Source organism: Astatotilapia calliptera, chromosome 17 (assembly GCF_964374335.1).
Source record: "Astatotilapia calliptera chromosome 17, fAstCal68.1, whole genome shotgun sequence".
Taxonomy (NCBI): domain Eukaryota; kingdom Metazoa; phylum Chordata; class Actinopteri; order Cichliformes; family Cichlidae; genus Astatotilapia; species Astatotilapia calliptera.
The window spans coordinates 3,377,664-3,447,121 of NC_137438.1; the positions used below are offsets into that span (position 1 = coordinate 3,377,664).

Genomic DNA, 69,458 nt, shown 5'->3' on the forward strand with positions numbered 1-69,458 from the left:
CACACACACACATGCACACACACATATGCATACTTCTAAACTTTCTAATCTAAGTTATAAAGGTGTTTATCAATGATACAGCACATCCATAATGCATATAAACTTTTTCTTGTCTTCCACTGTGTAATTTTTAAGTGCTTTTTTATATACGGGGGAGCATACACAATCTACTACAAAGTAAATCTTTGTATATTTTCTGTGCAATTAGGAAATAAAATGTGCTGGAATTTTCAGGTTTACTGGTTGTGAAATTAACACTAATCAAAGTAACCTCCAATGATATAATTATAAATAATTATTTGCAAATAATGGCATTTGACTAAAATAATTATGCAAAACTTCAAGTAAACAGAAAGGACAATGCAGAAAGAGGGATCTGAAAGCTAAAAGCTCTGCCTCCCACCCTACTTTAAAGACTTGTGCAGCTGTTGTTAATCCCAGCAGTGTGTGTGTGTGTGTGTGTGTGTGTGTGTGTGTGTGTGTGTGTGTGTGTGTGTGTGTGTGTGAGTGAATCAGTGACTTGGTTCTGTAGCATCATTTAAATACTTGAAACACAAAGAAACTAAATGAAGCCCCTGTGGAATGTCAAAAACAGGTTTCCTATCTGTCCGTCTGACTTGATATTCACAGCTTCTAGTTGTCTGTAACGGGCCATATGAGCGCAAACTGAAACATAACTAAAAGCCACCGATGTGCCTTTTTCCCCATAGGTCCGTCTCAAATGAAATGCTTTACAGGTTTTAAAGTGCACTTATGGTGAGTGCAGAACCACTTCTCCTTCTCAACAGGACAGTTTGTTGGTTGATCCATCCCAGATATACATGCAGCTGATGAGCATGCCCCTTGGATGGAACCCTGTGGAGGTTTCCATACATGTCTAACTAAGAGGAGATCCCTGAGCAGGCTCTGAATATGTTGCAGGGATTATACATTCCATCTCGCCTGACCTCAGAATCTTAAATGAGATTGTGGATTTTGTTGCTACAGAGAGAAGTCCTAGCACCACGATCCAGACCAAGTAGTCCGGGAACTAGACGCATGTTTCTGATAGCGTAAAGCTAAAAAGAATATTTATATATAATACTGAAAGTTTCACTTCTTTCTGTGCACATGGACTGAAACCTTTTCTCACTCAGAGACAAACAGCCCTCTTAAAAGTGCAGCACATCTACAGCCCTTCACAGATTCTAATGCACTGTGGCAGTTCTGCTGTCTATAAAAAGCTTTATTTTGCCACACAGTTGAAGTCTGCAGCACATCAGACAGACACACACTGGACAGCAGGGCCTGTGTAAGGCTAGAAGGATCGAACCCAGATGGTCCAGTTCTTTGTCAACTGGCACTGAGTTTCCTAATTATTATTCGTGTGAAGAGAGGCTCCTCTTTGAGCCTGATAGCACTGGCTGACGTGGCCTGAGGCGAGGCCAAGGCTGACCCTGAAAACACAGCAAAACAACAGAGCCATTCTCCATGCCAGAAATATACACACACGTTCAGTGGCCTGTTTGATTAAGACTTATCTAAAAAGCCGAAGCATCTGTGGTGGATGCTACAGCTTAAAATGCCTGTTTCAACTTCTCAACACCATTTCATGAATCTACAAAAAAAGGCAAACACTCTAAATTTAGAAAAAGAGAAATCAGACTCACACACTGAAAAGTACACACACAGTCACGTGCTGGCACTGAAACAGCAGCAGTTATTTATGTCAGTGAATGAAACTTTTATAGTCTTCAGCCTTATTCTGTGTGAAGTGCGCTGATCTTCAGTGTCTTTGTTCACTCACACTTTGCAAAACACAGTTTAGCCTACAATGAACACACTGTGTAAGCTCCGTCATGTATATACACTGATATACAGGGCTCTTTTTAGACAAACACCATACTGAATGAAGCCTTCTAGACTACAGTGTGTGCGACTGAAGCTGGAATCTGAAAATTGGTGACATGGGTCAAATTATTTTGGTCTTGAATTTATGCACCCTAACCCTAAAATTCAACTGAACCTCAAAAGTGAGGTAGAGTTAAAATAAAGAAATTAAGTGGACTGCCATTAAGTTCACATTCTTGCTCTGAGGCAGCATTGCTAACCAACATGCCGTCATGCCGCTGTGTGTTTTTAAATGATTTCATTTAAAGGCAAAGAAGCTACCTAAATTTACCAGGCCATTTGTGAAAAAGTCATCATGAACCTGTAACTGGTTGTGCCACCCTTGACAGTAAGAGCTGCAGTCCAGCATTTGCGATAACTGGCAGTGAGGCTTTCACATCCCTGTGGAGGAAGTGCGATGTAAGTGCGATAAATATGCAAAAATTAAGAAATCTGGAAGGGGGCAAATACTTTAGGCGATCGTGGCTCAAGAGTTGGGAGTTCGCCTTGTAATCGGAAGGTTGCCGGTCCGAGCCCTTAGCATAATCATAGTTAGAGGGAATACAAGAGTGTAAGGAAAAGTCAAGGACATGGCAAAGGTGGCATTAACAAAGGGCACAGTTATCCATCCAATTAAATTTATAACCCACATTAAGCACTTTTGGCAGTCTGCGTTGTAGAAATTGAAAAATGGAGGATGTGTGTCTTCGAGCATGCCCCCTTAGCACATACACACACTCTGTACTCCTCAATCAAAGTCCTGGAAGAACCATTTTAAGGGAAACCAATATGCAAGGAAAACGTCATTAGCAATTTTACAATTTCATGCATCAGTGCTGGGAACATGTCTCTGGAAGACAGGAGGGCATGGACAAAAGGTAAGAGGCCCCACTCTCTCTGCGACAAACACATGAATGAGGTAGAGGAAAGTGAATTCTCCCCCTTCACTGCATCAGTGGAGTACATTACTCAGCTCTTGCTTCTTGCAGCCTTAGTTGGGCAGAATCAAGAACTAACATCTCCTCTTTGCGCTTGTATAATGGGGAATCTAAAGGTGTTCAAACAGGACTTTAATATCACCAACCATTCCCATTTTATTACGGTGTATCCATATAAATGGCCCACCCTGTCCAGTACCATCACTGCAGCTGACCAATCACACTGCTGTATTGTCATAGCTTTCCAAGTTAAAAAACAAACAAACAAACAAACACCCCACCATAGAATGGTCAGTGTTAAAATTGTGTCTTCAGTGCATTATGGAAGTTATACACATTGAAATGATAATCGATGGTCATGGCGATATTTGTAGAACAACCAGTCATTTGATCAGGCCTAGTTCCTGTGTACTTTCAGTGAAAAATTACAGTTGGACATCAATCTGAGCTTCACTTATACACAAGTCTACTGCAACTCATTTGTCATGCATTTCTTTGCATTAGGGGACTCTTCTCCACTGGTTGCCCAGTGGTTGTACTCTGGTTATATTTCTATATTAAGAACTTGGAGTCTGCGACATTTTGCAGTTAAATTGTTTTCCTGCAGCAATTATGTAACTATTTGTGGAGGAATTTCTGATTTTTTGTTTCAAATCTATGATGTTTGGGCTGAACTTGAATGTAATGTAATTTTTTGTTTAATGTGAATTTTTGTATGTTACTGTGTATGTAGACAGCAGCAGGTTTGTGAGTTTCACTAATTTGTCAAAACTGATTGCCCTACAACACAAATAGAATGCACCAATACAGTCATTGTTTTCCATAGTCTGACTGTAGTTGCTAAATAAGATTGTACACTTGTTAACTTTCAATCAAACTTGGAAACAATTGCAGCCAGAAGCTGAATGGAATGTTTTGTTAAACTGTATGAACAGACATTGGGGATTGTGCCACAAGCACTTTAGCTAAGTCCTTTTGGACAGCTCAAGCAAGCGTATTGTTTTCTCTGACACACTAAGTTTTACATTAAGTTGTTTGTTTGTTTTTGATGTTGTTTTGTTTCATGGATTCATTTAGTTTCTTTGGAGTCAGCAGAACTAGCAGTTGCATGAACACTACACAATTATGAGAATGAAGCACCAAAAGTAAACCGAGTCATATTCCTTGTTTGTGTGCACAAACTTAGCCAAATAAAGATGATTCTGGGTATTATGAGAAAATGCTGACTTCCCGAGTTGACACACTACTAGGTTAAACTAAATATGAGTACATTTCGGATTATTTTTTAATCAGACTTTGATGAAACCTTTTTCATGTGATTTTGTACATTTTCTTTATATCTATGCAGCAGTATCTTTAGTAACTTACTACAGCCACCTTGCCCAAGACCCCATGTACTCCTTATGGGTTTAAAAAAGTATGAAAGACAAGAACAGAAATCTGCATAGCTATGAGTGTCAAACTGAGTGGGCAGAGGAGATGGATGATTCTCCTTCCACAGAGAGCCAGATTCTGCCAGAGTTTGTGGATCAAAAGAGGTTATAATTAAGTCAGAGACGTACTGGAGGGATCAACCAACAAGCTGTCAGTGCTGTCAGTCTTTTGGAAGAGAACACAGTACTATAATTGAGCAGAGTTGAATGGGTACAGTGGGGACACTTTGACAAGCAGCAACAAATTAAATATAATGCACAAAAGCATTGTGCGCAGGAAACACAGCACTTGGAATTGACAGTCTGAGTTTGTTATTGCAGCTCTAACAAATTGGGGAAACCAATGACCTATCTCTTGATTTAGCACAGTTGATGTTGTATGTCAAAGAATGTCTAATGGGGAGGGGTGGATTTAGGGGACAGTACCAGGGGAGACTAATCACTGTTTCCCCGATGCAGTAGCTACTGGGTCTGGTGGGTTGCAGTATGGGGCGAGAGAGGACTGTGGAGCAGAGCTGGGCTGAGTGGGAGGGAGATCTGGAGAGGAACCGAGCAATCACCTCTGGACAGTATATAAATACACATCACCTAAAAGTGCAACTGAGAGCTGTGTATGTGTGTGTTTGTCATGTTACAGTGGCGCCCAACTTACTGGCACAACATGTCAAAGGATCGGCCCTCTGCTTTCGCCCAGTGGCTCCGGGGCACAGCGGGAGTGGCTCCCAGGGGGAACAGAGGAATGGGTCAAGTGTCACCGTCTGGAGTTGGTTGCGGCAAGGGGAGGGGACAGGCCAGCCGCTTCCTTTCACCAAGGATGGTCAGCCATGATCCAACAACCCCTCTCGGCTCTCTCTACCCAGGTCCCGGCGTTTCGGGGCGCTGTACCCAGCTCACCAGGGGCTGTGCTGGGCAGGAATGTTTTGGGACACTTCTGCCTGGAGTGCCCACTCATGAAAGTCAGCCAGGCGTTCTGTGCCAACAAACTCCCCCGAGCCAGGAGGGACACATTCCAGTGCAAAGGGGGTTTACACCAGGCTATCGTGGACTCAAGCTGCACCCAGACCCTGGTCCAACAAACCCTGGTTGAGCCAGGGGTATTGTTGGAGGAAGGGTGGGTTGAGAATAGGTGTGTGCGTGGGGACATTTACAAATATCCTATTGCGTCACTCCGGTTGCCTCTGGTAATTCACTCCATGGGATTTTTCCCACTAGAGCAGTTTCGTGATGACACCCTACGCCCAGCCTTTGCAAAAACAGCACCTGTGCAAAAACTGTGGCGCAGGTGCTGTTTCAGGTCATCTCTCAAGTCGCCCTCCTGAAAGAGATGCTGACCGACCAAGGCATATCATTCATGTGTCGCACCCTAAAAGAGCTGTGCAAATTACTGGGCATTAAATCTATTCAGACCAGCATCTATCACCTTCAGACTGACAGGCTGGTGAGCTCCTGAATGAGACTCTAAAGTCTATAATTCGTAAGTTCCAAGGATGGGATGGCTGGTTTGACCCTGTGTTGTTCGCAATGCAGGAGGTGGCCTCCAAGGGTATGATTTTCATCATACTAATCACACTTTCCCCTATTGCATTGCTGCTGGGGCCTGGGGGGTAGCAGTACGGACTGAGCGCGAACTGTGGAGCAGAGCTGGGCTGAGCAGAAAAGGGGATGCATATGATCATCAACAGTACAATGACACTGGTCCAACCAGGCCGGCCAGTCTGGTTGGACCAGCGTCACTGGTCACTGATGTGAATCTGATGTTTTATGTGATCACTAATTGAAGCTTCTGAACTCTAAGGAATTCTTCAGGTAGAGATAGATGGATTATGGTCTGGGGCCAGGCATGAACCGAACTGCAGATCCTTTGCCTGAATTCCTCCTTTTCCTCCAGGCGAAAAGGAAACAACCACCGTCCAGGGCAAATGAGGGGCTGGTTAAGAAACTCCTGGAAATTTTCAAAAAACAAATTCTGCTGGGTCCAGTCTGGCTGGATCGTTCTGTCACAATCTGCCAGCAGTAAAACACGCCACCTGCCCTATAGAACAATAACCAGCAAAAAGCACTGGTCATCGTGTTTCCAATACAATTAATGCTTTAGCCACAGAATAAAAGCAGTGTAGCCCTACCTGACATCTACAACAGAGTATTAGGGCCACGTTAAAAACAAAAATATTTGAGAATAAAGTCAAATTCTATTTCAAGAAAAAAGTTGAAATGTGAAGAGTATAATTGTTGTTTCAAGACAAACTACCATGGCTGCTTTCTCCTCTATATAGCAGCCATGGCAGCTATCAGAATCTGTTATTTATAAGGAAATGATTTCTCACACAGTGTGGTGATAAGTATAAGAATGTTTAAAAGATGGTGCAGAAAGCTGCAGCTGGTCAGAAGAAAAAAAACACACAAACTTGGAAGAGTTGTCTGGATTAGTACAAAATAACATGGCTGACAATTGACAATGATACCGATGGTTGTGTCAGAAGACAAGATAGCCTGGCTGGTCAAGTTGTTTCACTAACTCATCTACACAAGACATTTTGTAGAAGGCATAGGAGCTGTGAAAGTTTGCCTTGAAACAATAACTGTAAGCTCCCCATTGTGACTTTTTTCCTTTTTTCTTGAAGTAGAATTTGAATTCCAATCTCAAAATTTCAACTTTATTCTTATCTCTATAATTTTACTCAGGTGTCAGTGTGTCATCAGTTAGCTGACTGCAGCTGGTCCAAAATGCTGCAGCACGGTTACTAACTGGCACACGCAAGCAAGACCACATATCGCCTGTACTAGCATCCTTACACTGACTGCCAGTTAGTTTTCAAATTGATTTTAAGATTTTATTATTGGGTTTAAAGGTGTTGCATGGGTTAGCACCCTCATACCTTTCTGATCGTTTAAATTGGTACACTGCTGCAAGATCGCTGAGGTCTGCAGATCAAATGCTCCTGGCTGTCCCAAGGTCCAGATTAAAGCACAGAGGAGCAAAGTTTCGGGCCTTTTCTGGAAACTGCCCCTAAATTGTGGAATGAACTGCCCCTTCACAACAGGACCTCCCCAACATTGGACACTTTCAAAACCCGCCTGAAAACCCACTTTTATTCCTTGACTTTTAAATCAGAATGAGTTTGTACTACTTGTATTTGTCTTAATTCTTCCTCAAATCTTCTCATTTTATGCTTGTTTTTCTTAATTTTTATCATGTCTTCCTATGTTTTTATCTCTTTTGATTATCTTAAATGTACAGCACCTTGATCAACAGTTGTTGTTTTAAATGTGCTATATCAATAAATTTGACTTTGACTTTCTAAATACAATGTACACAGTAGTTTATTTTATCATACTGACCTGGTAGGGCAATATTTTGACAGCATAGAATGAAACTATCCATGTTTATCCCCAAGATTAAAGGCCTCTTGTATCCATTTCTACTAGTCTGTTGTTGTTCAAGCACCAAATTTTCTTTGGTAAACTCTGCCAAGTCCGCTGAGTCAAAAAATCGAATAAATAATCCATAAAGGTCATTATTTCTGCATATCTGAACACATGCATGCTTGCAATGTACTTGTTCTTAGATTGATATTTAAGAAAGAACAAAAGTAGCAGAGACAGTGAGATGAGGGATCTGTTGCTTCTATAGTCAGCATTTGATTTATGTTCATATCACTATAATTACAGTAAATTTATTCCTCGCTTTGGCACGAGGCCATCTTGCAGCTGTGTTAACAGCCCCTCTAAATCAAATTTGGGTCTGAAAGCTGGCTTGTGTTTGTGTCACGGCACGGGAAAGAAAGGGCCTTGATAAAGCTACTGTATCATAGCCACCTTCAGGCTATTTCGCAACAAAAGCACATTGAGGGAGAGTGCTTCCATAAGCGTGTGTCCCAGAGGTCACACACAATCAGTATGACGTCAAAGCCCATGGCTATGGTGACACAAGGAGGTATCAGCAGAAAACCCTCTGCTGAGTTGGAAAACATCAATGACGTAAAGGGCAGAGTTGCTATAACGCCCAAGGGAGATAGAGTTGTCTTTGCGTGCTACAAGGTGAACTTAGATATAGCCAGTGCTTTCCACCTTTGAACCTCCAATGATTGACTGGAGACATAGATACAAATCTTTCCTTTCTCCAATACTGACCGTTTACTGTATATATCTGTATATAATGATACTGGTCTATGTAAGTTACAGTGGGGCAAAAAAGTATTTAGTCAGCCACCGATTGTGCAAGTTCCCCCACTTAAAATGATGACAGAGGTCAGTAATTTGCACCAGAGGTACACTTCAACTGTGAGAGACAGAATGTGAAAAAAAATCCATGAATTCACATGGTAGGATTTGTAAAGAATTTATTCGTAAATTAGGGTGGAAAATAAGTATTTGGTCACCTCAAACAAGGAAAATCTCTGGCTCTCACAGACCTGTAACATCTTCTGTAAGAAGCTTTTCTGTCCCCCACTCGTTACCTGTATGAATGGCACCTGTTTGAACTCATCATCTGTATAAAAGACACCTGTCCACAGCCTCAAACAGTCAGACTCCAAACTCCGCCATGGCCAAGACCAAAGAGCTTTCGAAGGACACCAGGAAAAGTATTGTAGACCTGCACCAGACTGGGAAGAGTGAATCTACAATAGGCAAGCAGCTTGGTGTGAAAAAATCAACTGTGGGAGCAATCATCAGAAAATGGAAGACATACAAGACCACTGATAATCTCCCTCGATCTGGGGCTCCACGCAAGATCTCATCCCGTGGGGTCAAAATGATCATGAGAACGGTGAGCAAAGATCCCAGAACCACACGGGGGGACCTGGTGAATGACCTGCAGAGAGCTGGGACCAAAGTAACAAAGGTCACCATCAGTAACACACTACGACGGCAGGGAATCAAATCCCGCAGTGCCAGACGTGTTCCGCTGCTGAAGCCAGTGCATGTCCAGGCCCGTCTGAAGTTTGCCAGAGAGCACATGGATGATACAGCAGAGGATTGGGAGAATGTCATGTGGTCAGATGAAACCAAAGTAGAACTTTTTGGTATAAACTCAACTCGTCGTGTTTGGAGGAAGAAGAATACTGAGTTGCATCCCAAGAACACCATACCTACTGTGAAGCATGGGGGTGGAAACATCATGCTATGGGGCTGTTTTTCTGCCAAGGGGACAGGACGACTGATCCGTGTTAAGGACAGAATGAATGGGGCCATGTATCGTGAGATTTTGAGCCAAAACCTCCTTCCATCAGTGAGAACTTTGAAGATGAAACGAGGCTGGGTCTTCCAACATGACAATGATCCAAAACACACCGCCCGGGCAACAAAGGAGTGGCTCCGTAAGAAGCATTTGAAAGTCCTGGAGTGGCCTAGCCAGTCTCCAGACCTCAACCCCATAGAAAATCTGTGGCGGGAGTTGAAAGTCCGTGTTGCTCGGCCACAGCCCCAAAACATCACTGCTCTCGAGAAGATCTGCATGGAGGAATGGGCCAAAATACCAGCTACTGTGTGTGCAAACCTGGTAAAGACCTATAGTAAACGTTTGACCTCTGTTATTGCCAACAAAGGTTATGTTACAAAGTATTGAGTTGTATTTTTGTTATTGACCAAATACTTATTTTCCACCCTGATTTACCAATAAATTCTTTACAAATCCTACCATGTGAATTCATGGATTTTTTTTTCACATTCTGTCTCTCACAGTTGAAGTGTACCTCTGGTGCAAATTACTGACCTCTGTCATCATTTTAGGTGGGGGAACTTGCACAATCGGTGGCTGACTAAATACTTTTTTGCCCCACTGTAAGTCTAATTGCATAGCCGGACCCCGTGTATACAGCGGAATGCAAAGGGTTGGGTAACTCTGAGTGAGTTAACTTCAGCGGCTCAGTTATTTATGCATTCCATGATATTCTCTCATTTTTCATATTGACAGTTTGGACCCAAGCAGCACCATCTACAATTCAGCCTGTGGTGTCCTTATATAACCAATCTTTAAAAATATTGGATAAAAAAATCTGTTCGGTGGCATCACTGTCACATTTTAAAGAAATATAATCTACTTAGTTTTAAGAGTTTTAATCATTTTGTGTTTTCTTAAATTAGTTTTTAAATGTATAAATAGGATGGCCCCAGAGTGTCTCAATAGATACATCCAGAGACAAGATAGTAATCGTATTACTAGGAGCAAGGTGAACGGCAACTGCAAGATATCATATCGCAGATCTACATTCGGTTAGTCAGCTTTTTCCATACAGGCCTGCCATCTGTGGAACACACTTCCAACCGAAATCAGATTGATTACAGACACCAGATCCTTTACATTGAAGGTTAAAGTTTGGTTAAAGGGAAATCAGAGATGTAGTCATTTTAACTAATGATTTTAATTTTATTTTAAATTATTATCTATTAATTGTAATTGTATTCATGATGTAATTTGGTTTTATGAAAATGTATGTTTTATTGTGAAATGTACCTATTTTGATTGTAAGCCCAACAAGGGACAATTGTTGAAAATTAGCAATAGCTATAAACGTATGTGTGTTACATCAGTTTCATGTTTTGTACTTGCACTATGTTAAACTGCACTGTCCCTTTTAAATAAATAAAGTCAAATTCAAACACAGCCCATGACAGAGAGCCTGGAAAGGGGAAGGTATGCTCTGGAGAGAAGAGGAATGAAAGTCAGTCAAGCAAAACAAAATACTTGCGTGTAAATGAGAGGAAGATGTGTATCTGTTAGTAGATAGTAGAGGTGGGGAAGAAGAACGAGTTTAAATACTATATTACAAATACAAAGCACTGGACAGAGCACAAAAGGGGTGAAAATGAGAGCGCAGGCGAGGTGGAGATGAGTATGAGGGTGACAGGAGTGAAAGGGAAGGTTTACAAGATGGTTTTGAGAACTGCTGTGATATATAGTTTGGAGGTTTGAATGTTGTTGTGGACCGAAGATAGATCGATAGATATATCTATATCTATCTATATATATATCTCTATCTATATATATATATATATATATTTTATCTTTTAATAAAAATGTTATATCTGGGGATGAATGGAGTGCTCTTGCAGCTCACTCTCCCAGAGACCAGAAAGTTGTAATGCTCTTCTTGACTGCTAATGAATGGCAGAAACTGCTATTTAACAACAGGCACAAAGAATAATGAAAAAGAAGCGAGAGCAAAGAGAAGATTGCACACCAGCAAGCATTGTGTAAACAACGGCTCCAAATGACCTGCAAAACTGGCTTTAAAATTGAGGTGAAAACTGTATATTTCTTAGACCTCGAAGGTATGTGCATGGTGAGCAAACGCTGAATGTAAGTATGACTTTGTTTGCATGAAAACTCCGCAGGGCACCTTTTCCCCCTGCTAAATCAATCTGTATTTTCATTACGCACACACTTTATGAAGGAAAATTACAAAAATAAATCATTGTTACAATGCCAGCAGGAACTAAAGAGTGCAGTGTTGATGGGTATTTTTGTCCCAGAATGGAGCACACAAAGACACTGGAGCCAACGCTTTTAAGCTACAGCTTAAATAAAATGTGAAAACCAAGCTGAACTCACTACATGAACTTGTAAAAATGCTTTTTTGGCTCTGCAGCCCCTCTGAATCTTTTCATGTCATATTGAGTATCCGGTTCCACAGTAATTACTTATTTGCTGTCGTAACTGTGCAGGTTTTGCTTCGTATAATAGTTTTGGATGTGTAGTTGGTGATCATAATGCTGTTTTGAGTTATAAAGTTTACTTCCTCTGTTCTGTTTCACCTGCTCCATTTGAGGTTTGACCTAACAAAGATGATATCAGTGAACTATTTGATAACCAAACCTCACACTGCCAAGAATGATTAAAGCATTTCACCTCTAATTAGAGCAATAAAAAACGACCCTCACTGCTGTCGTCTCTAAGAGCGGCCTGTATATCCACCGTGCTGTGGGGACAATGATACTCTTACTTTCAGCTTGATCAACAACATTGGCAGATGGGGCAAGTGGAGAGCTGCACCTCAAATGAGAAGCATTGTACAACTGCCATCTGGTGAAGTGATTCCAGGTCCAATTAAAGGAAACAAGTCTCTCGCTAACTTCGGGGGAATATGGAATGCTGTTCCTGCTTTTCTGACCTCGGAAATAACAGTTTGTCTCCACACACCTGTGGCAGGTCACATCAGGCCTGACCTTGCTAGTTGTTAGCATTCAGTCCACTTTTGTCACGCTGACCTCAGGTGAATTGCACCTCCGGTGTCGCTGATAGAAAAATATAAAAGTCATTAAGCTAAGCCGACTGCTCGCACACTCACATAACAGTACATTGGTGTGGTGTTAAAGTAAACAAACCCACTGGTAAACAACCTTAATTATTTATCACAATAATGCAGCTAAACTGGCTCCGTGAGGTGCCTCCGTCATAGCACAGTCAGAAATAAAATCCATTCAGACCGTAATTTGCTCGCCACAAGCCAGCTAAGCTGCCTAATTGGAGGCCCAAAGCAACAGGGTTTTGTTATGAACAGCAGATTGGATTAAGGCTTGGCTGTAGAGAAGAGATTCTAAAGATACTGTTCAGGGGATTGCTCTTAAGGATGTGAATATCACATCAAAAGGGATTTGAAAGTCAGTTGGCGGTGGATGTGTGCACTGAGGCTGTGCGTCTTCACGTTCCAAAGAAAAGGAGCGGTGGAACTCAAATCTGGAATCACAATATCACTGTGGAGCAAGAATATCAGCACATTAATTACACCTCGGCCAAATAAACTCAGTCCTGACTTGCTTAATAAAGACCACATGCATAATGCAAGGATTGTGTCTTTAGCTGAGGTAAAGAGGCAGCCGTAACATAGAGGGAGAGGGAAAACACCGATGGGACGCAGTAGAATGAAGCCTGAGCTTAGCTGTTGTTATATAGACAACTGGGCAATTAGAGTTCAGCAGGTGGGTTTTAGAATATAAAGGCTCATGATGATGTTGTACAAAAGTCTCAAGACACCTTTTTGAAAGGAATGTTTTTTGTTTAACCACTAAATACTGACCTATGTATCATTAAAGCATGATAAGGGATCTGCAAGTGTTGTGTCTACACATAACAGAGAACTTGGCAAATACCAGATTTTAAATTGTATCTTTAGGCACTCTATTACTAGCAGCCTGTTGCAAAAACACATTTATTCCACTGTCTTTAGCCAAAGATAACACAACTTGGCAGACACCAACAAGGTGATTCTCAAAATGTATTAGGCAAAAACCTGGCATACCTCACTGTGGTGTGCAGCGTGTCCTTGATAAATTAGAGACAACTGTACAAGAGGAGGACAAAAGTAGTGACAGAGCTAAAACAAACAAAAAAACAAAAAAAAAAAAACTATGAACAGTTTCTGAAAGCCATGTACTTAAGAAACAGGAAAAAAAAAATTTTTTTAAAAATTAAAAAAAAAAAAAACAAATCCAGCAACGACCTGACACAGGACCTGAGAGATACATCTGGACCTTCAGTAGATCCATGTACTGTTCACCAAAACCTCACCACAAATGGTCTCAGTGAAAGGGTGGCTATCAAGAAGCCATTTTTTAGGAAAGGAAACAGGGAGAAAAGGCAGATTTCTATAAGAACTGAAACTACAATCCATGCCTGACAGAGTGGTGAATCCAAATTTTACATATTTGGTTAAAAGTTTACTAAAATTAATTAAAATACAAAGAATATCAGGAGAGAATGCTCAACAGTGAGTGTCTGCAGACATCTGTAAAACACAGTGATGCTGTCATGATCCAGGGCTGCATTTTGTCAAAATTCATTGAATTATGAACACAGAAAAGTACCATCAGATTCACCATGCAATACCATATGGAAAGCACCTGGTTTCCAACAGCTTCAGTATTTAGCATGATTTAGCATTTTAGGGAGCATAAAGGCAGTAATGTTTTTTTAAATGTAACATCTACTTATATCTTCTTAAATTCAGTTCACAGATCCTGAAGTTCAGTTCACCTGACACTCGGACCGGCAGCCGCCACGGGTGTTATGAGTGGCTGTGTGCAGACAGGAATAGGACCCAAGGTGCAGACTCCAGAGACAGTCGTGAACTCAAAACAGCTTTAATGTTAAACTCAAAATATAACATAACTGGAAAAAAATCAAAATAAACTTAAACCGGAGGACTGACAGAACACACAGCTAGGTAAACAGTAAATCGCGACACGGACACAGAGAAACACAGGGCTCAAATACACAGAGGGAGCAATCAGGGAATGGGTAACAGGAGGGAAACACAGCTGGGGCAAATCAGGCCTAACGAAACAAGGGGAAGCAAAACCAGACACATTAACATGAGACATGGACTTTCAAAGTAAAACAGGAAACATAACACAGACTCACAGGCAGGCACTATAACAAAGGGAACAGAGACGTGGGACCAGGGCAAACACAGACACTGACTGGACACGGGGATATCGCAACTAAGGATACACAGAGACGCGAACTAGACAAGGGGATACAGCAGACAGGGGAGACAGAGCAACTAGAGAAAACCAAACAAGGAGCCAGAAACAGAAACAAAAAAAAAAAAAAAAAAAAAAAAGCCCGGAAAGCAACATAACAAAACACAAGCTCACGACAGGCGCAGGCGGCCAGGAAAAACAGTTCACAGAAAGTTCAGGGGGCCGGCCCGGCGGCTGACGGCCCAAGAGCCCAGAAAACAGTCCAGGGGGCCGGGCAGGCGCAGGCACCGGCGGCGAGGGAGCAGACCAGGAGGCCGGCCGGGCGGGCGGGAGGCACCGGCGGTGACCGAGCAGGTCAGGAGGCCGGGCGGGCGGGCGGGCGGGCGGGCGGGAGGCACCGGCGGCGACGTAGTTCAGGGGGCCGTCCATGACTGCAGCGTAGTTCAGGGGGCTGTCCATGACGGCAATGACGTCCGATCATTAGCCTGGAAAGCGGCCGAGCAGGACGAGCAAGACGAGCAGGACGAGCAGGCCCAGACGGCATGGGGACCTCAGGCGCAGACGAAGCTGAACACTCGGAGGCTGGACCAGGCAGAGCTGCAGAGGCTGGACCGGACCAGGCGGAAGCAGATGCTGCGGGCGGCGTGGATGTTGAGGTTGCAGGCGGTGGAGCCGGTGGTGGCTGAATGGCCTCGCCAGAACCGTCGGCAGACACTGGGATGTGCTGGCTGGGTCCTCCCGGACCCCCAGCTGACAAGGCAAGAGGCTGAACGGGCCCCTCGGACCCTCCAGCGAAGACAGGAGGCCGAAGCGGTTCCTCGGACCCTCCAGCAGGAAGAGACGGCTGAAGCAGTTCTCCAGAACCCCCAGCGGGAGCAGACGACTGAAGGGGCCCCTCGGACCCTCCAGCGGAGACAGGAGGCTGAACGGGCCCCTCGGACCCTCCAGCGGAGACAGGAGGCTGAAGCGGTTCTCCAGAACCCCCAGCGGGAACAGACGGCTGAAGCGGTTCCTCGGACCCTCCAACGGGAACAGACGGCTGAAGCGGTTCTCCAGAACCCCCAGCGGGAACAACAGAACAGAAGATTGAGGAGAGGAGCGACGGTGGCGTCGTTTCCTTCTGAATGAGGGAACTGGCGGAGAAACAGAGACCTCTTCATCGTCCGACCACATAGCTGCCAGGAAAAACGCAGGCGAACGAGAACCCGGCTGGTGTGGGGAGGGAGAGGAAGTCCGTGGCAATGTTGAGACAGAAGGAGAATGTGTGTTGTCCTGGGGCAGCGGTGGGGAAGATGTAGTGAGTGAGAGAGCAAGCTCACCAGCCTTGACTTGCTCTCTCCAGGCAGTAATGGTGCTGTCCAACTTAGTGTCCTTAGTAAACTGAGAAAGCTGAGGGTTATGGCGAATGATGGCATCTACTGCACTTAGCCCGACTACCATAGTCCGTAAATCCTGTGACTGGGCAATGCGGTCGAGCAGGCTCACCATCCGCATCATCTCACCGTTGAACTCCGAGGAAAAAGAGTCTGCAGGGTCCATGTTCTGGTCGCAATCTTCTGTTATGTGTGGCTGTGTGCAGACAGGAATAGGACCCAAGGTGCAGACTCCGGAGACAATCGTGAACTCAAAACAGCTTTAATGTTAAACTCACATATAACATAACTGGGAAAAAAATCAAAATACACTTACACCGGCGGACTGCCAGACCACACAGCTAGGTAAACAGTAGATCACGACACGGACACAGAGAAACACAGGGCTTAAATACACAAAGGGAGCAATCAGGGAATGGGTAACAGGAGGGAAACACAGCTGGGGCAAATCAGGCCTAACGAGACAAGGGGAAGCGAAACCAGACACATTAACATGAGACATGGACTTTCAAAGTAAAACAGGAAACATAACACAGACTCACAGGCAGGCACTATAACAAAGGGAACAGAGACGTGGGACCAGGGCAGACACAGACACTGACTGGACACGGGGATATCGCAACTAAGGATACACAGAGACGCGAACTAGACAAGGGGATACAGCTGACAGGGGAGACAGAGCAACTAGAGAAGACAGAGACATAAACCATAAGACAGAACTCAAAGAAACCAAAGACTGGAAATAATAAATAATAAACTCAAAAACCTTGGGTCAACCACCCAGGCATCCTAACAACGGGCCTCTGCTCCTCCTGCCTCCCCTTTCCCTCATCCACCTGCTGGCCTCCACCACTTGCTAATGTTACTGAATCTGTGGAAGCTCCGCGATGCCACCACACGAAGTAAAGAATAACGAGCCTATCTAAATCCCAGTAACGATTAATGCGTTCCTGATTTTGGCATAATAACTAGTTACCGTGCTCGTTACCACAATAATAACGTAGTTACTGTAACGCGTTACTTAATAAGTCCCTACACTGACCTCCATCCATCCATCCATCCATCTTCATCCGCTTTGTCCGGGGCCGGGTCGCGGGGGCAGCAGCCTAAGCAAAGAGGCCCAGACCTCCCTCTCCCCAGTCACCTCCTCCAGCTTATCCAGGGGAATACCAAGGCGTTCCCAGGCCAGCCGAGAGATATAATCTCTCCAGCGTGTCCTGGGTCTGCCCCGGGGCCTCCTCCCGGTGGGACATGCCTGGAACACCTCACCCAGGAGGCGCCCAGGGGGCATCCTTGTCAGATGCCCGAACCACCTCAGCTGGCTCCTTTCGATGTGGAGCAGCAGCTGCTCTACTCTGAGCCCCTCCCGGATGGCCGAACTTCTCACCCTATCTCTAAGGGAGAGGCCAGCCACCCTTCGGAGGAAGCTCATTTCTGCCGCTTGTATCCGCGATCTCGTTCTTTCGGTCACTACCCACAGCTCGTGGCCATAGGTGAGGGTAGGGACGTAGATCGACCGGTAAATTGAGAGCTTCGCTTTTACACTCAGCTCCCTCGTCACCACGACGGACCGGTGCAACGTCCGCATTACTGCAGCTGCAGCCCCAATCCGTCTGTCGATCTCCGGCTCCCTTCTCCCATCACACGAACAAGACCCCGAGATATTTGAACTCCTCCACTTGGGGCAGGAACTCATCCCCGACCCGGAGTGGGCACTCCACCCTTTTCCGGCTGAGAACCATGGCCTCAGATTTGGAGGTGCTGATCCTCATTCCCGCTGCTTCACACTCGGCTGCGAACCGTTCCAGTGCGAGCTGGAGGCCTTCACCCGATGAAGCCAACAGAACCACATCATCTGCAAAAATCAGAGATGAGATTCTGAGGCCACCAAAGCGAAAGCCCTCCGCCACTTGGCTGCGCCTAGAAATCCTGTCCATAAAAATTATGAACAGAACCGGAGGCAAAGGGCAGCCCTGGCGGAGCCCATCACCCACCAGGAACGAGTCCGACTTATTGCCGGCAATGCGAACCAAGCTCTTGCAACGGTTGTATAGGGATCGAATGGCCCGTAGCAATGGGCCAGACACCCCAAACTCCCGCAACACCTCCCACAGGACACCCCGAGGGACACGGTCGAATGCCTTCTCCAAGTCCACAAAACACATGTAGACTGGTTGGGCAAACTCCCATGCACCCTCAAGTATCCTGGAGAGGATAAAGAGCTGGTCCAGTGTTCCGCGACCAGGACGAAAACCGCATTGTTCCTCCTGTATCCGATGTTCGACTAACGGACGAACTCTCCTTTCCAGCACCCTGGCATAGACTTTCCCAGGGAGGCTGAGGAGTGTGATCCCCCTGTAGTTGGAACACACCCTCCGGTCCCCTTTCTTAAAGATGGGGACCACCACCCCGGCCTACACTGACCTTAATATATAAATGTGCCACTTTTTCAACATATTTAATACTACTGGCCTTTGGCTTACTGTATCTAAGTCATGCTGGCATTCTGAGAAAAGAAATGCTGCCCACCCCTGATATCCATGAATAAATGCATCACAGCAAATGGATATATTAAGAAACTAATCCTAGGAAAGAAAAGCCAGTCTCTCTCAGTGGGAACTAAAAGTTATTGTTATTGCCCACTGTTGTTCATTTTTCACATTTTCATTAGTTTTATTTTACAAATACTAAATAAGCAACTGGTGCGTGAGCGTGTATGAACTGTTGAGTAATAAACATATTCTAAAGTGCTTTGTAGAATCTAGCAAAGGTAAAAAACAGCCATATAACTGTGAAGCATTTCCCATTTATATCACTCTAGTGTCAGCCAGGATTATTTACTCTGCTGAAAACATTGCCTTATTTTTTCACTTTGCAATTTAAAAATGTTCCACTCTACTTCTTTTTTTGAAATGGAAAATTTATGATGCCATCAACAAGTACAAGCTGATTCCCACCTTTCATTTATTTTCATTCATACCGTATTTCCACCCTTAATTAGCTGGTGCTGAAATATAATTAATTAAAGACCTGCTTCCAAGTCTAATGAGTGAGTCAGGGGAATTATCTAAGAAACTGATGGCCACACACATTCCAACATCAATCCAATTACCGCAGTCCCCTGTCAGTTGTGTCCCTGTGCAAATGGACCAAACAATCAGATTCCAAAACCTTGTGAAAAACACTAAAGTGTGGAGGCGACACTTTGCAGTGCACCTGGTGCACTTGTCAAAGCTGACAGGTCACAGGATGAGGTTATTACAGTCTATCAGTATGCTTGCCATGTAGGAGATTTCCATTTGGAGCACAGGACAGTTGTGGGAGACAGAACCTTCATTTAAAAAGGACAATAACCTGTATTTACATTCAGTCCTGAATTTGTGTGTGCACAAGCTGCATACACTGAATCTATATGAATCTATTTAACATGATGACATGAACCACAAACACTTACCGGACATTCTTTTCATGTATATTGTATGTATAGCAAATTAGATGGCAGAAATTCAGTGCATTTAGATATGTGGACGTGGAAATGCAAAATGGGCATCAGAATGGGGAAGAAAAGTCACCAGTGATGACTGAATATTAAGGTATTCATCATATTAACATATCCTAGCTTCACAAAGAGCTTTTTTTATAGAGTAATAAACAGTTTTTCTAAATGAGTGCGATGCCATTTCCCCTCCAGTTAGCATGTTATCTGCATGTCTGTGTCTCGTCTCCCTTAACTGTTTCCGTGTCGCCCTCTTTGTTTCCTCCCGTTACCTCCCTTGTTCCCCTCGTTTCCCTGAGTGTTCTTTCCTCCCAGCTCCCGTGTCATGGTGTATGAATTAGTATGAGTCTTAGTGCTTCCTGTTTTACTTTGATACTCTCCTGTCTGATGTGTGTCATGTTCAGTTTTGTTTCCCCCTGTCTAGTTAGTTAAATCATGTTCATCTGTGTTCCCTCCTGTGGTTTGTTCCCTTATTTGCCCTTGTGTGTATCTATGTCTGCGTCGCAATCTTCCTCATGGCTGTGTGTTTTTCTGTGTGTTTAGTTTAGGTTCCTGTATTCCAGTTTAAATTAATTTGTATTCCCCAACAATAAAGCTGTGCTTTGAGTTTAATTCCTCTCTGCGAGTCTTCGTTTGGGTCCAATCCTGCCAGTTTATAACAAAACCTCTGTGGGGTTAAAGTTTAGGTGGCTGCTCTATATTATCTTGCCACATGGCACTGAAGAAGATACGTGGTGGAATCAGTTTTGTAACCTACTGTAGATACTTTCAGATACTTACAGCACTTTCAGAATGGCATCAAATTTGTTGTCCAGTGCTGGGTTGTGATAACTGTTCAGTTTCTATGCCAAGTGTTACGACCAAATCCAGAGTGTTATTAATGCCCCCTCCCTCAGTTCGAAGATGGTCATTTGCTTTTCACATAAAACAGCCACCTTGACTCCCCAAACAAACTAGCAGTCCTGCTTGTCCAGATGTGGACTGTAGAGTACTGATCTGAACAGTTAGCTGTTTTATACCATGTGCTTAGCCAGAGGTTTGCTGGCTTATCTGTTGTTGGACTTCAGCCAACACCTTTCCCCATTTAATCCAGCAAAAAGAACACATCAACTTATGGCCACATTAAAGCCATGCTTCCATACCGGGAGTTGAAAACAGGGCAGCTGGGTGAAAACCAGGACTCCTAACCAGTAGACCATATGGGACTGCTCTGCTGTCATGAAATCAAGGTCAGTCTTGTCACTCTGCAGCCTTGGTGATAGCCTTAACCGATTATACAGCGGCTGCAGGTTCTGGTCAAAAGCACTTTACAAAGGGGTGGACTTGAAGCACACTTGAGTGGCATGCAGGGAAGTCTACTAACCAGTGAATAAAAAGACACGAAATGCCTGCAAGTTGTAAATGACTTTACAGCAGCCTGACTAATCTGGTTTGGAAGAATTCCTCTTGATGAGATTCCTCCATGTTTGGACTTGACAGACATTCTATAACAGATTTGATTTCCACTACAGCCCTTTATTGGTGAGGCATGGAACCAACACAAAAAGAACTTTGCCGTTGGAACACTGTGGAGTGACATTTTTGCACTCACTTTCATAATTAATTTTAAAAAAAGGATTAATCATACAGAAAATTAAATGTGTAAATATAAATCCTTAGAATTGATTCAGCTGTACCAGATCAAGTTCCCATTTATGTCTAGACTCTTTCTACACAATCCCAGTTTTGAACAAACCATTATCAGGCTGTGCAATATGCTTACACAAAGTTGTCCACAGTGTCAGGGCAGGCAGGCCACCAAATGAAGTGTACCCAGAGATATTACACTTAAAAACGTTACTGCCTTTATTACTTGCTTCGTGCTGAGGTACTGATACCACAGCTTATGGATATCTGTACCTGGATTGTTCACTTTAACCCTTTGATATAGCTTTTTTGTAATTTCTTTAAATAGTCATAGGGAATAGTTTTCCAGAATACTTGAAGGGCATTCAAAGTTCGTCTTTGAATGACGGCTGAATTTTGTTGCGCTCTCTGTCAGGACAGTACTACAGTGCTTCAGTAATGTTGGGATACGGGCTCTAAAGAGGCTAAGTGAGAGATCATGTTCTATTGTTTGTTCTATTGAGGTTTGTCCATACGTGTGGATGATGATGTTAACCAAAATTTTCAAATTTAGATTCATCACTACTAGGGCTGCCACAAACGATTATTTTGATAGTCGACTAGTCACCGATTATTTTTGCGATTAGTCGACTAATCAGATCATCATCCATTGGACGTAAAACTACAGCTTATTGCACCAGCAGTATCTGCTCTCATATAACTATCATTAGCTTACAGCTTTAAGTGTTTAAGGTCTGTGCTAACTAAAAATAAAGACAAGATGATAGTTTGTTAAATTTTAATGAAATCTGCAGATTGTTTTGGTGAAGTTTAATAAACTCCTTGCTATCTAAAATATAACGGGACACTGGAGTATATTCTCGAGCATCTCACACTTCTGATAATCAGCTGTCTGCTTGACGTTTATTCAGCTGTGTAAAAACTATAACTTTAATCTCAGCCAAACAGATTTACTCAGGAACAAATAAAATACAAAAAAAAGGCAAAACAATAACATTTTAAGTTATCTAAGTGACTTATATATCATGTTTAACCTGAGTAGCGAAAGACGGCGGTGGGTTTGAAAATGATTTGCCGGGAGTCCGGTGTTCTCACGGCGCTAGTTAGCCTAGCCCCCGGCTCGCTAACGAGCTAGTGGGTAACAGACGTCTCCGAAAAAGTCGGAGCGCTTTTGAAAATATGCGGTGTCTTGATAAACTGAGCAGATATTTGAGGTTTACACAGCTACATTCTCGCCTGAAAATATGTTAAACGTTTATTTTGTGACCCAGAAAGAATAATAAGAGTAATATTAAAACTAACTAGCTGCCGCCATTGTTGGAAACTGAGCTGGGCTGCGCTATGAATTCTGGGACACAGCTTCTTCTTCTTCGGGGTTTAACGGCAGCTGGCATCCTTGTACATGCAGTGCTGCCATCTTCTGTTTCAGTCCGTTATTACACTCTTAAATCCTGCTACTTATTCCTGCGTCTTTTGGGATCTTACAAAGCTTCAAACGATGCGTCGACTATTAAATCAGTCGTCGACGATTTTGATAGTCGACGTAATCGTGACTAGTCGACTAATCGTGGCAGCCCTAATCACTACACTGATTTCAATCCAGTTCTTCTCCCTGCTTCCCTTCCTTAAGAATGGCTTCTTGACAGCCTTTTACTGAGACCACGTCTGATGAGGCTTTGGTGAACAATAGATGGATCAGCTGAAGTGCCAGATCTCTCTGGTCCTCTGTCTGGTCTTTGCTGGATTTTTTCCCTAATTCTTAAGGATATGACCTTCAGATATTGTTCATAGATTTCACAGAACTGCCACTTTGGCTAATGATTCTTTGGGAATAACCTTGGTGGTACAAAAATACTATTTTATGCCTGTCAAACTGTGTTATCGTTGGCATTTTCATAGATTTCACTTAAGGAATGGGAACAAATGATATGTCTTTGCAACAGGCTGTTAGTAACAAACTGCACAAATATGCATGTGCATTAAGTTAAAAAATGGATGTATCACTTATGTTTGATCTTCTAAGCTTTTTCTGATATTTTAGGTGTGCAAGTACAGCGTACCAAGTGGTACCAAAGAATTTGTGACTTTATTACTGAATGGTTCCTGTGTGGACGTAGATGGTACATTAGCTGGTCAGCGTTCTGTAGAGGACCTAATGCACAAACACGTTCAGTAAGTAGGAAGCTAGCTAACCTTGAAGACAGTGCTGTTTCCAACTAAACAATCAGCAACTTCAGTACAGTATTTTACTGCTTTACAAAAAGAAAGGTTTTATGAATACTTGAGATTTATATAATGCCGTCAAAGCATTGTTTTTGTATTTACAGTCTTGAATGAATAACAAACATGACATATCAGAATCAGAATCAGAATCAGAATACTTTATTGATCCCTGGGGGAAATTATTTTTTGTTACAGTGCTCCATTTTAAACCAACATTAAGACAAGACAGACAATACGCTAACTATATCCTGATATCTTAATGCAAAAAATTTTTGTATAGGCACAACACACAGTAATGCACCAACACAGCCTACTTCTGTCACTTCTGGAGCCACACTCTCTCTTGTCTCCTCCAAGGGAAGCTGTTTGTGTGTTTGTGTGTGTGTGTGTGTGAGAGAGAGAGAGAGAGATGGAGTGAGAGAATGATAGGGGGTTGTAGTGATCGTAAACAACAGCAGGAGTGAAACAAATGGGTGGTCCCCGGACAGCTTCATCCCCGAGCCTAATCGATGATGCACGATAAGGCAGCAGAAAGGCCTCGGGAGCCGGGTGGGGGCCAGATGGAGTCCGGTGTCTGCAGCAGAGTCACACACCGAGACACAGAGAGAAAGTCCCTGTTTTACATTTCTGGTAGAGGTGCTTGTTGCTGTTAATTAAAATGCTCTAACGTGTATGAAATGCAGTGTGCAGACAGGGCCGGCTATATTAGATAAGCTTCATGTGAGTATTTTTCGAATTACCAGGGACAGCTTTTATCTTTGACTTTGAAAACAGATGAGCTTTTTGTTTTTTGTATCTTTTTGAAGCACACTGCTTTTGGTAATAAGGCAGCAGTAAACGTGGTTTCCCAAGGGAATGATAGATTCCCCCAGTGAGCCAGTCAGTGACAAATATGTCACCTTGTTTTTGTTTGTTCTGCACTGCATGCTTGAAGGCTAGAACAGAGGAAGGCAGGATCTCAGCGCCTACTATATGCATAAATTTACCAAAATGTGTAGTTCTGATTCAATTTAGATGTTACAGGTTTTGCATTACACTACTCGACTGTTGAGATTTAGACATTCTTACAACCTGCTAGTAGAAGGAAGATGATGGGTGGAAGTTTTTTGGGTGACCCAGCCTGATTGATTCTGATATATATATATAGATACATACATATATTTATATATATATATATATATATATATATATATATATATATATATATATATATATATAAATATAAATATATATATATATATATATATATATATATATATATATATATATATATATATATATATCGCTAGCCCGACGTCCCGGAGCTAGCGATTTTTTTCAGTCGGGCTACCAAAATCTATCTCTGCCCTGCCCGTCGGGCTATTGTAGGAAAAATATATGTCAATGCTTTTGCATTCTTTCAGAAATGTAGCTGGGTAATTATGTCATTGGCATCGGTGAGCCACTGTCAATATGTGACATATTGAAATCGCGTTTGAATTTGTGCTTGTTTTTTTGCTTTCACTTTGCAATCGTGCGAACTGTGTATAGAGAGCGACAGCACTGATCTGTGAGTGATGATAATTTGTGCACCAATTCCTCTGACATCGTCTTATTAATCGTTAGCTTACTATGCAAACATGACAAGTGAAATCTCCCGCAGCAAGCTTAAACATGTGAGAGGTTGATCGCGCAGAGAATCGCTGAGCTTATGTGAGTGCGTGTGTAAAAGCAACAGGATATATATTTTAGTTCTGCTGAGCCAAATAAGACAGGTCAGGGTGAAGAAGTGACAGCCAAAGAAAAGGTTACCACAAAACGGAGAAGTTATGACAAATCAGACTATAAGGCAAAAAGAAAGTGCAGCTTTATGGTTTCATGGACAAAAGAATTTCTGTGGCTGCAATATGACGAGCTAAATAACCAGGGCTGCACATAAGTGGTCCGCAGGTGCGCATTCGCTGTCAAAATAAAAAACACGCACAAGGGTTAGGGTTAAATTTAAAAACTGTACTTTTGAGTTAAAATATATATTCATAATTTTAATAAACGACAAATTAAAAATGCATGAACATTTTTTTGTATCGAAAAAATATCGAACCGTGACACCAAAGTATCGAACCGAACCGAACCGTGAATTTTGTGTATCGTTGCACCCCTAATATATATATATATATATATATATATATATATATATATATATATATATATATATATATATATATATATATATATATATATATATATATATATATATATATATATATATAGACAGTGGGGCAAAAAAGTATTTAGCCAGCCACCGATTGTGCAAGTTCCCCCACTTAAAATGATGACAGAGGTCAGTAATTTGCACCAGAGGTACACTTCAACTGTGAGAGACAGAATGTGAAAAAAAAATCCATGAATTCACATGGTAGGATTTGTAAAGAATTTATTCGTAAATCAGGGTGGAAAATAAGTATTTGGTCACCTCAAACAAGGAAAATCTCTGGCTCTCACAGACCTGTAACGTCTTCTGTAAGAAGCTTTTCTGTCCCCCACTCGTTACCTGTATGAATGGCACCTGTTTGAACTCATCATCTGTATAAACGACACCTGTCCACAGCCTCAAACAGTCAGACTCCAAACTCCGCCATGGCCAAGACCAAAGAGCTTTCGAAGGACACCAGGAAAAGTATTGTAGACCTGCACCAGACTGGGAAGAGTGAATCTACAATAGGCAAGCAGCTTGGTGTGAAAAAATCAACTGTGGGAGCAATCATCAGAAAATGGAAGACATACAAGACCACTGATAATCTCCCTCGATCTGGGGCTCCACGCAAGATCTCATCCCGTGGGGTCAAAATGATCATGAGAACGGTGAGCAAAGATCCCAGAACCACACGGGGGGACCTGGTGAATGACCTGCAGAGAGCTGGGACCAAAGTAACAAAGGTCACCATCAGTAACACACTACAACGGCAGGGAATCAAATCCCGCAGTGCCAGACGTGTTCCGCTGCTGAAGCCAGTGCATGTCCAGGCCCGTCTGAAGTTTGCCAGAGAGCACATGGATGATACAGCAGAGGATTGGGAGAATGTCATGTGGTCAGATGAAACCAAAGTAGAACTTTTTGGTATAAACTCAACTCGTCGTGTTTGGAGGAAGAAGAATACTGAGTTGCATCCCAAGAACACCATACCTACTGTGAAGCATGGGGGTGGAAACATCATGCTATGGGGCTGTTTTTCTGCCAAGGGGACAGGACGACTGATCCGTGTTAAGGACAGAATGAATGGGGCCATGTATCGTGAGATTTTGAGCCAAAACCTCCTTCCATCAGTGAGAACTTTGAAGATGAAACGAGGCTGGGTCTTCCAACATGACAATGATCCAAAACACACCGCCCGGGCAACAAAGGAGTGGCTCCGTAAGAAGCATTTGAAAGTCCTGGAGTGGCCTAGCCAGTCTCCAGACCTCAACCCCATAGATATCTGTGGCGGGAGTTGAAAGTCCGTGTTGCTCGGCGACAGCCCCAAAACATCACTGCTCTCGAGAAGATCTGCATGGAGGAATGGGCCAAAATACCAGCTACTGTGTGTGCAAACCTGGTAAAGACCTATAGTAAACGTTTGACCTCTGTTATTGCCAACAAAGGTTATGTTACAAAGTATTGAGTTGTATTTTGTTATTGACCAAATACTTATTTTCCACCCTGATTTACGAATAAATTCTTTACAAATCCTACCATGTGGATTCATGGATTTTTTTTTCACATTCTGTCTCTCACAGTTGAAGTGTACCTCTGGTGCAAATTACTGACCTCTGTCATCATTTTAGGTGGGGGAACTTGCACAATCGGTGGCTGACTAAATACTTTTTTGCCCCACTGTATATGTATATATATATATATATATATATATATATATATATATATATATATATATATATATATATATATGTATGTGTATATATATATATATATATATATATATATATATATATATATATATATATATATATATATATATATATACATATATATATATATGTATGTGTCGGGGGAGGACGCTGGACAGACCTGGTGCACCTAAACGCGTAGTGAGGGTGTGCTGGGAACGTCTAGCAGAGGCCCCAGTCCGCGAGATCTTCAACGCACACCTCCGGCAGAGCTTCAACAGCATTCCGAGGGAGACTGGGGACATTGAGTCCGAATGGACCATGTTCAGCGTCTCCATTGCCGAAGCTGCTGCATTGAGCTGCGGCCGCAAGGTGGTTGGTGCCTGCCGTGGTGGTAATCCCCGAACCAAATGGTGGACACCAGAGGTGAAGGGAGCCACCAGGCTGAAGAAGGAGGCCTATCGGGCTTGGTTAGCCTGTGGGACTCCGGAGGCAGCCGACAGGTATCGACAGGCCAAGCGGAATGCGGCTCGGGCAGTGGCTGAAGCAAAAACTCGGGTGTGGGAGGAGTTCGGAGAGGCCATGGAAAAAGACTTTCGGACTGCCTCGAAGAGATTCTGGCAAACCGTCAGGCGTCTCAGGAGGGGAAAGCGGTGCTCTACCTGCACTGTGTATAGTGCTGGCGGAGCGCTGTTGACGTCGACTGAGAAAATTGTCGGGCGGTGGAAGGAATACTTCGAGGACCTCCTTAATCCCACTGACACGTCTTCCGGGGAGGAAGCAGAGTCTGGGGATGAGGGGTGTGACCCACCAATTTCCGGGGGCGAGGTCACTGAGGCAGTTAAACAACTCCTTGGTGGCAGAGCCCCTGGTGTCGATGAGGTCCGCCCCGAGTTCCTGAAGGCTCTGGACGTTGTAGGGCTGTCTTGGTTGACACGTCTCTGCAATGTTGCGTGGAGATCAGGGGCAGTACCTGTGGACTGGCAGACCGGGGTGGTGGTCCCCATCTTCAAGAAGGGGGACCGGAGGGTGTGTTCCAACTACAGGGGGATCACACTCCTCAGCCTCCCCGGGAAAGTCTATGCCAGGGTGCTGGAGAGGAGGGTTCGTCCGCTAGTCGAACCTCGGATACAGGAGGAACAATGCGGTTTTCGTCCTGGTCGCGGAACACTGGACCAGCTCTTTGTCCTCTCGAGGATACTTGAGGGTGCATGGGAGTTTGCCCAACCAGTCTACATGTGTTTTGTGGACCTGGAGAAGGCATTCGACCGTGTCCCTCGGGGCGTCCTGTGGGAGGTGTTGCGCGAGTATGGGGTGTCTGGCCCATTGCTACGGGCCATTCAATCCCTATACAACCGTTGCAAGAGCTTGGTTCGCATTGCCGGCAATAAGTCGGACTCGTTCCCGGTGGGTGATGGGCTCCGCCAGGGCTGCCCTTTGTCTCCGGTTCTGTTCATAATTTTTATGGACAGGATTTCTAGGCGCAGCCAAGTGGCGGAGGGCTTTCGCTTTGGTGGCCTCAGAATCTCATCTCTGATTTTTGCGGATGATGTGGTTCTGTTGGCTTCATCGGGTGAGGGCCTCCAGCTCGCACTGGAACGGTTCGCAGCCGAGTGTAACGCAGCGGGAATGAGGATCAGCACCTCCAAATCTGAGGCCATGGTTCTCAGCCGGAAAAGGGTGGAGTGCCCACTCCGGGTCGGGGATGAGTTCCTGCCCCAAGTGGAGGAGTTCAAGTATCTCGGGGTCTTGTTCGCGAGTGATGGGAGAAGGGAGCTGGAGATCGACAGACGGATTGGGGCTGCGGCTGCAGTAATGCGGACGCTGCACCGGTCAGTCGTGGTGAAGAGGGAGCTGAGTGTAAAAGCGAAGCTCTCAATTTACCGGTCGATCTACGTCCCTACCCTCACCTATGGCCACGAGCTGTGGGTAGTGACCGAAAGAACGAGATCGCGGATACAAGCGGCAGAAATGAGCTTCCTCTGAAGGGTGGCTGGCCTCTCCCTTAGAGATAGGGTGAGAAGTTCGGCCATCCGGGAGGGGCTTAGAGTAGAGCAGCTGCTGCTCCACATCGAAAGGAGCCAGCTGAGGTGGTTCGGGCATCTGGCAAGGATGCCCCCTGGGCGCCTCCTGGGCGAGGTGTTCCAGGCATGTCCCACCGGGAGGAGGCCCCGGGGCAGACCCAGGACACGCTGGAGAGATTATATCTCTCGGCTGGCCTGGGAACGCCTTGGTATTCCCCCGGACAAGCTGGAGGAGGTGGCTGGGGAGAGGGAGGTCTGGACCTCTTTGCTTAGGCTGCTACCCCCGCGACCCGACCTCGGATAAGCGGATGAAGATGGATGGATGGATGGATGGATGTGTATGTGTATATATGTATGTATATATATGTATGTATGTATGTGTATATATGTATATATGTATGTATATGTTAGGAACACGAGAAGCTGGAAGGAACACGAGAAGCTGGAGAAATGCCAAGGGCTCAGAGAAGAGCTCGAGAGGATGTCGAGGGTGAAGGTAACGGTGGTCCCCGTGGTAATCGGAGCACTAGGTGCGGTGACTCCCAAGCTAGGCGAGTGGCTCCAGCAGATCCCGGGAATAACATCGGAGATCTCTGTCCAGAAGAGCGCAGTCCTGGGAACAGCTAAGATACTGTGCAAGACCCTCAAGCTCCCAGGCCTCTGGTAGAGGACCCGAGCTTGAAGGATAAACCGCCCGCAGGGGCGTGCTGGGTGTTTATATATATATATATATATATATATATATATATATATATATATATATATATATACAGGGAGTGCAGAATTATTAGGCAAGTTGTATTTTGTATTGTATTTTTGAGGAATAATTTTATTATTGAACAACAACCATGTTCTCAATGAACCCAAAAAACTCATTAATATCAAAGCTGAATGTTCTTGGAAGTAGTTTTTAGTTTGTTTTTAGTTTTAGCTATTTTAGGGGGATATCTGTGTGTGCAGGTGACTATTACTGTGCAGAATTATTAGGCAACTTAACAAAAAACAAATATATACCCATTTCAATTATTTATGTTAACCAGTGACACCAATATAACATCTCCACATTCACAAATATACATTTCTGACATTCAAAAACAAAACAAAAACAAATCAGCGACCAATATAGCCACCTTTCTTTGCAAGGACACTCAAAAGCCTGCCATCCATGGATTCTGTCAGTGTTTTGATCTGTTCACCACCAACATTGCGTGCAGCAGCAACCACAGCCTCCCAGACACTGTTCAGAGAGGTGTACTGTTTTCCCTCCTTGTAAATCTCACATTTGATGATGGACCACAGGTTCTCAATGGGGTTCAGATCAGGTGAACAAGGAGGCCATGTCATTAGTTTTTCTTCTTTTATACCCTTTCTTGCAGCCACACTGTGGAGTACTTGGACGCGTGTGATGGAGCATTGTCTTGCATGAAAATCATGTTTTTCTTGAAGGATGCAGACTTCTTCCTGTACCACTGCTTGAAGAAGGTGTCTTCCAGAAACTGGCAGTAGGACTGGGAGTTGAGCTTGACTCCATCCTCAACCCGAAAAGGCCCCACAAGCTCATCTTTGATGATACCAGCCCAAACCAGTACTCCACCTCCACCTTGCTGGCGTCTGAGTCGGACTGGAGCTCTCTGCCCTTTACCAATCCAGCCACGGGCCCATCCATCTGGCTCATCAAGACTCACTCTCATTTCATCAGTCCATAAAACCTTAGAAAAACCAGTCTTGGGATATTTCTTGGCCCAGTCTTGACGTTTCAGCTTGTGTGTCTTGTTCAGTGGTGGTCGTCTTTCAGCCTTTCTTACCTTGGCCATGTCTCTGAGTATTGCACACCTTGTGCTTTTGGGCACTCCAGTGATGTTGCAGCTCTGAAATATGGCCAAACTGGTGGCAAGTGGCATCTTGGCAGCTGCACGCTTGACTTTTCTCAGTTCATGGGCAGTTATTTTGCGCCTTGGTTTTTCCACACGCTTCTTGCGACCCTGTTGACTATTTTGAATGAAACGCTCGATTGTTCGATGATCACGCTTCAGAAGCTTTGCAATTTTGAGACTGCTGCACCCCTCTGCAAGATATCTCACTATTTTTGACTTTTCTGAGCCTGTCAAGTCCTTCTTTTGACCCATTTTGCCAAAGGAAAGGACGTTGCCTAATAATAATGCACACCTAATATCTGCCTATACAGAAGCCTATACAGCTTGGAGTAAGACAACATGCATGAAGAGGATGATGTGGACAAAATACTCATTTGCCTAATAATTCTGCACTCCCTGAACTAACACCCAGCACGCCCCTGCGGGCGGTTTATCCTTCAAGCTCGGGTCCTCTACCAGAGGCCTGGGAGCTTGAGGGTCCTGCGCAGTATCTTAGCTGTTCCCAGGACTGCGCTCTTCTGGACAGAGATCTCCGATATTATTCCCGGGATCTGCTGGAGCCACTCGCCTAGCTTGGGAGTCACCGCACCTAGTGCTCCGATTACCACGGGGACCACCGTTACCTTCACCCTCCACATCCTCTCGAGCTCTTCTCTGAGCCCTTGGTATTTCTCCAGCTTCTCGTGTTCCTTCTTCCTGATATTGCTGTCATTCGGAACCGCTACATCGATCACTACGGCCGTCTTCTTCTGTTTGTCTACCACCACTATGTCCGGTTGGTTAGCCACCACCATTTTGTCCGTCCGTATCTGGAAGTCCCACAGGATCTTAGCTCGGTCATTCTCCACCACCCTTGGGGGCATCTCCCATTTTGACCTCGGGACTTCCAGGTTATACTCGGCACAGATGTTCCTGTACACTATGCCGGCCACTTGGTTATGGCGTTCCATGTATGCCTTGCCTGCTAGCATCTTGCACCCTGCTGTTATGTGCTGGATTGTCTCTGGGGCATCTTGACACAGCCTGCACCTGGGGTCTTGCCTGGTGTGATAGACCCCAGCCTCTATGGATCTTGTGCTCAGAGCTTGTTCTTGTGCTGCCATGATTAGTGCCTCTGTGCTGTCTTTCAGTCCAGCTTTGTCCAGCCACTGGTAGGATTTCTGGATATCAGCCACCCCCTCTATCTGCCGGTGGTACATACCGTGCAGGGGCCTGTCCTTCCATGATGGTTCCTCGTCTCCCTCCTCTTTCTTGGGTTTCTGCTGCCTGAGGTATTCACTGAGCACTCGGTCAGTTGGGGCCATCTTCCCAATGTATTCTTGGATGTTCGTTGTCTCATCCTGGACTGTGGTGCTGACACTCACCAGTCCCCGGCCCCCTTCCTTCCGCTTAGCGTACAGCCTCAGGGTGCTGGACTTGGGGTGAAACCCTCCATGCATGGTAAGGAGCTTTCTTGTCTTTATGTCAGTGGCTTCTATCTCCTCCTTTGGCCAGCCTATTACCCCAGCAGGGTACCTGATCACGGGCAGGGCATAGGTGTTGATGGCCCGGATCTTGTTCTTACCATTCAGCTGACTCCTCAGGACTTGCCTGACCCTCTGCAGGTACTTGGTGGTTGCAGCTTTTCTAGCGGCCTCTTCATGGTTCCCATTCGCCTGCGGGATCCCCAGGTACTTGTAACTGTCCTCTATGTCTGCAATGTTGCCTTCTGGTAGTTCAATCCCCTCAGTTCTGACTACCTTCCCTCTCTTTGTTACCATCCGACTACACTTCTCCAGTCCGAACGACATTCCAATGTCATTGCTGTATAGCCTGGTAGTGTGGATCAGTGAATAGATGTCTCGTTCACTCTTGGCATACAGCTTGATGTCATCCATGTACAGGAGGTGGCTGACAACTGCTCCGTTCCGTAGTCGGTATCCGTAGCCAGTCTTGTTAATGATCTCACTGAGGGGGTTCAGGCCTATGCAGAACAGCAGTGGGGACAGAGCATCTCCTTGGTAGATCCCGCACTTGATGGTGACTTGTGCTATGGGCTTGGAGTTGGCCTCTAGTGTTGTACGCCACATCCCCATTGAGTTCCTGATGAAGGCTCTTAGGGTCCCATTGATCTTGTACAATTCTAGGCATTCCAGTATCCAGCTGTGGGGCATTGAGTCATAGGCCTTCTTGTAATCAATCCAGGCAGTGCACAGGTTGGTCAGTCTGGTCTTGCAGTCTCGGCTGACTGTTCTGTCTACCAGTAGCTGGTGTTTTGCGCCTCTGGTATTCTTGCCAATTCCTTTCTGTGTCCCGCTCATGTATTGACCCATGTGCCTGTTCATCTTAGCCGATATGATGCCTGACAGGAGCTTCCATGTAGTACTGAGGCAGGTTATTGGTCGGTAGTTGGAGGGGACCGGTGCCTTCTTGGGGTCCTTGGGGATCAGGACCGTCCGACCTTCGGTTAGCCATTCCGGGTGTCTCTCGTTAACTAGCAGCTGGTTCATTTGTGCTGCTAGACGCTCGTGGAGTGCAGTCAGCTTCTTTAGCCAGTAGGCGTGAACCATGTCGGGCCCTGGTGCTGTCCAACTCTTCATACTGGAGACCCTTTCTTGGATATCTGCCACTGTGATGGTTACTGGATCCTGTTCGGGGAGGTTGCTGTGGTCTGCCCTCAGATCCACTAGCCACTGAGCATTGCCGTTATGGGTTGCGTCCTTCTCCCATATGCTCTTCCAGTATTGCTCGGTCTCCAGCCTATACAGCTTGGAGTAAGACAACATGCATGAAGAGGATGATGTGGACAAAATACTCATTTGCCTAATAATTCTGCACTCCCTGTATATATATATATATATATATATATATATATATATATATATATATATATATATATATATATATATATATATATATATATATATATATATATACACATACATATTAGGGGTGAAACGATACTCGTATCGATATTGAACCGTTCGATGCAGTGCTTTCGGTTCGGTACGCATGTGTATCGAACAATACAAAATTTTTAATTCATTTTATCAACTTTTCTGGCGTTTGGAATTATTTTGGTTTTCATGTGACGTATGACCCTGAAGGTAAGCGCGTCATGGACTAAAGTAAAACAGTATGTTGGATGTGCCACGCAATACTCAATTACATGGGTGGGAACTAGTGTGTTAGCGCAATTTGCTCGTTAATGTGTTGGCCGTCCAGCCCATGCACGGGGCGATCCGCGGTAGCTCGTTAACGGAGATTTAACGTGTTGTGGCGTTAAGGTCATTTCAGATTTACGCTGACAGCACCAGTGGGAACACAACGAATATGACTGCACATTTACATCATCCTAGTGCAAAGACAAGTGGAACAACAAGCATGCTACTAACTTTAGCCGAGTCATTTAGACCGCTGTTAGCACATGATTCTCCTTATGCTGCTGAGAATATAGCCCAGAAGAAGCGCATAGTATAGCTTTTATTTTGGAAAGAGCCATTTCTCTGTAATAAACTCTCTTTTCCAAAGATCAGTGATTTCTCGATCAGATAGATTTATTATTTTATCGCTTTGTTGTTTCAGCAACATTAAATTTAAAAACTGTACGTTTGAGTTAAAATATATATTTATAATTTTAATAAATGACAAATTAAAAAAGCATGAACATTTTTTGTATCGAAAATATGTATAAAAAATATCGAACCGTGACACCAAAGTATCGAACCGAACCGTGAATTTTGTGTATCGTTTGCACCCCTAATATATACATATATATGTGTGTGTGTGCGTGTGTGTTTGTGTGTGCGTGTGTGTGCGTGCGAGTGGAGGGACAGAGAGAGAGGAAGAAAAATGGCCAAGTCCCTTTAACTGCCAGCTTGGAGACTGAAAAATGATCCCCTCAGCTGACTGGCTGATAAGAACAGAAACTGCAAGGGGAGGTCACCTTCAGATAAACTAACCTCTGCTGAATCATTTATCACAGAATATGATGGATGGAAAACTGAGACCTGGACATCAGAAATCACGGCACGCGACTAGGAAAACTAATGAGTGCTCTAACCCTGTTGGAGCTCCCTGCCAAAACCAAACAAACAGCCTGCAGTCAGAAAAGTGAGATGACTGAGCAAATTGAGGTAAAGTGAGTTGATGTAGAATCTGATTACTCCCAGTGAGGAATTAATTTGTGGATCAGTTATTAGCCCAGAGGGACGTGGAATGAAGAATAACTTGAATAAATATGAATTAACTTCTGGAACTGAAACCAAATGAACAAGGATGCTTTACTATTCAGACAAATGGTATTGGAAGCTGTTTGTGTTTAATGTTCACTAAAGGAAAAAAAATATTCCAAAGCCTGGTTTTCTGGATAAGAGGGTGCAGGACGGAAATGTGTGCACAAGACAGACTGCTGGGTTTTCTTTGGTGTGAAGGCATGAGGTATAAATTTCATTGTTATGGTTTATTCGTTCTTCTACTTTTATTATTCTGCATACTTAGAGTTTTAGGGAAGGTTCAGGTTAGCATAATATAAACAGTGAAGCTGGAGGATGAACGCTAACTTTTTTCCCACTTGATAAAAGTTAACGTGAGGGTTCCTGATGGTTAGGGACAAATGCAATCGCATGGCAGGATGCTGTAAACGGACCAAACATCAGTCAGGAGAACAACTGAGATAATCCATCCACAATACGAGGTTAGTGATTCATATACTGCTGCATGGGCTGGGCTGTAGTCAGTGTTCCCAACTCCTCAGTAAGGACAATCGCTATTGGTTGTCCTAAAAGTCGCTAGAAGTCGCTAAATGACGTCATCGCCTAATTTGCATAATTGGTCATGCTAATCTAATTGTAACCTATGTTGTTGGAGAGAGCAATAACATTGTGGAAGAGACATAAAGGGAGTAAAAAACGTCCTAAATGCATTTAGAGTTTATTTAGAACTACAAATTAAATTTCTTTTAGCAATTATTGTTTTTTTAATGTCACAATTCCAACCCTGCTCCTTTACCCGGGCTTGGACCGGCAAAAGTGACCCGAAATAGGCGCTCTGGTGAAGTTACTTTGTGTGTGTGTTTATAAGTAGTTTTAAACCTTGTGATCCACAAAACAGCATAAGAGTAAAAGAGTAAAAGAAGAACTGACTGCGTTACAGCACCCGCTGCTTGTTGAGAGTTATGCGATACGCGCTTTCACGTCTGAAAACTCGCTAAATATAGCGACAAACTCGCTAAATTGGCAACACTGGCTGTAGCTACATCGTAAGGTTTTAAAAACTGAGCCTTAGAATAAATAGCGGTAATACAAACCGAGAGAGAGACAGTGATCACTGACTGTTTTTAGGGGCCTGGAAGCAGGACTCGTCACGTCATCACTTAAAGACTGGATTATGGAATTTATTTATGGGCATTTCCAAAAGTGTTAAATGGTAAAATTCAATGTGTGGTTAAAAAAAAACATAAGATGGAAAACTCCTGCATTTGAAAACAATACACTGTACTGTATTTTTACAGATTTGTTTTGTTTTGTTTTACTCTAATGGTTACATGTTGATTAGAGTATCTAAATGATCCTGGTTAGGAAAACTTGTTGTATTTTTCTCCAAGTGATTCGGTTGGCTTATAAGTTCACCCTGTCATTCACTTATTTGCACTGGAAATCATACTGAGAAAACTGCTCAAAAGGCTGATACCATGAAGTAAGTTCCTACTGCTATTTTTCTAGGATTACATTTTTGTGGATACCTTCCTGTTGGAATACTTAGCATACTGTAGGTGATTTTCATTAGAGATTTCTCTTTATCTGCTTCAACTTTCATTTTTGTCAGTGAAGAAGTGTATAGGGTTCACTAGAGTTTTCGGGAGGTCTCTGTGGATCATTTTAGCCCTGAGCACTAGCCGCTGATGCTAGGGAAATCTTAATTACCATGCAGCAAGATTCAGCATTCAGACCGTCCTTTTTCTCTCTCACACACACACATGGGGACACACTTTTCAGGGCTGCTGCCTCTGTCTCTGCTTCCTTCTCCAACGGTGGATTTTGGAGGTAGTGATATACCAGCAGGACACACCACGGTGCGTCCCACAGGCACAAAATGTTCTAGAAACTTCCACCGTCTCTCATCGTGGCTTCATTTACTAGAATGTACCGGTGTTCAGCTGCTAAAATAGGAACTACATAAACAGCATCCTTTTGGAATATTTGTAGAGCTAAACTGTCACTTTAAAAAAAGTGTACAAAGATGTGTGAATACAGAATTCTGAGTATTACCATTAGAACTTTATGCTAGAATGTTGATATTGATTTGTGGATTTAAAAGAAGTATAACCGGAATGATTACTGGGCCATCTCTGTCTGTCTGTCTGTCTGCAGCTAAAGTTGATAATAATAAGATGTGGTTTGTGGAAATGAAGTGTGTTATTGCTATGAAAAAGCTGCAGTAACAGTATTATGAGGGAGGTTCTATCAGTTTTTAAATATATGGTGTTGGGGGTCTCCTACAGAGCAACAGCATTTGATTGATTACTAACATTTCCATAAAATTTCTCATGTCCAAAGACATTCATAAACGGAGCCAACGGCCAGTTGAACTGATTCCTCTCTCACCTTGAATAATTTTTTCCAAATCTTTCTCTCGGACTCATCTCCAGACTGCCTCTTGGAGTTCATCATCTATGACAGCTGTAATCTGTTTCTTTTTTAGTTCGTTTACATTTGCTTCATGGTTTATCTGTATTTAAAGATGTCAAGAAAAGATTTGAACCAATTTCTGAAGAAAATAGTTTTCAGGGCAATTAACTCACAATAAGCTGATGTCAGAATACCAGCTAGCCTTGCAAAATTAAGGCTACAAATACCTCTTAATGCATCAGAGATTTTGACCATAATTAGACTGGAATTCCATTTAGTAACAACAACTGACTAAGCAGTTACCTAGTCTCCAAATATGGTAACCAGTGTGCATAAATTCCACCTACTAAATGTTAAACACGTGCAACAGCTGCCACAGTAGACAGAGATGGTAGAAATCTGAAAGTAATTTGATACTAGGCTGGTCATTAGCTAGACATTAACTAAAGGAGAGAGAGGGAGAGCTTAACCCTCTAAAATCTGAAAACAGAACAGCAGCTGTTGAACTGAACGCCATCATCTTTGGATCAAAGCACAGTGGTAAGTCGCACAATGATGCCTCTTGTTTCCTTCTTTCTACTGAGAGCGAAGGGCTCAAACCCTCACATCAACACACTGCCTCAAATAATGACAGCAAAATTGAAGGGCTGGCAGTGAATGAGAGAAAAGCACACATGGCGTAAACAGACTTTAAAGGCAGGCATTGATGGGCTGTGACATAACTGGACACTGAAACCAGATGAATCTTTTTTTAAGGTTCCTTTTTATTTCAGGACACAGTGATCCATGCTTTTTAAAGGAAACTGAAGAAAGTGTTCCAGGTTTCACATGCTAACACTTTTGGTGTATGTTTGCCAAGCTAGTGTTTTCAAACCGCAACATAGTCTCTATAATTTCTTTAATTATATTTTTTTCCATTGTTTGCCTGTAAAAACTAACCGTAGATTGCTCCCACACTGCTTGAGACACAACAACAACATAAAGTTACATAGTTACATATTATTTAAAAAATCTACAAAAAAGAAGGATGTGAAACATCTTTCACAACAACAACATATTTCGCAACAAGAAAGACTGGTGTGATCAAGCACAGATCAAAGATTCTGGAACCATCAGCTGTGGAATCACAAATACCTGCAAAAAAAGAGGGAAAAGACAGAAAAACCATCAAACGTGAGAGAGAAGACAATTATTGGCATATAAAGACCGAAAGAGAAGAGGTGCTCAGTGCATCATGGAAAGTTGCTTGGCACCCTGACAACAGCATAACTAAGGGATGCTTCAAAGACACCTGATAGTCCTCCATTATCTGTACCACTAGCAAAAAAATTTATTAACAAGAAAAGTTTGAAGTCTAATCTTGAAATGTAGAGACAGTGTCTACCTCATAAACTTGAATCTGGCTTACAAGAGAGGGACCTGATCACTGATCTCTGGATAGTATGAGGTCTTTAAGGTGTGGAAGAGCTTTGTCATTAAGAATCAGAATCAGAAAGGGTTTTATTGCCAAATGTTGAGCGGGTTTACAACATTAGGAAATTGCTGCGGTGCTTCAGTGCAAACATACTGTTATAAATACTGTTATAAATACTGTTATTAAGGGCTCATTATGTGAGGAAAATCATTGTTAATTCTGTATCAGAGGCAGCCAGTGAAGAGTAGCTAATATAGACGAAGAACTATAATTTCTCTCTCTAAGTACTTTCACTGCAGCATTTTTAGATCAACAATGGGCTTTCTGGAGACTTTTCTAAAAATGTGGATATTCACTAATTACAACCCTATTTAGTATGAACTACTTTTTTATCATTGCTGTAGACATGATGTTCCTAAATCTGACAATACAGTGCATGCAAGCAAAGACAGACTAAGATACTTGTTTTATGTGTGAGTTAAGAAAGAAATCCTAATCAAAAAATAATTCCAAGGTTTCTCACAGCAGTACTAAAATCAAAAATCCATTTTTTAAGTGTGTTTTGGAGCTTTTAGGGGGAAGTTCCATAGCTTCAGAAGTAGAAAATCCTGGGTCATCAAAGCCTTTATGTTTTTAAGCCATCCCAGTTATTTGCATCACCTAGCAACATAGATAAATAAACTTGGTTATCATCTGCATAGCAGTGGAGGACTGTAACAGATGAAAAGTATCAGTCCTAAAACATGTCCATGTGGAACTCCGCGGGTAACCTTTGTGTCTGAGGAAGACACATCATTCAACAAACTGAAATCTATCACATAAATATGACTTTAGCCTCTAATCTCACTGATTTTTTGCATCTTTAGCAAAATGTTGGTTTCAAACACAGTTGTGAGATTTGATAGAAGAGAGAAACTTAAATTAAGTAAGGCATTTGGAGACACTTGTGCTTTTTGTACACTTTTTCATGTACTTTAAATCCTGGCTGAAATTAATTAACCAAAATTCATTTTTAAGGATTTTGCAAATATTTAAGAGGTTCGTTGCAGTTAAATGTAAAGTTTGCTATATGCAGCATATCAACAATATTGGATCAATGGTAAAACATCCTTGAGCAGTCCAGTTAGGGTGGGTTTAGACCAGCGGTCCCCAACCCCCGGGCCTCGTACCGGTCCGTGAGTCGTTTGGTACCAGGCCGCGAGAGTTGAGGCTCAGGCGTGAAATGTTTCGTTTTCAGGGTTTTTATCGGTTTTCAGCGTTATTTTGTTATCGTTTTTATCGTTAACTCGGTTTTCCTGGGTCTTTTCACGTGTGTTATGAATAAATCTTCTTTTTTCGGTACCGGTACTAGTTTTATTTTGTTGTATTTATCCGTGACACCTTAAAGGCCGGTCCGTGAAAATATTGTCGGGCATAAACCGGTCCGTGGCGCAAAAAAGGTTGGAGACCGCTGGTCTAAGCAATCGGCTTGAGTAATGGGCAGAACAATTACATTAACTTCCACTAGAGGGGAGTATAACTACCTGCTCTAATTAAATTGGTTGCCGACTGCCAGTAAAACAGAAGAACATGAAGAAGAAATTATATAATAGTCATGCTGTGAGTGAGACGACGCAGCACGTAATAGCAATAAATAAATATTTGAAAATAAAAATAGTGAGTCTGACCTGGGTCCTTGAGAAAATTCCGACCCAGACGAAGGCCCTAGCATTAGTAGTGGTCAGAAGAAAGCAAAAAAAGGGTAGATTGGGGACAAACTTGTTAGTCCAATAATCACACAACTGCTATGTTAACTCCAACTTGAATGGTTGCCTTCTTTCGTTCCTCCACACAAGAAAAAACTGACACTCCAAAAAACTCCTACTTCCCCTTCCCGCCGGCGCGTAGCCATGCCCCCCCTTCACTGGACACTTGCGCAGTCGGACAGATACATCTAAACAAACTGAACCAATTCTGCTATACATGGTGCGCGGGGAAAAATTATCAATATGCTTTTTGTGACATTTTTGTTTGGTAGTATGTTGTGTTATTTTTCTAACGTGAAATATGTACCGTGGCTCCAAAAGATTGGGAAACACTGGTTTAAACTACAGAACCCAACACTGCCACCTTCAGAGCGATTGGCGCAGCATTTGTGAAAGTGACACTGCTGGTAGTTCTCTTTTCAATGATAGAAATGTAAGGAGACAGACGCTATGTTCACACTGCAGTCGAAAGCGCATCAAATCCGATTTTTTTTTTTGACCCTATGCGACCCATATCCGACCATGGTATGACAGTGTGAACGGAACAAATCCGATATTTTCAAATCTGATCTGGGTCACTTTCGTATGTGGTACTGAATCACAAATCTACCAACAGACTGTCTACCAAGACAGTTCATTTAGTTGCCAAATCATAAATCAGTCTGTTATTTAGCTGAAATAAAATGTAAAGGCTGGTAGTCTGATTTAGTCATGTGATGTATGGTCCATCAGGGAACTCACACAGGGAATGCTGAAGGCTTTAAGATCAGCACTCTGCTCAAACTGACCGAAACCAAAGCCAACAAGTCGAGAGTCACGCTGCTGCACCACATCCTGCAGGTAATGCTGGGAATACTACGAATACTGGGGAATACTGCAGTATTCTCATAATAATTCAGTTGCTGCTGTTTGTGACCCTTAGGAGGCTGAAGAGAATCACCCCGACCTGCTCAACCTGCCCGATGACCTGGAGATCTGTGCAAAGGCTGCTGGATAAACACATATAGGAGTTCAGTCACGTACAGACTGCTGGGTGGAGTCTGTGACGTGGTAGCTCAGGTGTTTCGCCTGCAGCGGTGTTAAATGTTGCCCTCTGACTCCACCTGCAGGCTCAGCTTGGACTCTATTCAGTCTGAAACAAACACTCTAAACAAACGGCTGAAAAACTCAGAGAGGAGCGTTTCCTCCTCATCTGACGACATGAAGGAGCAGTACCTGTCCACCATACAGGTGAGTCACTCAGGATGAGGCTGTCACCTTTACGGGCAGATAAATCCAGTCTGTACACTCACTGACACCGTTTTAGTGGGACAGACCTGCTGTTCCAGGTGAACTTACCTGTTGTTCTTATGTGGTGTTACCAGGAGAGCCTGCAGGCTGTTGAGCAGCTGCAACTCCTGCTGTCATCTGTGGAGGAGCAGAGGAAGCACCTGTCCGCCTACCTCTGTGAGGACAGCAGCAGCTTCTCCCTCGAAGAGCTCTTCAACACCATCAAGGCATTCAGAGACCTCTTCCTTCGAACCCTCAAGGTCAGCGCCAATCGCAGTGCGGCTCAGTCTGCAGGACTCATACCCTGCCGCACGTTTGCATGTGTCATTTAAACTATGTCTCAGCCAGCCAATCGGCTCTGACTTGAACCGTGACAAAGTGTGGTAGCTGCCACACATTAGTCCTGTTTCCCTGTAAATGTTAAGCTCCGCCCTCTCTGGGGGGCCGGTTAGCCTGCTGAAGTTTGAACTGTGTGTTCCTTTTATTCTTCGATCAGGAGAACGAAGGTCACAGGGAGCAGGAGAAGAGGAGGAAGAGGTTGGAGGAAGGGAGGAAACTGAGAGAAGAAGCCCCCACCAGAAAGATCAGTAAGTCAGACACCATTATTTCACCTTATATCCTCCCTCCTTAAATGGAGAGACAGGTGTCCCTCACCTGTCTCTCCAGGTGTGGCAGGTGAAGGACAGGTCAAGTACAAGTGGAGGGCAAGTGGAGAACAGGTGAGACATGTGAAGGGCCGGTGACGGACAGGTCGAGAATCAATAGCTGACATCAGCAACATCGTCGACAACCTGCTGGCCGAGATCAGGAAGGGCTGCAGGCTGAGGAAGACAAGGCCACGGGCAGAGCCGGACGGTGGGGTCGAAGGTGAGAGCCCGGCAGGACTTCTGCAGACTTTCTTGTCACTACTGCTCGTTTGATCAAGTTCTCCTTTTCAGGTCACCCCGGGGTCACGCAGATGTCACCGGCCCAAGACAAGCCAGATTTTCCCGAGAAGCCTCGGGAGGAGGTCCGGACTCCCACACATCCACCTGCTGGAACCAGACCAGAACCAGAGCCAGCAGAGCCAGACAGAGCTGCCTCAGAGCTCCAGGCCCTCGGTGAACGCCCCGCAGCTGAGGTCCAGGGTCCGGAGTCTGAAGTGGACACCAGACCGGCGCAGCAGGAAGTCCAGCACACAGCTGGTCAGCAGGATGTGACCCAGGTCAACAGGAGCAAAGATCCTAACCCGGAAGATTCTGCTCCCAGAACGCATCAAACACCTTAGACACCAGCCCAGCAGGTAGAGTGAGGCGCTGTGCTCTCTGCTTCAGGCTTTGAGCACGCTCAGTGCTGCTGTTTGTTTCTGAAACATGGAAATTTTAATGCTTCCTGTCCCACAGCCCACCCACACAGATCAAGTTGTGTTCAGTGTTTGCAGCAGAGTGACGGAGACTCGGCCGCAGAGTACAGTTGAGTGGAGTCGAGATTGCCATACCATGGTGATGTAGCCGGGTCAGTCTGGCTGTTGTGATGTAGCTCTGAGTCTATGAGGTCACTTCCTGTTCCTGAACATTAGTGTTTCCTGTGACATGGTGAGCTGAGGCTCAGGCTGTAAGGTCTCATCAAGACGATGATAGAACATCCTTTAGTGTTGATGATGAAATAAGCTTTATATCTAGAAACCGACCAATCGTATCCTCTCTTTGATCTCCAGAAGGCAGTGGTCACACAGGAAGAAAGCGTTTGAAGAAAAAGAAAAAATGCATCCTTCAGTGAGGTGAGCTCACCTGCAGCTGTGCATAAATCCACGTCAGCGGCGATTCACTGCTGTCCTTCACTCTAAAGCATTTCATTGGTCGAAATGTTTTTATGTTGTGGGATTTAAGGTCTTTTTTTAAATATCATTTATTATTTTATTCTTCTATGGTTCCAGGTACATGGGTCAGGACTTGTTTCTGTGGCGACAGGACTGGACCTGCAGGAGAACAAAGTGTTTAAAAGGGAAACACAATCATAAAGAACGAGGAAGCAGCAAGGATTCTGGGCGGAGCTTCCTGTGGCTGACTGATCTAACCCTCGCTCACCTCTCAGTGGCGCCGAAGTAACTGCGTCCATTTGTGATGTCAGCAAGGTTTCTGTGTGCACTTCCTGTCAGGTCGAGGCGCTGCACTGTCTCTGAGCTCAGGTGGTCTGATGTGGGTGGGGCTCAGAAAGCACAGCAAATAAACTCTTTCCAGGTTAATGCCACCTGCCTGCTCACCTGGTTTCTTGCAAAAGACCTTTTAGATTAAAAGCCTCGCATTGTTCCCGTGCAGGTGTTCAGGTTTTAGACTTTTCTGTTCTTATTGTTGATTAAAGTTCGCTGAGACTTTTACTGTTAGAATAAATGTTGTTCTAGCTCTTTGATGAGTCCTGTTTTTTGTTTGTTTGTTTGCTAAAGTACCGAACGGGACAGAAAAACAATCAGAATTGTCTGAGGGCCAGGAAAGATGCCCAACGGGTTTATTTCTTCAAGTGGAGAAAACGTGTCAATGTGATATTGGTCCACTTGATTGATCTTTATTATTATTATTATTATTTATTTATTTTAAGTTATTAAAAATTGGACAGACAATTAGACAGAAAAGGGGGAAAGAAAAACAGAGGGGATCGGGGGACAGTAAGAGAAGACACTGAGAAAATCCATTGGGTCACCTGTTAACAGAAGAAAAAAGAAAACAAACAACAAGAGAACAACACAAAACAGAGGTCAAAGCAACAACCTATCTACGTGTAAGTAACAGTAAATACTAAATATTGAATGTTGAGCAGCACGCAAGATCAACAGCGCACGATATGCTTTAAGGTAGCAGCCAAGGAAGATATAGTTTGTGTCTGTGAGCACCCATGTGTACAACCCCCAGACCCAGGAGATGTTACCCTTTTCCCTGGGGTGGAGGCAAGCAGCCCGCAGCCACAGGGAGGCCAAGCGTCCTGATGGTGTACAGAGAACAGGGGTTGTGAAGACCCCATACCTCACTCCGCTTGCTCATATGTCGTGTTGCTGCGTGCTCTTCTAAGCGAGCAGCTCCTGTGCTCACCTGACGGTCACCTGCAACAAGGAGCTGCTGTGATTGACGGAGCAGCAGCTCTCCGAGAACCAACATGTTGTTGGACTTTCAGTTCCAGGTTTTGAGCCACAAAGTACTCATTGCCATATGCAGTAATCTGATTGGTCAAATCTGAGCCTGTTTAGAAAAAATAACTCCCAGATGCATCCACCCATGATGGATGTTTCTTTTTCAATCACTATGTGCTAAAAGACCTCCCTGCACTGAATCATACTTGTTATCAATCTCTGGCTCTCTTTCACAGCATGTCTTTTGTACTGTCTTCCTTCTCTCACCCTAACCAGTCGCGGCAGATGGCCGCCCTCTCACTGAGCCTGGTTCTGCTGGAGGTTTCTTCCTGTTAAAAGGGAGTTTTTCCCTCCCACTGTCGCTAAAGTGCTTGCTCATAGGAGGTCATATGACTGCTGGGTTATTGTAAGGTCTACCTTACAATATGAAGCGCCTTGAGCTTGTATAAATAAAACTGAATTAGTGTACACCCCCCCAACATACACACACACACACGCACACAGCGCAGGTAAGCAGCTGAGTCACATGTGAGGTAGACTCTTCATCTGCAGCTCACAGACGGTCACACGCAGAGCCATGAACCGGAGACGTGCACGTGCTTATTCCCGCGTTTACTTTTTTTCTTTTTCTTTTTTTACAATAGATGACGTCATCATCCTCATCCCCATGTCAGCGTTGCGGTGACGTCACGCAAAACCGGCGCTTCCCGTACTGAAGCGACGGCGCTCCAAATCATGTGACCTCTGCCCGGCGCACGCTGAGCTGATCGATCAGAAGAATCTGTGCTGATTACCGATGAGCGGGTCTTCCGAAAACCCTCACACTGCCAAGCGCGCGACCGGAAACCGACCCGCCTTCACAATAAGAGTAGGCCGAGGGCAGCCGTTCCGTCATGGTCACACCTGCAGTCAGGTGTGCTGTGACGAAGTTACTCGCGTGGTCACACTTTTTACTCGTACATGAGTTATCCTCCATCATCGCTCCTCAGCAGACCAACGCTGAGGGGGCCGTGCTTTTCCGTGCTCAAGTCTTACAGTATGTAAAAGGGACTCTGAGCTGCTCTCCGGTTTAAGTCTTGCTGGATCATGCAGGTCTGACTTGCCACTTACACAGCCATTCGACTCAGTCGTGTGAGGTGTGCACCGCTGGATTGGCTCAGCACACACCATCCCTATCGGTACAATCTGCAGAATCCTGCCTACCACGTGACTTTAGCCAGCAGGTGAACCACTGTTTCATTTTAATCAATGGCTAGTTTTGTGTGAACAAAAACAACATGAAAATTCAGTCTGACTCACCGAAATTACAACATAGTGCCTCTGAGTCTAACTACTGACCACTGCCAAGCCAAATGTATGATAACAGAGCTCCACAGCGCCCTCTGCTGTGGCAGTACCAGGTAATTTGACAGCCAGCCCCGGTGTGCCTGCCTCAGACTCGGTCAGTGCTGCAGTGGACTGTAATATTCTATTTTTTCTAATAAAACCTGTTCGAACCTCACTGGGCATGTTATCAGGTGCGGGCTTTAATTGTGAAGGTCTCGGCAGCTCTTCCGGTGCGGTGGTCGCTGTCGCGGTGCGTGTTGACGCAGCGGGTGCGTCAGGAGGAGATGTTGTAGAGCATCATCGGAGCCGAGCCCTACGGTGGCCCCTAGAGACAAAGCACGTACAAACTCCAAAACACTTACAAAATCCAAAACACGTGCAAAATCCAAAACACATGCAAGCTCCAAAACACTTACAAAATAAAAAACACATGCAAAAGACAAAACACGTACAAAATACAAAACACGTGCAAACTCCAAAGCACTTACAAAATCCAAAACACGTGCAAACTCCAAAACACGTACAAAATACAAAACACATGCAAACTCCAAAACACGTACAAAATACAAAACACATGCAAAAGACAAAACACGTACAAAATACAAAAAACATGCAAAAGACAAAACACGTACAAAATACAAAACACATGCAAACTCCAAAACACGTACAAAATACAAAACACATGCAAAATCCAAAACACGTGCAAAATCCAAAACACGTGCAAACTCCAAAACACGTACAAAATACAAAACACATGCAAAAGACAAAACACGTACAAAATACAAAAAACATGCAAAAGACAAAACACGTACAAAATACAAAACACGTGCAAACTCCAAAGCACTTACAAAATCCAAAACACGTGCAAACTCCAAAACACGTACAAAATCCAAAACACATGCAAACTCCAAAACACATACAAAATACAAAACACGTGCAAAATACAAAACACGTGCAAAATACAAAACACGTGCAAACTCCAAAACACGTACAAAATCCAAAACACATGCAAAATACAAAACACGTGCAAAATACAAAACACGTGCAAAATACAAAACACGTGCAAACTCCAAAACACGTGCAAACTCCAAAACACATGCAAAATACAAAACACGTGCAAAATACAAAACACGTGCAAAATACAAAACACATGCAAAATACAAAACACGTACAAAATACAAAACACATGCAAACTCCAAAACACGTGCAAACTCCAAAACACATGCAAAATCCAAAACACAACGGAAGTGCTCTAGGACGCTAGGGGCAGTGTTGAGCTTTTGTTACCTAGTAACTACACAAGCCAGGAAGTACCAATGACCGGATTTGGGGTCTGCAGCCTTAAAGGCCGCATTTTAAGGCCGATTATGTCACAGCGACACGACAAAGACTGTCCCAATTCAAAGGCTGCTCGAAATGCGGCCCTCAAATGCGTCCTTAATTTCCCTGAATTTTAAGGATGGGTCTGTGTAGCCTTCATGGCCCAACATATCCCAGACTTCATAGCGCGGCGGTGGTTTGGATAATTTTGCCGAAAAAAAACGGCGGAAGCGGAGCGGACGAAGAGTAAACTTCCAGAAGTAAGTACTGAATATTATGTCACTTATTTATGCGCAAATGTTTTTATAATGAAGAACATTAAAACATTACTGTTGGCAACATGTCGGGAAAGTTATGTGACATTAGCGACGTTTGTACTAACTTGGTTTTAAAGCCTTCACTTCAAAATATTCGCCGTTCAATAGCTGACTTTAATCTTACAGAGAATGTGATGATTTTATGCATAATTAAAGTCAGTCATGTCAGTCAGCTGACGGTTCACTCGTTAAGCTGAAAGAAAGATGCTTTAATCACAGCAGTCACACATGTGTCCACTGTACCATCTGGGAACTCTTCTTGTTTAGCACTCGTAATGACACAAACACTAAATCCTCCTTCTCTGGTGCTGTTTTGTAGCAGTGTGTACACCTGAGACTGTCACCTGTCTGTCCTGCACTCTCTCTCTGTTTCTTTCTCTCTGATTGTGGAATAAAAGTATGAACATGTATTTATAAGTTACACTTGTGTTTGAATCCTGCAGCTTATCACACATTTGATTTCTATGTGTGACACCTGCAAGTGTCCAGAGTGAGGACAGGCTGAGGGACCCACTGCTGCACATCATCTGTGAGGCTTTGCACCCCTGATGATCCACCAGGACAAACTCAGCAGTATGTGAGGAAGAGGAGGAGGAAGAGCCAGCAGCAGCTGACAGATGGAGAGAATAGACAGACTGTTCCCTGTTTGTGAAGGACTGCTAGAAAAGTTTAAAATAACTAATTGTCTGTCCTGAATCAGTCTTATTAGGTAATGTTCAAATAATTTTATCATTCCAGTGTTTCCAGTGTGGGAGAAAGTACTCAGGGCCTTCAAGTTACGCACTATGAAAGGCAGCAACAAGTTTAATGTTCAGAAACCTAAAGTCTGTATCAGCAGCAGAATGGAACTAAAAATAAATGTTTGTTTCAGTTCTATGAAGCTTTGAGTATTTTGGATCAGTAGCACTGCTGTGTTTGTTGCATCATATTGCTGTAATTGTTTATATGCTTTATATATTCTGAGCTAAGTTGATCTATAGTGTTACATCATATTCTATAAGGATGTTATGTGTTTGTAGACTTTCTGCCCAGTTTGACCCATTTAGCAGACGTCAGCCTGTTTAAAGCTCTGATATCTATTCTGTATGACTTACAGCAGTTATGACATGGTCTGATTTTCTCACCCAATAAAGGAATATTTAATACATCAGTCTACTCTTCATTTTATCAGAAACATATATATATCATGTATATCTCATGCACATATCTTTCCACGTAGCACTTTTAATTCTTATCCCTACTTTTATTTTTTTCCATGTCTATTTAAGTGCTATTTATGACACTATGTTTGCACTGAAGCACCGCAGCAATTTCCTAATGTTGTAAACCTGCTCAACATTTGGCAATAAACCCCATTCTGATTCTGATATATTGTACATATATTTATTAGTTTCAGATGTAGCCATTCTTGTATTTTGCTTGTTTACATTATTGTATTTTGCACAACTCTGTTGCTTGTGAAGTATGGAAGAAATATAGTATCATCAGAATTCAAGTATTTTTAGACATTGAATTTATGACACTGAATTTTTATCCTCCAAATTTCCCTGCAAAAATATTCACCTGCAAAAATTCACCTGCAAAAAATTCACCTGCAAAAATTCACCTGCAAAAAATCACCTGAAAAAAATTCACCTGCAAAAATTCACCTGAAAAAAATTCACCTGCAAAAATTCACCTGAAAAAAATTCACCTGCAAAAATTCAACTGCAAAAGTGATGAACTTTAATGACCCAAGCCAGAGCAATCAGCACCAGATCGAGTCAAGTGGCTCTCAGCCAATTAAATTATGCTGTTTGATCACATGACACCGTTAGCCAGCAGTGTGTCTCCTAAAAGAGAGCTGTTTAAAGGTGAGTGATTAAGTTTTTCTCCTAAATAGAGATCATTACAGAACGCCTAGTCCTACTTAAAATCCCATTTATTATTATTTTTTTTTTATCATCTACTCGAACTAAGGAAAACGTTTGACTAACTCAAAGACAATGTCCACGCCTCCCCTGCCTGACTGCAGAGGCAGTTTTGAATTTAGGAGCGCCAAGATGGCAGCGGCAAACCCTGGCGGCTCTCCGGTGAGTATATATATTTTTTTATCTTCAAGTTTGTCTTTTGAAACCTTAATTTTATTTAAATCCGTTGCTCACGTATAAAGTACACAGACGGGGTCTTTGCTGAACTCGTCTGAGGCGTGTCTCACTAAGCGCTACATGCTAGCATCCTGCTAACCGAGCTACCCTTTACATGCTGTGCTTTAGAAAATAGGATACTCGTTAAAAAAAATACTCCGCAGATATTGATAGATAAACGAACACTGCAAATATAATGTTGGAAAAGAGAACGGCCTTTGGTGAAGGGGTAAAATACACCATGAATAAAGCCATAGAGTGAATGGCTGCCATGGTTGCAGAACAGCCTGATTTAATGACAAGAATGGGGAAGAGTGAGGTGAAGTGAACCACAGCCACAAAACACGGTCAGACAAGGCGGCAAAAGGGCAGTGATCTGTCCGTCAGTATGAAGTTGGTGTGTGCTTTGGTGAACAAAAACTCCAGACTGGTAGCAGGAAGATGGGAGACTCGTGTTTCACTGGAATAGTGGTGAATTAAAACATCCTTTGTTGGGGACATTTCGGTGTAAATGCATCCATACAGGCAAGACAGAGGCAGACTAGACAGTGAAGAAAACAAGGCAAACATTAGAAATATAAAAATGGAAATATAGGATGAGTCGGGGATGAGTTCCTGCCCCAAGTGGAGGAGTTCAAGTATCTCGGGGTCTTGTTCGCGAGTGATGGGAGAAGGGAGCCGGAGATCGACAGACGGATTGGGGCTGCAGCTGCAGTAATGCGGACGCTGCACCGGTCCGTCGTGGTGAAGAGGGAGCTGAGTGTAAAAGCGAAGCTCTCAATTTACCGGTCGATCTACGTCCCTACCCTCACCTATGGCCACGAGCTGTGGGTAGTGACCGAAAGAACGAGATCGCGGATACAAGCGGCAGAAATGAGCTTCCTCCGAAGGGTGGCTGGCCTCTCCCTTACAGATAGGGTGAGAAGGTCGGCCATCCGGGAGGGGCTCAGAGTAGAGCAGCTGCTGCTCCACATCGAAAGGAGCCAGCTGAGGTGGTTCGGGCATCTGACAAGGATGCCCCCTGGGCGCCTCCTGGGTGAGGTGTTCCAGGCATGTCCCACCGGGAGGAGGCCCCAGGGAAGACCCAGGACATGCTGGAGAGATTATATCTCTCGGCTGGCCTGGGAACGCCTTGGTATTCCCCCGGATAAGCTGGAGGAGGTGGCTGGGGAGAGGGAGGTCTGGGCCTCTTTGCTTAGGCTGCTGCCCCCGCGACCCGGCCTCGGATAAAGCGGATGAAGATGGATGGATGGAAATATAAGATTAATATAACATACAATTAGGGAAAATGTAAGGAACACAATGTAAATGATATTGTAAAGTCATTAAAACAGCATACTCTGATTAAAAGAAACACATAATTGTGTAGGATAATAACAATAATAATGTTAAAAAACATGTGCAAGATGGGTATGTATACTTGTAGCCAGAATACTATAAAGTTGTAGCATGCCAGACCATCTTGATTGAATGTAACTTCGCTCCACACAAGTTTTATGGTAGACATATTCATATTGGTATCTAATAAATGATTAATTCTTAGATTTTATCGAACGTTAATTTATAAATTGTTTCTGTCTTTATGTGTTTGTTTCAGATTATGCAAGATGAAATTATTCAGTCAGCAAGACACTTGCTGCAGTTGCTGACATCATCCAACTGAACTGCTGCTGTGATGAATCAGAATACAAGGTTTACTTTAGCAAGACTTATGAGTTAATGCTACATTTAACTAAATTGTTATATATTTTTTGTGTCCAATATTGTCTCCATATGATTTTGTTTTTTGCAACATCTTGCAGAGAACAGAGTCAAGGTACCAGCTTGGTCAACCCTAAAAGACCATCTGTTCAATGACCAGGTGAAAAAGTCATAAACTAAACACTCTGCATGAGCATGGAATTTAGGATGCAACTTTATATCTTACCTGCTCTACACTCAGGGCTTGAATTACAACAACAGTCAATCGCATAAAAAAAATACTTTTGGTAGTTCTGTGTCTCTGTCTCTCTCCTCCAAACCCAGATGGCTGCTGGTACTGAACCGGGTTCTGGTTCTGCTGGAGGTTTCTTCTTGTTAAAGGGGAGTTTTTCCTCTGCACTGTCACTTCATGCTGCTCAGTGTGAGGGATTGTTGAGGTTGAGTCCATATGTCCTGCGAACAACTGCTGGGCAATGACACCATGCAATCTTCTGGGATTCCTTGGATAGAAAACCTGTGAACTGCACTTGTCCTTGGTCTTCACAGCTCACCTTTTTACTGTTTATTGAATCAAAATGCTCCAGTGACATGGATTCTACATTGTAACTGATGTGATGTTCTATAAAGTGGTTTTAATAAAAAAAAAAGGCAAAAATTAGTTTGTTTCTTTATTCAATTTTTGAACAGTGATACTCATTCAGTAAATGCAAATCATTTACATGGCAGTGCACTACAGGCATAAATCTAGACCCCTAGATAAAACATGATGGCATTATAGCAGTGACAACTCCTCCACAGTAGCAGGTGGGATTTCTTTTTTGAGGACGGCTCCTTTTACCTGTCACTACAGATGGTCTGTTTATGTTTTGATCAAGAGCCTTTTTTGGGCAGCTGAAGAGGAGAAGTCTATCTTATGGCCAACCTCTGACTGTATCTTGGTCACATTACCCAGCAAAACCCAGTATGCAGGTTCACCTGTAACAGTCCTTGTGCCACAGATCAACACTGTTGCTTCTACATTAAACAGAAGAGCAGTGACGTGGGTGCAGGTCTCCGTGACTCCGGCCTTGCAGGTGCAGCGGGCGGCTTCAGCCTTCCCTGTGATGCTCACAATGACCCATGGCTGCAATGCTGGTTCATTCAGTCTTTGAGAGTGCAGTACCTGAAACACACACACAAAGTTCTTGTCTTTAAATGAACTATGAGCCAAGGCTGACATAAATGTTTTATCTACTTAATCATTAATGTAACAGTGTTTAGAAAGTTAGCACATGTAATTTTTCATTTCTTTATGTGTCCATCTATAGAACGCTGCATGTTATATTCTAAATCTGCCTGTTCTGTCAGAAACCTGCCTGCAGAAAATGAACCTAAAGGATGTAATCACTTTCAAGATGGAGAAAGCATAAAGTGACAATTATGAATCACTTAATATGATAAGGAGATTCTGCAGGTCATTAATCAATGTATAAAATTAAAATAAAATGCATTTTTAGTGACACAAGATACAAATATGGAAGCAAGATGTATAATCGCTCAGTTTGGGGAAATTGTGGGTAGCCTGCAAGAGCCTCAACTTCTCCATACCCACAATGTGCAACAAATGGGCACAGCTGATCTTCAACAGTGGAACATCGGCCAGTTACTTCCAACTTTAACGCAGCTTGTAGTCTTGGAGAGCAGCACACCAAAACTGCATGCACAACTTCTGCTAACAGTGGAAACGGATTAAGAAATCCATGCAAACAGATTCATAAACCGAAAGAATATTATTTTACAGGATTAATGATCATATCAGCCGCTGGCTGATCACAAACCCTGAGGGTGTATACGAGAAGCAGAAGAAGCAGAGGGAATATCCAGTTTAAGTTTAGATAGTATTTGTAAAGATATTGACCATATCCTTTTCTGAAAGTGTGGATATAATGGATGGGGTAAGGTACTGACATGCTACAACTTTATAGTTGTTAAATTCTGGCTACAAGTATACATACCCATCTTGTACATGTTTTTTTTTATTATTATTATTGTTATTATTATTATTATTATCCTACCCAATTATGTGTTTCTTTTAATCAGAGTATGCTGTTTTAATGACTTTACAATATCATTTACATTGTGTTCCTTACATTTTCCCTAATTGTATGTTATATAGGGATGGGTATTGATAAGATTTTAACGATTCCGATTCCATTTTCGATTCTGTTTAACGATTCGATTCCTTATCGATTCTCTTATCGATTCATTTTTTTAAAAAAGGAGAACACTAAAGTCGATTAGCTTAGAACTGTGTTTTATATCTTCTCTTTGAACAAGATAGAAATTTAGGAGTAACATGGCCTTACAAACCCAACAGTGAGATCTTAAGAGATCCACAGCCTACGGCTCTTCAATGGGGTGTCACAGGGTCCCCAGGAAAAAAAATGTATATGTAAAATAATAAAATAAATATTCTCCTGTAGCAATAACAAAGTTTAACATAAATTATTCTGTAGCAATTACACAAGAATATCCAGTAATGTCCCTGCCTACAATTAAACACATGCACTTACCAAAGTGAAATCGGGGGCATCTGCTGTGGCAAATGGGTGCAAGCCTTTGACCACAAACTTAGACACTGCTCGGTGACATTCGTCTATCCTGGCCTGAAAGGAGACGCTACCGGTAGACTGCAGCGAGAACTGCCAGCATCTGAGCCAGCCAGACTCTGTCTCTCTCATCATGGTTATCTAAATGCAACGCACAGTAATAGCAGGTTTTGTAATAAGGTAAATCGCGCTAACATAATGTGCAATGCTAATTGATTAGTTACCTGCAGTATTAACGGGAGAGGACGTGGAAACGCTACCGCTGCTGCTGGGTTGAGCTTCGCTAGTCCGGAGCGGATCAAAAACACAACATTCGTTGAACGCAATCGCGTGTTTTTTGAGCAAATGCTTTTGCATGTTCGTAGTGTTTCCTCCCTTTGATGAAATCTCTACTTTGCAAGTATTGCACGTTGCCCTGTTGTCATCCTTTCTCATAAAGTGTAACCAAACTTTTGAGCGTTTGTGCCACTCAGGCGCCGTGTTTCCTACTGGGTAAAAGACGCTACTCAACGTGATGACGTCATTCGGGGCGACTGGAATCGATAAGGGAATCGTTTATAAAAGTGCCAAACGATTCCAAGGAATTGAAACAGTGGGAACCGGTTCTCAACAAGAACCGGTTTTCGATACCCATCCCTAATGTTATATTAATCCTATATTTCCATCCATCCATCTTCATCCGCTTTATCCGAGGCCGGGTCGCGGGGGCAGCAGCCTAAGCAAAGAGGCCCAGACCTCCCTCTCCCCAGCCACCTCCTCCAGCTTATCCGGGGTAATACCAAGGCGTTCCCAGGCCAGCCGAGAGATATAATCTCTCCAGCGTGTCCTGGGTCTGCCCCGGGGCCTCCTCCCGGTGGGACATGCCTGGAACACCTCACCCAGGAGGCGCCCAGGGGGCATCCTTGTCAGATGCCCGAACCACCTCAGCTGGCTCCTTTCGATGTGGAGCAGCAGCTGCTCTACTCTGAGCCCCTCCCGGATGGCCGACCTTCTCACCCTATCTCTAAGGGAGAGGCCAGCCACCCTTCAGAGGAAGCTCATTTCTGCCGCTTGTATCCGCGATCTCGTTCTTTCGGTCACTACCCACAGCTCGTGGCCATAGGTGAGGGTAGGGACGTAGATCGACCGGTAAATTGAGAGCTTCGCTTTTACACTCAGCTCCCTCTTCACCACGACGGACCGGTGCAGCGTCCGCATTACTGCAGCTGCAGCCCCAATCCGTCTGTCGATCTCCGGCCCCCTTCTCCCATCACTCGCGAACAAGACCCCGAGATACTTGAACTCCTCCACTTGGGGCAGGAACTCATCCCCGACTCATCCTATATTTCCGTTTTTATATTTCTAATGTTTGCCTTGTTTTCTTCACTGTCTAGTCTGCCTCTGTCTTGCCTGTATGGATGCATTTACACCGAAATGTCCCCAACAAAGGATGTTTTAATTCACCACTATTCCAGTGAAACACGAGTCTCCCATCTTCCTGCTACCAGTCTGGAGTTTTTGTTCACCAAAGCACACACCAACTTCATACTGACGGACAGATCACTGCCCTTTTGCCGCCTTGTCTGACCGTGTTTTGTGGCTGTGGTTCACTTCACCTCACTCTTCCCCATTCTTGTCATTAAATTAGGCTGTTCTGCAACCATGGCAGCCATTCACTCTATGGCTTTATTCATGGTGTATTTTACCCCTTCACTAAAGGCCGTTCTCTTTTCCAACATTATATTTGCAGTGTTCGTCTATCTATCAATATCTGCGGAGTATTTTTTTTAACGAGTATCCTATTTTCTAAAGCACAGCATGTAAAGGGTAGCTCGGTTAGCAGGATGCTAGCATGTAGCGTTTAGTGAGACACGCCTCAGACGAGTTCAGCAAAGACCCCGTCTGTGTACTTTATACGTGAGCAACGGATTTAAATAAAATTAAGGTTTCAAAAGACAAACTTGAAGATAAAAAAATATATATACTCACCGGAGAGCCGCCAGGGTTTGCCGCTGCCATCTTGGCGCTCCTAAATTCAAAACTGCCTCTGCAGTCAGGCAGGGGAGGCGTGGAAATTGTCTTTGAGTTAGTCAAACGTTTTCCTTAGTTCAAGTAGATGATAAAAAAAAAAAATAATAAATGGGATTTTAAGTAGGACTAGGCGTTCTGTAATGATCTCTATTTAGGAGAAAAACTTAATCACTCACCTTTAAACAGCTCTCTTTTAGGAGACACACTGCTGGCTAACGGTGTCATGTGATCAAACAGCATAATTTAATTGGCTGAGAGCCACTTGACTCGATCTGGTGCTGATTGCTCTGGCTTGGGTCATTAAAGTTCATCACTTTTGCAGTTGAATTTTTGCAGGTGAATTTTTTTCAGGTGAATTTTTGCAGGTGAATATTTTTGCAGGGAAATTTGGAGGATAAAAATTCAGTGTCATAAATTCAATGTCTAAAAATACAGAGGAGCTTCATCTATCCTTCAGCTGTGTCTGCAAGAGCTCCTGCATACAAAACCCAGTGCTCAAACTCCAAACTCTCACTTCATCTGTTCGTGTGGTTCACACAAAAGTATTGACAGTACTGATGATACTGCAGTATATGTGCAGAAAAACACTAAAACTGAAGTTTTAATGTCAGTGACTCTCACCTGTGCGAGTGTGTGAGATCATGTGGTCATTTGACAGTTGGATATTTCCTGTTAGAAATAAGAAATATCTTTAACCCGTTCCCAGGAAACAGAATCATCTCTGAGCCGTTATTTCAAATTAGAAGTTTTATAAAGCGCTCGTGTTTTATTTTCTGCTGGTCAGTGCTTTAGTTCAACTTTTAACTCTAAAGATGAAATGAACAGTTGATTTGCTCATGCTCTGTGTTTTTAATAAATATCACATATTTGACTGCATGACCCCGTTTCTGTGCCGAACCTCTGTAATCAGAGCACTGTGAATAAAAATGTCTGTAGGAGTTCATTCAGTGCTTAATTGAAAGTTGAAGGTGTTTGAACTTCAGACTCAGGCTGGTGTGGACAACCTGCAGGTCCTTTTGGACCTGACTACACACCTGCAGGTGCCTCAGCTGTCAGGATTCAAACACACACAAATCAGTAAGAGCAGGATCGTCTGAAATTACTCATTTTGTCTGATTAAATATTTAAAATCTGTCACGGTGGCACAACAGGCCCGCACAAACCCACCTGTATCACCTGCCTCTGTCTTGATTTCCCAGGATGCTCTGGGGTTTCTCAGCAGGCCTGTGAAGATGAGTGTGACATCATGGTTCCTGGTAAGCAGTTCGGGGACTCGACACCGCCTCCCCCGAGAGATGATTTTTGTGGGCCGAGAGGACTGCGAGCTGATGCTTCAGGTGAGGCTGACCTGTGCAGGTGTTCGGGTTAGTAGAAATTGCCTCCCTCTAGGTTGGTCTGAAAAAGGAAGTTGTAATGGTGTCTTGTTTGAGTCGCAGTGAAAGTAAGCAAAAAGAGTTGTATGTGTGTGTGTCTCAGTCTCGCAGTGTGGACAAACAGCACGCTGTCATCAACTACAACCCGACCACTGATGAACACCTGGTGAAGGACCTGGGCAGCCTCAATGGGGTGAGCCATACACAACATATCAGTACATTATCATAGGTATCCACCAATCAGCAGCAAACACAGGTGGGGGGTGGTGATGCCTAAAGTCACAGGTCACAGGGTGGCTGTAGCTCAGGTGGCAGAGCAGGTCAGCCCCTAATCAGAAGGTCGGTGGTTCGATCCCAGGCTGCATCCTGGCTGCATGCCAAATATCCTTGGGCAAGATACTAACCCCGTGTTTGCCTACTGGTGGTGGTCAGAGGGCCCGGTGGCGCCTGTGTCCGGCAGCCTCACCTCTGTCAGTGCGCCCCAGGGCAGCTGTGGCTACAATGTAGCTTGCTATCACCAGTGTGTGTGTGTGTGTGTGTGTGAATGGGTGAATGACTGAATGTAGTGTAAAGCGCTTTGGGGTCCTATGGACTAGAAAAGCGCTATACAAATGCAGGCCATTTACAGTACAAAGATTTTTTTTTTTTTTTATTAACTTAAAAAAATTTAATTCCACTTTAATTTAAACAGGCAAGAACTGTAAAATCACAAAAGAGTGAAAACCTTCAGAGTGGACTTCAGGATCATAATCAGAAACTTTCACCTGGACGTTTGTTTGTTTGTTTCCTGCAGACAACGACCTTCGGATTCCTGATCAGACCTACATCACCCTCAAACTGTCCGACATCATCCGCTTCGGATACGATATCCTTCAGACGCACACACGCACTGTTTGTGTGCGTGTCTGTGCGCGCGTGTGTGTTTCTGTGCGTGTGTGTGTGTGTGTGATAATTTTAATATTTTTCTGAGCTGTTGTTCACATTCTCACGTCTATGTTCTGGAGAAAAGTCAACACAAAGTCCCAGAGGAGGCCCTAAAGGTTGGTGTTTGTGGGTGTGTGTTTTCTATTGTACAAATTACTGCATAGAGGGTGTTATTTAATTTCCTTGTTTAACTGCATTTAGTTTGCATTTCCAAAACTACTCAGAGCGTCATGAATTTCTCATGACTACACACAGCATGTACAGTACCGTGAGCACATGCAGTACCGTGAGTACATGCAATTTGCAGTACCTTGAGTACGTTTGCCTCATTCTTCTGTTTCAGCATGAGAAGTACAGCAGTCAGCTGCAGATGAGCCTAAAGCCTTCAGAGGGGAAGAAGAGTGACGTGGATGAGCGGGCGAGAGGCGAGAAAGCGCAGAGTACCAAGAGCCTCGCTCAGGGTAACAATAATACAGCAACAGTACTGGCAGTAAATATACTGTGTATCAAATGTACTCCTAACAATACTGGGCGTAATACAAGCAATAACACAAAATTTTGACATCACACAGGGTCAAAAATATACTGCACTGTACAAAACATAATGTATCACAAAACCCTGCACCAGACCTAGACAAACCACAATACACAATTGAAGGCATGTGCTTGTATTATTTTGGCCAATCTTAGTAGTGTTTCAGCCTCACTGGATGGAATGCTAAGCAATTTTCCTCTCATTCATACACATGTGCTAACATGCATGTCTTGCCTGCAGAGCTGCTTGGGCGGCTGAATGTCTTGCTCAAGGCAATGTGGACTGGAGGAACCAAGGACTTAAACTGCCATCTACTACTGTCTACTGCTCTACCTGCTGAGCCACAGCTGCTGAAAGACAGCAGGAGAGGCAGGTGGAGCCACAGGAGTGTTACAGCGTAAAACAAACACACACAAGCTCAGGCACACTCAACCAGCCAATATACAAGAAGGGCCTCCAGTACACTAGATCTTCATTTCCCTCTGCTTTTAATTTAAATTCCTGTACTCTAAATATTTCCTGTCATACCACAAAAATAAAGATCCAGTGCTTTGGCCTGTAGGGCTGTCCATCACATCGCATCATATCACATCACAGTTTTGTCAAATATCTCCTTCCAGCACCATCTGTCCTTGATGCCCAGACAAGCAAACGTGGCTCCGTAGGAGCTTTCTCTTCACTGAGACCAGAATATGATCAGAATAGGATAGCTATGCTCTCGCTGTCCACAGCCTTCAGTCACAAATTGTTACTGTCACTCACTTCTGAGGAATTTACCACCGGAGAATCAGAATCACCACATCCCCATAAGTCATCATCTTCTCTGTAATTCTGTTTGTGGATTTATTGGCTGTGTGTGTGTGTGTGTGTGTGTGTGTGTGTGTGTGTGTGTGTGTGTGTGTGTGTGTGTGTGTGTGTGTGTGTGTGTGTGTGTGTGTGTGTGTGAGAGAGAGAGAGATTAATGAGGGTGATAAAGGAACTGTAGGCCTCCATATTTCCTGAGTGATCAAAGGAGCTGCTCTGATGAGTCAGAAAGAGCCACCGTCCCCACTGTGCAGCATACTCAGCGTTTCCATACATCTGACATCCAGCTGTGTTTTTGTCATTTATTTTGGGGGAGTTTATCTCATTAAAACAGGTCTCAGGAAGAGTCAGCACTGATAACAGAAGGACTCTGTCACACACACACACATGCAAACAAATATATTTGTACATGAGTGATGCAAAAATTGTTCTACAACTCTCCGCTTTAAAACAGAACTCACAAGGCCTCGGTCAAAGTTTAGTTCATGTTAAACAAAAGGCTGCAATGCTCACAAATACACAGGACACAAAGGTTTCAGCAATGTTGCGCACAGTCCTCGGCCTCCTGTGATGTGTGGTGCAGTCTTGCGGTGTAAACACCCGGTGTCCACATGTTTTATGACTGTAGCTGACAGTAACTGTAAACACATGCTGCTGCTTTCTTTTATGGAGTCAGAGACAGGCTGACTGGTAGTGGGAGGAATAAGTACAAGCTTCCACCTTTAGCTTCCGTCCAGCTTCTCATTATGTTCTCAGGTGTCTTCTCTGCATATAAACTCCTCACATTGCACTGATGGCAGGACAAATCGTCTATCTCCAGCTGAGAGCGAAAAGTTCAGCTTCACGGTGCTGCGAAAAAGTATTTGCCCACTTCTCAATGTTCTTTTTTGTTTGTTTGTTTTTTGTTTTGGGGTTTGTTTGGTTTTTTTTGGCATATTTGTGACTCTTACATGTAAAAAGGAGCATTAGGTTCACAGTAAGAGAAAAAAGCTGAAATATGGAGATTGAACGTTTTATTTTAGATCATTAAATCAAAGTTACTATTAGACAAAAATAGCCTGAGTAAATACAAAAGGCAGTGTTTTTGTTAACTCATAAATGAACCCTGAATGACGTTTGTTTGGATCCCTGAGTTCAGTTTCAGTAGCCACACCCAGATAAACGAGACACGCCTGACAAAGCTAAGTAGGTTAGAAGAGCTCATAAAACATCACAGCACAATCGAAAGAAACAACCGAGAAACAAAGTAACTTCTCTCGGCCTGGAAAGGGTCACAAAGCCATTTCCTCGAGGTCATTACTATCATTTCTGCTCCTGACAACAGAAGTCATTTACAAACGTTGTTATTAACAGTTTCATTACTAGTCATTTCCTACAACTGCTGGAGACTGTTACTCAAATATGAAGAATGTTGTATCACAGTTTTGTTTTTCCTTGAAGTATTTTTAGCTGCAGGTCCGTGTATTTCAGTGTGGTTTATTATACTGAATGACTAAAAATAAACTACACTGTGTTTTTCTGATACACATCCAATTAAACAGCTAGCTCATTAATATTTTTTTAATTTTTTCCGGGTACAAGAGATACCTGGTGCGCAGATGTGGGATTTTTGAATTTAGGATTGTTTCACACATTTCCAGAGATAAGAAACATTTTGTCAAACTGGACTGTCAAGCACAAACAATTCCATGCCAGCTACAAACAGACTCTTGGCAAATGCAAATACAGTCAAGGCTTTCGTTTTTGATGCTTTTTATAGTCCCACTGTTGCAAAGTGCAAATGGTAAATGGACTGATTCTTATATAGCACTCCTGGAGCAGTCAAAACGCTTTATGCAATATGCCTCATTGACATAAGCTCTTCTTCTTATGCTTGAGTGATTCCTAACATTCACACACATTTATACTCCAGTGGATGCATCGGAGAGCAACTTGGTGTTAGTATCTTGCCCTAGGATATTTGGCACACAGACTGGACAACAACAACAAATGCTTGCTCAAAGAAGCTCCTTTGATTGTTGGGGTTTTCTCCAGTGTAAGGTCTTTACAATATGAAGCATCTTAAGTGTTCTGTGTTGTTGTGATTTGATGCAAAATATGTATTGCCTGGACCCTTCTTCTATGAAGCCCTACTGTTTTAACAGGTCCAGCATGAGGTTTAGGGTTGTCTTGTTGAAATATAGAAGGCCTTCCCTAAAAAGGAGCTGTCTGTGCTGGAGCATGTGTTTCTCTGAAACCCATGTGTATTTTTCAGCATTTTGCTGGTGACGTTCCACATGTGCAAGCTGCCAGTTCTATAAACACTGATACACCATCAGAGCTGCTGGCTATTTAGCTGAGTGCTAATAACAAGCCAGATGGTCACTTTACTTTTCAGTCCGGAAGATGAGGTATCTATGTTTTCCAAAACAAATTTCAAACTTTGGTTTGTTTGAACAGTTATCCATTTTGCTTCAGTGTTCTTGAGTCCATGCAGTGATTTCCATTACAGAATCATATCTATCATTACCAAACTGATTCTCATTTTGTCCTGTACACACAGAGATTCCTCCAGGTGCTCTGAATTTTTGATAATATTATGTAGTGTAGTTAACACGGCATTCAGAGTCTTCCCAGTTTTACACTGACAAACATTATGCTCACATTTTTCACAGACTGATGAACCTCTGTCTCTCTAAGATGCGCTTTTTTATATCCAATTATTTTGCTGTCCTAATGTAAGTAGTAAGTACTGATTATGTCTGTGAAGGTTCTTAGTCATCCAGGTCATCGTAGTCAAAGGAGCTTGCAAAGAAAAGCGTCTGGACTTCTTTAAGTTGCTTGAAGACGTTTCACCTCTCATCCGAGAAGCTTCTTCAGTTCTAAGGTCAAATGGTGGAGAGTCCCAGATATAAACCTAGTGGGAGTAACCCCCCACAGAGGGACAAAAGGACCCCCTGATGATCCTCTAATCGCCTGAGCCAAGGTGTGAGTAAGTAGTTATTTTATTAATTAGTTACATTTTAAAAACATGACGCACAACCTGAATACGTAATAACGCAACAGACATTTCAGCTCAATTCAATTTTTTCTGCTTAATCCATCATATAAAATTTAATCAAATAAAAAAGTCTCTTTTTAAAGCTTGTTTTATTAGTTTGAACCTTTTGGCTTTATGCAATATGCATAAAGCCAAAAGAACAGCAGTGATCAGTGAGATGCTACAAGTTGAACAGCCACAAGGGGCAGTATCCTCCATGGAGAAGGAGGCTAGAGGCTAAGATCAAGGTAGCACGGAGGGAGGTTAGCCAACTATCGGAGTTGCAGAAAGGCGCGATGAGGATGGTGCCTAAGAAGTACAGGAAGCTGTCCACACCTGAGGCCCTGGAAACTGCCAAGCAACGACTTACAGCCTTGGCCAGACGCTTGAAGAGGTACACCAGAGAGATAGAAGGCAGGAGAATAAACCAGCTGTTCTCCACAGAACCAGCCAAGGTGTACTCTCACTGGCAGGGGAACAATATGAGAACAGCACCACCAAGGCTGTAGACAGAACAATACTGGAAGAGCATATGGGAGAAGGACACAACCCATAACACAGAAAGGGATGGGCAAGAATACCAGAGGCGCAAAACACCAGCTACTGGCAGACCAAGCAGTCAGCCGAGACTGCAGGACCAGACTGACCAACCTGTGCACTGCCTGGATTGATTACAATGCCCCACACCTGGATCCTGGAATGCCTAGAACTATATAAGATCAACAGGACCCTGAGAGCCTTCATCAGGAACTCAATGGGGATGTGGCGGACAACACTGGAGGCCAACCTCAAGCCCATAGCACAAGTCACCATCAAGTGCGGGATCTACCACGGAGATGCTCTGTCCCCACTGCTGTTCTGCATAGGCCTGAACCCCCTCAGTGAGATCATTAACAAGATACCGACGACGGAATGGAGAAGTTGTCAGCCACCTCCTGTACATGGATGACATCAAGCTGTATGCCAAGAGTGAACGAGACATCGATTCACTGATCCACACTACCAGGATATACAGCAATGACATTGGAATGTCGTTCGGACTGGATTCAATTCAATTCAATTCAATTCAATTTTATTTATATAGCGCCAAATCACAACAAAAGTCGCCTCAAGGCGCTTCATAGATACAGAGAAAAACCCAACAATCATATGACCCCCTATGAGCACTTTGGCGACAGTGGGAAGGAAAAACTCCCTTTTAACAGGAAGAAACCTCCAGCAGAACCAGGCTCAGGGAGGGGCGGCCATCTGCTGCGACCGGTTGGGGTGAGAGAAGGAAGACAGGATAAAGACATGCTGTGGAAGAGAGACAGAGGTTAATAACAGATATGATTCAATGCAGAGAGGTCTATTAATACATAGTGAGTGAGAAAGGTGACTGGAAAGGAAAAACAATGCATCATGGGAATCCCCCGGCAGCCTACATCTATTGCAGCATAACAAAGGGAGGATTCAGGGTCACCTGGTCCAGCCCTAACTATATGCTTTAGAAAAAAGGAAAGTTTTAAGCCTAATCTTAAAAGTAGAGATAGTGTCTGTCTCCCGAATCCAAACTGGAAGCTGGTTCCACAGAAGAGGGGCCTGAAAACTGAAGGCTCTCCCTCCCATTCTACTTTTAAATACTCTAGGAACAACAAGTAGGCCTGCAGAGCGAGAGCGGAGCGCTCTAATAGGGTGATATGGTACTACAAGGTCATTAAGATAAGATGGGGCCTGATTATTTAAGACCTTGTATGTGAGGAGCAGGATTTTGAATTCAATTCTGGATTTAACAGGAAGCCAATGAAGGGAAGCCAAAACAGGAGAAATATGCTCTCTCTTTCTAGTCCCTGTCAGGACTCTTGCTGCAGCATTTTGGATTAGCTGAAGGCTTTTCAGTGAGTTTTTGGACATCCTGATAATAATGAATTACAGTAGTCCAGCCTGGAAGTAATAAATGCATGAACTAGTTTTTCAGCGTCACTCTGAGACAGGATATTTCTAATTTTAGAGATGTTGCGCAAATGGAAGAAAGCAGTCTTACATATTTGTTTAATATGTGCGTTGAAGGACATGTCCTGGTCAAAAATGACTCCAAGGTTCCTCACCGCGTTACTGGAGGCCAAGGTAATGCCATCCAGAGTAAGAATCTGATTAGATACCATATTTCTAAGATTTTCAGGGCCGAGTACAATAACCTCAGTTTTATCTGAATTAAGAAGCAGAAAGTTAGCGGCCATCCAGGTCTTTATGTCTTTAAGACATTCCTGCAGTTTAACTAATTGGTGTGTGTTATCTGGCTTCATGGACAGATAGAGCTGGGTGTCATCTGCATAGCAGTGAAAATGTATGCTATGTCTTCTAATGATACTGCCTAAGGGAAGCATGTATAATGTAAACAGAATTGGTCCTAGCACTGAACCCTGTGGAACTCCATAATTAACCTCAGTGTGTGAAGAGGACTCTCCATTTACATGCACGAATTGGAGTCTATTAGATAGATATGATACAAACCACTGCAGCGCAGTACTTGTAATACCTACAGCATGTTCTAATCGCTCTAATAGGATATTATGATCAACAGTATCGAACGCTGCACTGAGGTCTAGCAGGACAAGCACAGAGATGAGTCCACTGTCAGAGGCCATAAGAAGATCATTTGTAACCTTCACTAAAGCTGTTTCTGTGCTGTGCTGAGCTCTGAAACCTGACTGAAACTCTTCAAATAAACCATTCCTCTGCAGATGATCTGTTAGCTGTTTGACAACTACTCTTTCAAGGATTTTTGATATGAAAGGAAGGTTGGAGATTGGCCTATAATTAGCTAAGACTGCTGGGTCTAGAGATGGCTTTTTGAGTAAAGGTTTAACTACAGCCAGCTTGAAGGCCTGTGGTACATAGCCGATTATTAGAGATAGGTTGATCATATTTAAGATCGAAGAATTAATTAATGGCAGGACTTCTTTGAGCAGTTTTGTAGGAATGGGGTCTAAAAGACACGTTGATGGTTTGGAGGAAGTAATTATTGAAGTTAACTCAGAAAGATCAATTGGAGAAAAAGAGTCTAACTTAATATCAATGGTACTAAGAGTAGCTGTAGATAATATTACATCTGTGGGATGATTATTGGTAATTTTTTCTCTAATGATAAGAATTTTATTTGTGAAGAAGTTCATGAAGTCATTACTAGTTAACGTTAAAGGGATGGTTGGCTCAAAAGAGCTCTGACTTTTTGTCAGCCTGGCTACAGTGCTGAAGAGAAACCTAGGGTTGTTCTTATTTTCTTCAATCAGTGATGAATAGTAAGATGTTCTGGCTTTGCGGAGGGCTTTCTTATAAAGCAGCAAACTATTTCTCCAGGCTAAATGATGATCCTCTAGATTTGTGACACGCCATTTCCTCTCCAGATTACGAGTCATCTGCTTTAGGGTACGTGTTTCAGAATTATACCACGGAGTCAGGTACTTCTGATTTGAGGCCTTAGTTTTCACAGGAGCTACAGTATCCAGAGTCGTACGTAGTGAGGAGGTGAAATTATTAACAAGATAATCGACCTCTGTTGGGGTAGCGTTCAGATAGCTGCTTTGCTCTGTGTTGGTACAGGGCATTGGAGATGATAACAGTGGGTGGATTATATTCTTAAACTTAGTTACAGTGCTTTCAGAAAGACATCTACTTTGATAAAGTCTACTCTTCACCGCTGTGTAATCAATTATTGTAAAAGTAAATGTTATCAGGAAATGATCAGACAGGAGAGGGTTTTCAGGAAACACTGTTAAATGTTCAGGTTCGATGCCATATGTTAAAACAAGATCTAGAGTGTGATTAAAGTGGTGGGTGGGTTCTTTTACATTTTGAGAGAAACCAATTGAGTCTAATAACAGATTAAATGCCATGTTGAGGCTGTCATTTTTAGCATCTACATGGATGTTAAAATCACCCACAATAATTATTTTATCTGAGCTCAGAACTAAATTAGATATAAAGTCTGAGAAATCAGACAGAAGCTCTGTGTAAGGCCCAGGTGGACGATAGATGATAACAAGTAAGACTGGTTTCTGAGTTTCACAGCTGGGGTGGACAATGTTAAGCATCAGGCTTTCAAATGAATTAAAAGTCTGTCTTGGTCTTTCATTAATTAATAGGCTGGTGTGAAAAATTGCTGCCACACCTCCCCCTCGGCCTGTGCTTCGAGATTTCTGGTAGTTAGAATGGCTCGGGGGTGTTGATTCATTTAAACTAACATAATCATCCTGCTGCAACCAGGTTTCTGTAAGGCAGAGTAAATCAATTTGTTGATCAATTATTAAGTCATGTACTAACAGAGACTTGGAGGAGAGAGACCTAATATTTAATAATCCACATTTCACTGTTTTACTCTTTGGTTCAGATGTGGATACTGTATTGTTCTTTCTTTGTGATTGTTTATGTTTAAGTTGTTTGTTGCTGGTTTTTAGTTTGTTTTTTGTCTTTTTGGAAGCTGACACAGTCTCTATGGAGATGGGTTTTTGGGGGGGTAGCAGGAGGAGAGAAGCTGCAGAGAAGCGTGTAAGACTGCAACTCTGCTTCCTGGTCCCAACTCTGGATAGTCATATTTTGGGGGGTTTAATAAATTTGTCCATATTTCTAGAAATGAGAGCTGCTCCATCCAAAGTGGGATGGATGCCGTCTCTCCTAACAAGACCAGGTTTCCTCCAGAAGGTTTGCCAATTATCTATGAAGCCCACATCGTTTCTGGGACACCACTCAGACAGCCAGCAATTTAAGGAGAACATGCGGCTAAACATGTCACTCCTGGTCTGATTGGGGAGGGGACCAGAGAAAACTACAGAGTCCGACATTGTTTTGGCAAAGTTGCACACCGATTCAATATTGATTTTAGTGACCTCCGATTGGCGTAACCGGGTGTCATTACTGCCGACGTGAATTATGATTTTACTGAATTTACGTTTACCCTTAGCCAGCAGTTTTAAATTTCCTTCAATGTCGCCTGCTCTGGCCCCTGGAAGACAATTGACTATGGTTGCCGGTGTCTCTAGCTTCACATGTCTGAGAACAGAATCGCCAATTACCAGAGTTTGACCCCCGGCGGGTGTGTCGCCGAGTGGGGAAAAACGGTTAGACACATGAACGGGTTGGTGGTGTACCTGGGGCTTCTGTTTAGGACTATGCTTCCTCCTCACCGTGACCCAGCCGCCCTGATTCCCCAGCTGCTTGGGACCTGCCGGGGAACAGCTAGCGGGGCCTACGCTATTTTCGGCTGCACCAGCTACAGGGGCCTGGCTAGCTGCGGGTGAATGAAGGGTGCGAAGCCGAGTCTCCAATTCAGTAATCCTGGCCTCCAGAGCTGCAAATATGCTACATTTGTTACAGATATCATTACTGCTAAAGGAGGCCGAGGAGTAACTAAACATCTGACACAATGAGCAAGAAAGTGCAGGAGGGACAGGTGAAGTAGCCATGGTGCTAATGAGTCGGCTACGAGCTAAGCTAGGCTAGCGAGACAGTACAGAGACAGTGAGTGAATACTTTGGCTATAAATTAGGTAGTGAGTACACAGAAAGTGTGCTTCGGAGGAAGCACGTGAAGATTATACTATGAAAGAAGAATGTATTTAAAAGTTGTTAATTAAATCGCTAAGCAAATAAGCTACTCAGAAACACCACTGTGTTTGAGCAGGAACAGGAAGTGATACTCTACCACAGAGCGAGCGAACACCAAGTGACAGCGCCACCAAGAGCAAGAGATTGACTGGAGAAGTGTAGTCGGATGATAACAAGGAGAGGGAAGGTAGTCAGAACTGAGGGGATTGAACTACCAGAAGGCAACATTGCAGACATAGAGGACAGTTACAAGTACCTGGGGATCCCACAGGCGAATGGGAACCATGAAGAGGCCGCTAGAAAAGCTGCAACCACCAAGTACCTGCAGAGGGTCAGGCAAGTCCTGAGGAGTCAGCTGAACGGGAGGGAGGGAGAGCCTTCAGTTTTCAGGCCCCTCTTCTGTGGAACCAGCTTCCAGTTTGGATTCAGGAGACAGACACTATCTCTACTTTCAAGATTAGGCTTCAAACTTTCCTTTTTGCTAAAGCATATAGTTAGGGCTGGACCAGGTGACCCTGAATCCTCCCTTAGTTATGCTGCAATAGACGTAGGCTGCCG

The 69,458-nt window shown here is 43.5% G+C and overlaps 2 long non-coding RNA genes across 3 annotated transcripts; both read left to right on the forward strand.

The window, feature by feature from the left end:
• The first annotated feature begins 49,962 nt into the window (after positions 1-49,962).
• LOC145421264 (uncharacterized) lies at positions 49,963-52,720 on the forward strand. Of its 2 annotated transcripts, XR_013902597.1 has the most exons (3): positions 50,033-50,091; positions 50,253-50,310; positions 51,962-52,720. It is a non-coding gene; the product is annotated as an uncharacterized LOC145421264 (long non-coding RNA). The 2 variants fall into 2 exon arrangements; XR_013902596.1 differs by having other exon boundaries at positions 49,963-50,310.
• A 4,136-nt stretch (positions 52,721-56,856) lies between these two features.
• Positions 56,857-59,513, forward strand: LOC145421265 (uncharacterized). The gene is made up of 3 exons (XR_013902598.1): positions 56,857-58,000; positions 58,140-59,076; positions 59,304-59,513. It is a non-coding gene; the product is annotated as an uncharacterized LOC145421265 (long non-coding RNA).
• Positions 59,514-69,458: the final 9,945 nt, after the last annotated feature.